This window comes from Hippoglossus hippoglossus, chromosome 7, assembly GCF_009819705.1.
Source record: "Hippoglossus hippoglossus isolate fHipHip1 chromosome 7, fHipHip1.pri, whole genome shotgun sequence".
Taxonomy (NCBI): Eukaryota; Metazoa; Chordata; class Actinopteri; order Pleuronectiformes; family Pleuronectidae; genus Hippoglossus; species Hippoglossus hippoglossus.
In genome coordinates this window covers 22448364-22513742 of record NC_047157.1, presented here as the reverse complement: position 1 = coordinate 22513742, position 65379 = coordinate 22448364, and the positions used below count along the sequence as shown (strand labels likewise).

General features: G+C 40.5%; 5 protein-coding genes across 5 annotated transcripts in view; 2 read left to right on the top strand and 3 right to left on the bottom strand.

Moving 5' to 3' along the window:
* The first annotated feature begins 6793 nt into the window (after positions 1–6793).
* On the top strand, positions 6794–18582 carry LOC117765212 (lamina-associated polypeptide 2, isoforms beta/gamma-like). Its single transcript, XM_034591539.1, is given in 13 exon segments — positions 6794–7069; positions 11680–13030; positions 15299–15410; positions 15500–15655; positions 15767–15831; positions 16137–16184; positions 16297–16452; positions 16673–16759; positions 16862–16954; positions 17082–17171; positions 17749–17819; positions 17942–17966; positions 17968–18582. Coding segments are annotated over 12 exon segments (1224 nt in total). The 5' UTR covers positions 6794–7069; positions 11680–12874; the 3' UTR covers positions 18133–18582.
* Positions 18583–18687: 105 nt separating this feature from the next.
* Positions 18688–30248, top strand: LOC117765215 (N-fatty-acyl-amino acid synthase/hydrolase PM20D1.2-like). The gene is given in 15 exon segments (XM_034591543.1): positions 18688–19048; positions 19147–19233; positions 19895–20130; positions 20219–20305; positions 20404–20537; positions 20724–20843; positions 21096–21117; positions 21120–21171; positions 21251–21315; positions 21385–21480; positions 21556–21628; positions 22654–22665; positions 29684–29836; positions 29933–30032; positions 30107–30248. Coding segments are annotated over 15 exon segments (1587 nt in total). The 5' UTR covers positions 18688–18828; the 3' UTR covers positions 30237–30248.
* Positions 30249–36531: 6283 nt separating this feature from the next.
* On the bottom strand, positions 36532–42572 carry LOC117765031 (chitinase-3-like protein 2). Its single transcript, XM_034591246.1, has 15 exons — positions 42562–42572; positions 41134–41165; positions 40916–40942; positions 40569–40773; positions 40426–40482; positions 39877–40042; positions 39649–39773; positions 39430–39553; positions 39146–39328; positions 38533–38649; positions 38290–38422; positions 38015–38143; positions 37469–37604; positions 37142–37381; positions 36532–36613 (listed from the first exon to the last, which is right to left on the bottom strand). Exons 2-15 carry the CDS (start codon positions 41156–41158, stop codon positions 36532–36534), a joined length of 1749 nt encoding a protein of 582 aa, XP_034447137.1. The 5' UTR covers positions 41159–41165; positions 42562–42572.
* An 8652-nt stretch (positions 42573–51224) lies between these two features.
* On the bottom strand, positions 51225–56939 carry LOC117765213 (chitinase-3-like protein 2). The gene is made up of 10 exons (XM_034591540.1): positions 56929–56939; positions 54201–54232; positions 53957–53983; positions 53610–53814; positions 53467–53523; positions 52583–52748; positions 52376–52479; positions 52157–52280; positions 51877–52059; positions 51225–51386 (listed from the first exon to the last, which is right to left on the bottom strand). The coding sequence occupies exons 2-10, from the start codon at positions 54223–54225 to the stop codon at positions 51255–51257; spliced, it is 1023 nt and encodes a 340-aa protein (XP_034447431.1). The 5' UTR covers positions 54226–54232; positions 56929–56939; the 3' UTR covers positions 51225–51254.
* The window catches only part of LOC117765029 (chitinase-3-like protein 2), an 11344-nt gene continuing 1346 nt past the window's right edge, over positions 55382–65379 (bottom strand). Inside the window, exons 2-13 of the mRNA XM_034591244.1 lie at positions 65287–65318; positions 65069–65095; positions 64720–64924; positions 64577–64633; positions 64028–64193; positions 63800–63924; positions 63581–63704; positions 63300–63482; positions 62687–62803; positions 62444–62576; positions 61017–61082; positions 55382–55521 (exon numbers count right to left, since the gene is read on the bottom strand). Of these exons, the coding sequence (XP_034447135.1) occupies positions 55382–55521; positions 61017–61082; positions 62444–62576; positions 62687–62803; positions 63300–63482; positions 63581–63704; positions 63800–63924; positions 64028–64193; positions 64577–64633; positions 64720–64924; positions 65069–65095; positions 65287–65311 (1368 nt within the window). The 5' untranslated portion in view covers positions 65312–65318. The remainder of the gene's footprint in view (positions 55522–61016; positions 61083–62443; positions 62577–62686; positions 62804–63299; positions 63483–63580; positions 63705–63799; positions 63925–64027; positions 64194–64576; positions 64634–64719; positions 64925–65068; positions 65096–65286; positions 65319–65379) is intronic.

The window sequence follows — 65379 nt, the reverse complement described above, 5'->3', positions numbered from 1 at the left end:
CATAAATTTGAGAATTAAAAAAGCCAGTGACAAGAAGTGGGTCTTGAGCAATGGTTGAAGCGTTTCTATAGGGTCTAAGCATTCCAATACAATTAAAGTAAATGGTGACCAAGTCTTCAAACGGATGAAACAACGGAAAACGGAAAATATACTCATGCATTTAGCCTAAATATCCGCTGTGATCCACTTTGAACTCGGCTCCAGAGGAGTCCTTAAAGAAGGAGTCACCATTTACTTCAATTGTATTGAGGCTCCTAAAGGGTTTTGTGGAGTCAAACACTTCACCCACGGCTCCATCGTCATAGTGGTGAGTAGATAATGAGTGAATTTTCATATTTTTGGTGAACTATCTGTATTTTTACAGTACTTGTGAAAGTCAATGTGATAAAAAAAAGGAGCACAACTATAGATGAACAGTATGGATCATATGTGTGATGTGACACTACAATGTTAATCTTGACCCTGTGTGTCCACATGCAGCAGAAGCAGTGCACGTCTCTTTGTTTAGAAAGGTGGGAGGCTGACACACGATTGTTCAATAGATTTGAAAATGCAATCTTCTAAGATGAATGATGGTGAGTAATGTGCTGCATTGCTTGACCCTTGTGGTTTGAATAAGACGAAGGATTTAATACCTAATCCCCTTAATGATTGCAGAGAAGAAGCAAAGCTTTACTGGTTATGGACAAATATGGGCTTCCTGCAGGGTTTAAACAGGGGACACGAAGGAAATCACAACACAGGCTTATCATTGTAAGTGTGAATTCAATCATTTTTTAACTTGTGAATAAAAGTTTTCAGGAATTTAGACAATAAATGCCACTATGAGGATGATACAATGCTGCAGCATCGGCAAATCTGATATTATACCTGTTTGTTTGCCCTTGATACAGAGATATGATGCATATCTGACTCCTCTGCCACGCGTCTCTGTCTGTGTTGCTTTTAACAAACGTTTTATTAGCAACAGTTACACAACATGCGCTGTAATTTTCCTGTGACTGTATCTGTCTTCTCAGTGTTACATGTCAGATCCACACAGTCTGCAGAGCTGGGCTGTGTAACTCATTTGCCAGCGTCCTACAACGTGGAGATGCGGTTTCAGGTCCTAGACCCTGAGAGATACATGTGTTTATACAAAAGGCATTCATTAACACCCACTTCCTCTCCTGAAGACAAAGCAACATAAGATGACTTCTCCAGGTAATTGTCAACCACCGTAAGCTCGGAGGTGTGCGAGTTAAAAATCAACATCAAGCTCCGGTTACTGAAGTAGAGCATCTGATTTGCACATTCTAGATCAAGAAGTGGTACAGTGTGTGTGTAACAGTTCATAAAGTCACATCTTCACATTGAACAAAACTAAAATCTATGAAAATGCAAATATTGATCATTTCCAACAATTTAAGTGTTGAGCACAATAAGAAATTATCTGATTGTCTCCTCTAGTAAAAATTACAAGATCACAATGTAGAAACATTGTAACTTTATCAACTTTAGAAGTAAAGTTCTGCATTTAAAATCATATTTAAATCAAACTTCATCAAGTTTTAACATTAAGGTAATGGTCACAAGTATAAGCTCCACATGCAGAATTGCCTGTTATTGATGCCTTATTTGTTAAATCCATTCAATGTTGCAGCAGGTAAAGGTGAAGACTAATTTAAACAAAGTCATATATTGGTGGTATTTATAATGATACATATTTACTTACTGTTATTTGGCATTTAAATTAACTCCAGCTCCTCCCACAACCCTTATAAGGAAAAGCAGAAGAGATCAATATTTACAATATTCAAGATTTATGATATAAAATATAAGCTGTCTAATAGTGGTGTATACTAATAATACTAATACTAATACTAATACTAATACTAATAATAGTACTATAACTACAACTACTTCTACTACTACTACTAATAATAATAATAATAATAATAATATTAACAACTACTTTATTTGTATAGCACTTTTCAAGTAACAAAGTGCTTTATTGTTTAGCAAATTATATATTCAAAACCAATTTGAGTAAAAACATTATATATATTTTTTTTTTAAGGAAAAGAAATGACACAAAAGAACTAAATTAACAAAGCAGAGTTCATAGTTCAGGGATTTCACAAGTTGTCTGTTTTTGCTCCTAAAAGTCACCACTAGATGGTGCACTAGATCCAGAAATTTGATACTTAAGAAGCATTTTACAAGTAACAACATTTTTTATGGAGATTCGTATTATTAATTAATATTTTGTTTTTCTCACGGGCAGATGTAAAGCTTCCTTGGGGCTCTTGAAAGGTGATATATAAATTCAAGCTATTATTGTTATTATTATTATTAATAACACAAGATGGTCACAACAGTTGAATATATATATATATATATCTTTGTAGTAGTCACACACACACACACACACACACACACACACACACACACACACACACACACACACACACACACACACACACACACACACACTAGCACACACAGCTGATGGCAGCCACAAGACATCAGTATCAGGGTTTAAAGTGGACAGTGTCTCTGTCTTATCTCCACAGGCCGACATTTAGCCAGCTCTCAATCAGAGGCCTGAGACGGAGCCAGAACAATGAGAGAGGAATCACAGTCTGATCCTTCTTTCTAAATACTGTCTTTCTTTAGGGACCGTTGAGCTTAATTCTGTTTGTATATTTAAGTATATTGTATTTATTACATTTGAATGACTATAAGAAGAAGGAAGTTGCAACGTGTTTGTACATTAACACAAGTTCAGGGATTATCAAAAGCAAACGTGCCACTGGCTCTGGAAATGCACCCGTCCCAGATCCACATTTCTCCAGTCTGTCGCTGTCGAGCTGGGTGGAAATGCCCTGCAGTGCCCCACCCCCCCCCCCCCCACCCCCCCCCCCCCCCCCCCCCCCCCCCCCCCCCCCCCCCCCCCCCCCCCCCCCCCCCCCCCCCCACACACACCTCCTCCACATCTCCCCCAGACCCAAAATAGAGACGAGGATGTGTGGTATGCAAACAGACGTGTCTACGAGGCAAAACCGGGCTCTTCTGCAAATCCGCTCTACAAACATGAAGCAAGACAAATCATTCAAATTCAATTTGTGACTTGTGACAGAATTCAAAAGTGTCATTTCTTTATATTTTAGGGACAAAAAGAAACCAGTGCACACAGCTGACTAACACCTTCACCTGTTTTGTGAGATACACTAAAGATAAACTAATATTAAAAACCCTTCTATAAACCTGCTCATTGGTTTTGCCAGTTAGATGTTGATGATATATAAAGTGCAATGTTATTTGTACACATTAGTCACACAGGGAAAAGTGAACTTGACTTGTCGAGTGTGTGTTCAGAACTTTCTCTACTTTCAGTCCCCACGGATATTTTGTTTCAAGAGCGTGTCACTGGACATTTAGCATAGCAGTGTGACTTCACAAAATCCCAACGGTTTCAGGTTGTGTTAGGAGATGGAACAAATCTCTGACAGAATTCATTTGCTGTTGGACATCGGTCGTGAAAGCAATAAAATAAAAGCTACATCTCACGAAAGAGATATTTTAATACGTCTCTCGAGTTGTTATGAATCTCAAAAAGAACATTGCAATGTGTCACATTACGTCTCCAACAGTCCAGTCTCATATATCTTGGGAACACAATTTCAGTGAAGAGTTGTCTTCAATCAGCAGTTCTATAGGATTCCTCAAAGCACAGCTGCTCACATCTGGAGGCCTCTGTAGACAATGTTGTGCTCCAGATGAATAGAGTGATGCTCTATCTGTTGATCCTCAGTGCTCAGTACTGGTAGTGATGCTTATTACTGGTCCTATCTACATTTATCTCCCACTCTAACTTATGACTGTCTGACTGTGTGTGAAACTTGAAGAAAATATATGAAGATTTGTGCAAAACGTGCATTCTACGTTCTAGCGTTTGACACCAAACTGTGTTCAGACATCACCTTTAGGGTTTGGTTTGAAAACTGTTCTAATTCCTTCTTTTGATGCTGTGAAGCTGACGTTAATTCCTCTCAGCTGGATTTGAATGTGTAGCGGCGACTTAACTTCAAAACGTTGCATCAAATCCTCGAATATAGAACTCATCAGGCGCCGCTCAAGACCTGCTCACAGGAATTATAGCTGCAAATGATGATGATGATTTTATTTGTTGATTATTTCCGGGATCGATCAGAGAAGACCATGGTGAAACAGTGAAGAAAATGCAAATTAAATCACACGATATAACGTTCAAATATTCATGACTTTGTGTGGAGAAAAGACAAATCAACAACCAAAACACTTGACAGCATCAGAACAGCAGCAAAATAAAGTTGACTTATTTCTTTTATTCATTTTTAACACAAATCTAACAAAGGTTCTTAAAATGTGGAGGGGGAGGGCGCTTGTTCAAAGATTAAATCAATAAAACAAAACTTCATGAGGACCAACTACATCTGAAAATCAAAGGATGATAAAAAACAGAAGACCTGACTCACATATCTAACAAGAAACACAGAAGTGGCACTAACTTTGGAAAATAGTGACATAAAAACGCAAAATAAAGGCCTAAGTTAACACAATTATATTGTTTTGTTTGGACACTTAACGAAAGATACAAATTGTTGCAGCTCTATTTTATCGTACAACCTAATTTCACATCTTGTGAGAACACAAAAGGAACATCTTTGATGTCCTGCTCACTTCCCAGCTCTCTGTCGACGTTATCAGGAAAGAGCAGAGGAAATGTATCTTCTGTGATGTCAAATCCTCCTGGCAATGAATCACTGTTTTGTTTGAAACCTTGAGAAAGAGAAAGTGGAAGAAGCTCGACAGAGTGAAACATCAAACGCTCGCGAAACCTCCCGAAAATTGAAATGCACCGAGAAGAGAGACAGAGAATATGGTGAAATTTGCCAGAAATGTGTTATCGCAGAAAGTCTTCGAACATCACAGCTTCTTTCATACGTCCAAACAGCAGATTGGAGGGAATTGCACTTGCGGTTGATATCATCTGAACACACCTGATCCATTCATGTGCAGGTTTCCACTGCAGCTGTAACCCTAAGAATCATTGTGATCTATTGAGAAGAAAACAAAGGTAAAAGCATCACAGCAAAGACTCAGTTTCATAGTGAAATGTGGTTTTGGCTGAAATTGTCGTGACAGAGTGTTCGACAGCAGAGGAGGATGTTTACATTGAAGCCAGAAATCCACCTTTGTGCCCCGTTTTCATGGCTGAGACGCTTTCTGTCATCAGCACAGATGATAATTTGAACGCTGTGATAGAGCGTATGACCTCAGTGGATTTAATGAAAGGCAAATAATGAATTCCAAAGCCCACAAAGGGATCACAGATATCTGTATCGAGGACTGAGCCGTGCTTTTGTTCCCCCTCTGAAGATTTTCCCTGTCAGAGGCAGAGGAGAGAAGAGCTCCTGCGTGCGGCGGTCGGGTAACACATGTTTGTACACACACGTTCGGACACAGAAAACACAATGCTGATTTATTCTCTCCTATCATAGGACGTCTCTCGCTCTCCCCTTCCTCTCCTTCTCCCTGTCCTCCGCCCCCCCCCCCCCCGCCTCTCCCGGCACAGTTGTAGAGAGCCGGGCAATGATGCGTGCCTTAGTGGAAACCTGGTGAATAGTAATGAAGCCAGCCTGCGTGTCTATTTGAGGGATAGAGAGAGAGAGAGAGAGAGAGAGAGAGAGAAGGGTGTGAGGGTGGGGGAGTGGTAGGCTGTGAGGGAAAACAGGGCTTCTCTTGCGACACTGATGCAGCACAAGCGGCGGCGAGGAGCACGGCGGTGACTGACAAGAGATGCACTCGTGTTAATCCTTCACACCATCGCCTCGACACAGCTCATTAGCCGCCCTGACCAGGCCCAACGTGACGTCACTCGATAAGAAACCTTCAGCAAACTGTATCCTTTCTCTGGGTGTGATGCTTGGGCTTAATTATACAGTACCTCACACACACACAAACACACACAGGGAGGAGGAGGAGGAGGAGGAGGAGGAGGAGGAGGAGGAGGGTGTATTAGGGGAGGAAACGGATGGAGGGGGAGAACGCTGTAAGTGAATGTGACTCAGAGAGGGGACTCAACACCTGCTGTCTTCATCCCACATTCACCAAACAGCATTCTCCCTCAGAGGACAAAGACGAGGCCCGAACACACACCAAGAGACTTTTACAGACACCGGCACCGACTCTGAGCTCGTTTCTTGTGGCACTGAACTTCTGTGTCAAATCCAACACCCCCAAACTTGTCCCTGTGCTGCTTGTGCAGAGTGACAGAAACAAAACCGTGTGTTGCATGGGGAGAAAACACATGTGCAAGGATCCAGATGAAAATCACAAGAGACAAATGGGGTCTTCTGTACACGGCCGTGCGATAAGTGACTGGAATATTCAGCGAGTGGCTGCAAAGATCAACCAGAGTACCAGGGCTGAAAGGAAAGGGAACAAACACAATAGACGGCCCCCCTACCTCAGCCCCTCTTTTATCCCTTCTTCTCCATCCAGGACCCACGGGCCCTCTGCCAACTTGGAATCTTAAGAACTCATTCAAAGAAAGCCAAAGAAAGGGACTTGTTTAAAACCGGGAGCCATTCTTTCACAGTCTCTTGTTTTTCCCCTTACATTTCCCACGTGAAGAGGGATTTTCTTTTTCTCCCTGACATCGCATCTGAGGAGAGGAGAGGAGAGGAGAGGAGAGGAGAGGAGAGGAGAGAGAGAGAGAGAGAGAGAGAGAGAGAGAGAGAGAGAGAGAGAGGGGCTGTTTCTAGAATTGCCATTCATGTAACGTTTCGTCAGATTTGTGGTCGGAGAGAATTGTGAGCAAGTGATCTCCCTTCTGTGAGTCCCCCCCCCCCCCCTTTCTCCCTCTCCCTGCTAGTTTTCATTCTGCTTTTACTCTCTACCCTCCGTCTCCCCACTCTAGCCCCCTGCTCACATAGTAACTCCTCCCACCCCCCCGCTACCCATTGTCTCTCCATACAGTATGAGGCTGAAGGGGGGGATGCCATACTCGATCCAGGGAGGGACGCAGGAGAGGGAGCAGGAGGTAAGAGTCAGATTTATGGCATAAGAATGCATCCGGCCCGAGATTGCATGGCGCCGTTACTTTGAGAAGTGAGGAGTGTGCCGGGTGAAATAGCTGCATCACGACTGACAGTGAGCAGGAGAAGAAAGCAACTTCAATGATGCTCTGAAGCTTTCATGTGTTGTGCGCAGTGCTTCAGTGCTTCAGTGTGTTCTGGTCGTCTGGTCGGCCACTGGAAGATGCTTGTAGGGGATGTTTTTAATGCATGAAAAAGGGGGGAGTTCTGAGAAGAGAATAAGAAATGTGCTGTCAACCTTTATCTCTGTCTGCATCTTTACATTCAAAGTCTGAATATGAAACTGTGGGATTTTAGTCATGTGCAATATTGGCCACAGTTTCGTGTCGACAATTTCTTTCCCTCTGCTCATTTTCTCCTGTCAAAAAGAACAGACTGGTGCATTAACAATATATTAACCACGGCCCAGATCTAAAGCCATTAAGAAAACATCTGGCCACTGATGATTGCCTGAAATGGTTCCCAGCAGAGAGGGACCGTGAGCGATGTTCAGGGATTAAAGATGATCCTCCCTGTGGCTGAGATTCACCTTCTTGTCTGGACAGAGTCTGACACAGGGGCTTTACTAATTTATGCTGAGACATGCATGAGCACAGGCTCCCTGGAGCTCAGTGGCAGGGCTCCTTTATTTCTCCAAACCTGGAAAAGGCTGATTGAGTGAACACTGGATGTGAGTATCCAGCATATAAAGCCAATGAGATATTAATCGAAGTGTTTAAACATTTGGATTTTTTGGGTCATAACCTCACCCTGTTTTATCTCTTTTGATTAAAGTTATCATAGAGAAAAGTTAGAACTACGCGATAGAAGAAGTGAAAAATCCAAGTGAACCGGGAAAGATGTGAAACTATCCGACAAAGTGTTTCACTTCCTTGCCTTGCTTGAAACAGGTGCACACAAAGATGGCTAGGAGAGCTTTTCTCAGTCCTGGACAGTTGCAGCCCGAGTACAGGAAGCTTTGTGTGCTTGTTCAGGGCAAAAAGAAAAAAAAAAAGACGAGGCTGCCTCAATGGGGCTTTTGTTGTTTGGGTTGGAGACAGCAAAAGCACAAGAAACACTGACTGACAAATACCTGGCCCCTCTGTGCCTCAAATACCTCGGCGTTGCACTTGATACAATGTCAACAAATGCCTCCTCTGTCCTCCGTAGTAGCCCGTTTCCTCCCTGTCCGCGGGATTTTTTTCATGTTTTGATAAAGGCTACTGTTTTCCCGAGCAGACATCTGGGCGAGCAGATTTGGGCCGCATAGCTCGAGTGCTGCGTCTCTCACCGAGGGGCTGCGAACGGCCCAGAGCGCTTCCAGCAGTTTGGGGCTTAGAAGTGTGGTAAACAGTCTGGTGTCTGGTTCGAGTTCAAGGTTTGGAGGAGACACTGAATTAATTCAGGATGCAGTTTTTTTTTATTTTGATTCATTAGGGGTTAAGAAAGTCACAGGAGCATGAATAGACTTGTAATTAAATCACCAAAGCACAGCAGTGGTGTTTCTGTGCATTGGGGATCCTCAGCTTCATCAGCTCCAACAACAGAAACCACAGGAAAACAGACCTTTGTATCTGCAAAAACATATTTGGTTGTTAATAAAAACTGCAAAGCTTCCTGTGCTCAGTGGTTGAATTAAAATGCTGAGGTAATGCTCTCCTTTGTGCTTGAGGAAGTCAAGCAGGGGGTTGCTACAGAATATAAAAAGAGTTTACGTAATCTGTTTTGAATTCAGAAACAAAATCCTTTTGATTAACATTGTACCTTTTCCCCTCGGACATTGATTTAAAACTGCATTTTTAATCAAAGAGTACTCTACAAACCCCCCCGCCCCCCCAGAGGAATTGAATGGCTCGCAGGATGTTGCTGTTAGATTCAAGCCTCGATATAGGGGTCAATTTATTTCAGTTTGTACTGTGAGAAATGCAATTTCTACTGTCTGAAGACTCACAAGACAGTTTCACTCGTCTCCCCCGGGGCCTCAGATGAATACTTTTAGTTTCTTTAGTTAATTATTCATGCGGATGTGAGTTTTGAATCCTGAATGCTCTCCGCAACAAACCCCGATTTTTGTTCTCCTCTTTTGTGTTCAAGCTTTCAGCTCTAACTGCAAGATTTTCCTCTGAGTTGGTGATTTTCTGTTTTTGTCCTCCGAATCACACCACAACTGTGTCTTATGGCTTTCTATTCCTATGTGAGTTCTCTCTAACTCGTCACGTAGGGTTTAAAGCCATTGGATACACGGTGGACTCTCAACTCTCAATGTGCTTTTCTATCAGATGCAAAGGTTCAAACTAAGTCAGCGAACAATAGAACATAAAGGTTAGAACTAGACTCAGTAGAGTGCATACCTCTGCCAAGGCCCCATAGTTGAATTCACTTAAATTCAATCAAGTTACTCCAAATTTCACACACTCGTACATATCATGTCACATTCTCTTGTGGCCCAGGTCCCATCCTTATGTCATGGAAATCTGTTAAGTTGGTTTTGCTGCTGACAAACAAACAATCAATCTGACCAACCAACCAACCAACCAACCAACCAACCAACCAACCGACCGACCGACTGACGGACTGATGAAAATTTGGGAAAATATTCCATTGGTGTTCCCTAAACTTGTGACTTTGCAGATGGTCAAGGAAATTTAAAAAAAGTTATTTTCCCGCTGCTCTCAGTCGCTCTATGACTTCAGCGCGGGCCGCTCATTCTTCCTGGGACTTTTACTGTGGAAGTTACAACTCTGTGCGTTCAGCGACGTTTCATTTAAGGACTGTGGGATATTCCAAACCTCCCGTTGTTTTAAAGTGGAAGCTCACGAGTCATTTTAAGCCTCCCTTGCTGATCACCCCCCTCAGTCCTTTGCAAAAGGTATTGAAATGTTTTCAATGGCACCTGTGTAGTTGTATGACATCTTTTCTCTTTAAAGATAAAGCTCTAAAAAAAACTGAATCAACCACAAACAGCAGTTATGCATCGTCACTCACCCTGAAAGAATTAGACCTATATCACTGCTGCAGATACTTTAAAATAATAATTTAAATAATAGATAAGCCTGTTTGGTGTTAGAGTTCAATAAATAAATAAAAAGGTGACCAACTGCAATACCGTTTTTCTTGTTGCTGTTATTAGCCTGGCGACATTTCAGTGGTTCCTGTGTTCAAGACGTGTGTAATTATAGAAAATTATTACTTTACAGTGATGACATGATGATAACATGTGAAGACTGAGAATACATTCACACAAAAAAATTGTTTTATATCAAGAAAAATGTTTCAAAACGTCCTGTAGGCAAACTGTCTGAGTATCCAGCTTTCCCAGCCAAGAGCACTTTCACTTTCTCCTCCATAATACATTTGCCATGTTTGGGTGAACCAGGTTTGACCTTTCTTTTAGATCCAGACTGTACCAGTTTCAAAAATGAGCAGTAGTTTCATTCATCAAGTTCATTTTGTTTAATTCTCTGACAGTGACCAGAAAATAAAAATGACTGGTCGTTCTTTATTCAACACATTAAGTGAACCGGCATCACAATTATAACATTCACAGACATTTAAGGATCCAGTATTTTGTCTAAATTTAGTGATAGAGACACCTGTTATTTTAATTTTTATATTATTATTGCTTAATTTGATCGAGACCAGAGAACAACATTAATCATATCACATTCTTATATATTTCCATGTCAAGTATATCTTTCAAAGAGATATTTAGCCTTCACATTGCAACAACTCTCTGTCATTACTTTGAAATTGAATGGAAACCTTCCTCCCACAGAAATTGAGCGTGTTGTTGGTCTTTGTATGTCAGCCCCGTGGTATGTTGGTGGCCTGTGTGTAACCCCACCTCTCATCCAGTGTCAGTGTGCGACCCTCAAAGATAAATAATGGATAATGTGTTTGATCCAATCTAGTGATGGTACAGTTCACAAGTCAACAACAGTAAACCCACAATCTCTTCAACTCAAATATCTCGAATAATATATCTATGACGTAAACACCTTGTGTCTTTTACTGCGTTTCTTTGTACAATTTGATTTAACAGCAACAAAACAGCAAACATCTATTGATCAGGATATTAGTTTTATCATCTGTTCTTGTTCTGACTGACATGAAGTGATATTTAATCCCGTTTCTTTCTGTTGTATTTTACTACTGGACTTCAGGAAGGGGCCATTTGCTCTAAAAGCTTCCCCCCTGTAATGTTTATTTTATTTGTAGTAGTAGCAGTACACAGTAAAACAGGGACGTGTTTTACCACCACCAGATGTTAGGGGTGTATGGGTTGTTGAGTTTTAGTTTGTACAGTCACCTGGGGTCCAATAATCACGCCTTTTGGGGAAGAGCCCTGGTGAAGTTAACCATGACCACGAAGAAGATTTAATTAGTTCTTTTTCAGAGCAACTTATTCAGATAATCAACATGTTTGTTGGAACAGATGTCTCCTGCAGGGTTTTGTTTAGGGGGAAAAAGTCCTCAGTGGCACTTCTAGTCCTCCCTGCTTCACGGACAATTACCTGAACACATGTTCTTTCTTTCTTTCTTTCTGTCTTTCTTTCTTTTCGATATCTGTAAACAGGTGTTGTAAAAAAAGGAGCCACTTCTCGTACGTGCTGCACTAAGTGGATGCATCACTCCAGTAAAAATGCAGCAGCAGGAGGCACCGGAGACGCCGCAACTCCAACAGCGACCGAAGCTTGGGTCAAACCCGGAGGTCAAAGGTAAACATACATTCAACTGGCAGTGAAATTAACTTATTATTAAGTTGTTTGGACAGTTGGGGGGCAGCAGAAATAAGCAGTGAAACCAGCATTGATATTAATATATATTAAATTGTTATGTTGAACTTGTTAACTAAGTCATTTACACAAATTACAGAGCGACAGTAGAATTAATCCAGCTCAGTTTCTGGTCTTCACCAACTCCTTAGGGAAATATCTGGCTCATAAGCTGCTTCATGTTATATTTGCCCAGTAACTGCTAACAATAGGATTTTCAGTGAAAACCGTCTGCGACCAAAAGACGAGGCAAAGAGAGCAGCGAGAAGCAAAATATCAAGTTTAGCCAAAAGCAGAACGCAAACAGTAGATTTACCGAAATTTTACAAAAGCAAAATGTGACAAAGCATGTGACTTAAATGTTCAATGAAATGTTGTGACTATACAAATAAAATTGAATTGAACACTTCCCTCTGCTCCGTTTTGTTCTGTATTGTTTCCGTCCATATTATGTGAAGCACTTTGTAACCTTGCTTTGATAAATGTTGTATAGATCAAAGTTTTTAATTATTATTATTATTATTTCATAGTTTTTTAGAGCCTAAAATCTTCATCTGATTGCCAAATAAATGTAGTAAAAAGTACAACGTAGCATTAAATTGTAATACGCAAGTAAATGTAATACATAAAGTCAACGTTTTAGGCATAGATCTTTTTTTGAGCAAACCCAATATATGATTTAGGATATTTTTTTTCAGTTTCATGATTTAATATCAATTTTATATGTAAATGTGATAAAGTTTAAGGATCAGCAGCTTGTTTGTTTGTTTGTTTGTTTACTGACTTGTCTTGTGCCATGTTGAGTTCCTTGCTGTCAATCAAGTCATTGGCTGCAGCTGTTCTGGGTTCAGTGTGTTATTCTCAGAGCTGAGACGGAGCAGCTTCTCTCTGCAGCTCCTCTGGCTTCATCTCACTTCAAAGACTCTTCTCCACTTATATGAAAATATAAAAACCCACCAAGCAGCTGAAGATTGACTTGAGTCGTCGTAGTGTGACATGCCGGTGTTAGTGGAGGAACCCGCTCTTCTGTCTAAATCTAGACTCAGATCAGATTTCGTCGCGCACAATGTGAAGCTGCACCTGAAACACATCGACCACAGGAACGCTGCAGAGTTTTCAAGCGACGAGGAAGAAGACGTTCAAGATGAAGCTGTGAGTTCCCCGACGTGTGTTCATGTGAAGATGTGGTGTGTAAAAAACAGGTTCTGCACAGTGTCAGTGGAAGAAGCAAGTAACAGACCTGTACTCAAAAATCTAAGTTGAGTTAAAGCAAATTCTAACAACTTCATACACAATTAAATAGTTTAGTCCTGTGCTTCCCAACCTGGGGACTGCAACCCTCCAAAGGGTCACAAGCTGTATCTGAGAGGACGTGAGGGGAAATATTGTTTATTTGAAGTTATTAAAACTTGTTTCCTTGGCCTGTGTTGATGCTCCAGAGCTACTTCGAAAATTATTCCTTGTTATTAGCGAGTCCTGCTCAAACAGTTTTATGATATATATACGGTCACTTGTTATTGTTCGTGTGCTAGACGTTGTGGTGCAGAGCTTTTTTTTATAAACAGTCAATGGTGCAGAGTGAAGTTAGAAAACTTTGTGCTCCTCCTACTGGATTTATCAGCACTTAAGATACTGTGGTCAATGCTTTGCATAAAATGAAACACAATTCAGGATATTTTTGAAGTTTAAATACTTTTTTAAAAAGTAATTGCATATAAAGCATTGCAGCAACAAAACCAACATTGTGATTTTACTTTGAAGACAAAATATTATTATATTGTTTTCAGTTTTTTGTCTAAAATCCTAATCTGAAAAGTAATCATGTGTAAACCTTTGAATAAATCAAAAAGTCGAATTGAATTATAATAGTAAAGTACAAGTACCTCAAAATTATACTTAAGGCAAGAGATGGCAGTTTTATTTTTTTATTTGTAAATGTTCTTAGTTACTTGTCCTCACTTGCAAATATATTTCAACATTTTTTTTTAAAGCATCAACAATCATCTATGAGTATCTAGGGGCCGTCGTGCAGATAATGATGAGGTTTGACCTGATTTGAACCAATGAGGTCAGCAGGTGTGGAGGTGGGGGATATCTGGGTCACTGCTGCCAAACGCTCCCGTCACTGGAGGTCCTTGACCACTAAGCCACCCGCTGTATGGTTGGTTTAGGTTTACATGAGACGTCTCAGTAGCTGGTGGCTGCTGTTACCCTCTCATGCATATGCTTGCTGCACCTGTCGCCCTCACTTATGTGTGCAGGGAGGGGCACAGCGCTCAGAACTGTCTAAATGTTTGTGTCATGTGGTGGAAAGACATGCAGCATAAAACCAACTAGACCCCAACCTGCTATTTAGAGCTGGAGGGATTAGTCAGAGATTCAACTAGAAACACTGAGAGAAATTAATCTGCGATTATATATTGATATTCAATTCATACCTGCAGCAATTCTTCAAGCAACAAATCTCTGGTTTCAGCTTCTCAAACTTAACGATTAGCAGCTTTCTTCTGTTAAATGCGTTTGTAAATCGAATTAACTTTTGGACTGCAGACATCGATCTGCGCTCTGTGGGAAACGTTCTTGTTTTTGACTTTTCATAGATGAAGCGATTGAGAAAATAATCAGATTAATCAATAAAAACAATTGTTAGCTGCAGTTGTACTAATATTTGAGTGTTTTCCATCAGGGATCATTAACCTTGTGTTATGGGAAGCTGAGCTGAATGTGTCTACACATGTCCAGTTCAAGAACAATAATATATGATGCACTGATTTATGGAGTCTGATGGATACATTATAATATTAACATGGTTTATAAAATCCTATACTTCATCTTATGTGGGATATAAATTTCCTTTGCATATCACATTGGAGGTTGCACAAAACCAACCTTTTCTCTTCTGTAACCTCCTTTCAGAAAATACTGAGTGCTGATCTGATACCGGTGTTTTTACATAACACTGGAAACTCCATTGTTATGTACAGTGACAGGAAGCCAGGGTTTAATGTGTCCTTAAAACTGACTGTGAAACATTTATGCTTCATGACACTGATGAAGGAACTGTATTAAACGTGGACTGCTCAAATTGTACCGGATATAGGATGTGTCATTAGGGCGGTGCTAACTTCTGATAAACCATTTTCCATTAATAAAACGTGCGTGTGCGTGTGTGTGTGGAGACTTGGCTCCTCCACAAACCTGCAGTCTTTTCCCAGTCGTAACCTGTTCTTCTGTTGATCGGGCAGATCTGAGAACAGGAGATTTACACTGAGATAAGATGGATATTGAAAACATTTGTGCGCTGCAGCCTCCAGCTGTTTTTTTTTTTAATGCTCTACAATGGCACACCTGCAAAGTGTTCCAGCCTCCGTCATGGTTCAAACCCGCATTCAGTCAATTCAGCTAATTTGGTTTTGTAAGGAAAAGGAGGAGAAGCCAGAGGAAGCAGAGATGCCTGACCTGAGCGGTTTGACTGACGATGACCTCAAGGCGGCGCTGCTCCGACACGGGTTCAAACCTGGGCCCATAGTTGGTGAGGTTGCATGTGAAACTGTCGCGTTACCTTCTCTTTACCCCTATTATAAAAAAACTGACTACTATTGTATATTTTGTCAACGCTAGCCTCCACCAGGGCTTTGTATGAGAAGAAGCTCAGCAGACTGCTCCGGTCCAATGGACACAACCTACTTAATGCAGCAGAGAAGGTGATGTACTCGGCCAGTGAAGAAGAGGAAGAAGAAGAAGAAGAAAACGGGGAGGACGATGATGCAGAGTCAGGTATGTGACCTGAATTATTCTGGGGTTTATTCGTCTACATTTTCCGCCTTTGATGGTTTTGTAATTGTTGGTGATCGTGTGCATTGTATTGTTTTTTGGGGACTTGTCCAGGTGCTGAGGAAGAAAAGCAGGAAGCGGCTGAGCAGTCGGACGAGGCTCAGCCAGGGAGCAGCCAGGTGAGACCACTGTCAGCAGGGCGTCGTCCCTTTGGTCAAATGATTTGAAGTTTATCTCTTGAACTGCCGTGAAATTTGGGAGCAAACTTTTCATCATTTGCTGGATTTTAAAAAAGTCCTTACAGTGCCACTTAGTGGTTACTTATTGTAACAGTATGTGTTTCACTGTCCACTTGGTGTGTGTGTGTGTGTGTGTGTGTGTGTGTGTGTGTGTGTGTGTGTGTGTGTGTGTGTGTGTGTGTGTGTGTGTGTGTGTGTGTGTGTGTGTGTGTGTGTGTGTGTTTTCTCTTTACCTGTGTTTTCAGATAGGTGGCTTTTTTTACCCACAGTGCTTTTTACCTTCATCCAGACTGGTAAATACCACAGATATCTGGAGTGACTGCACACGATTCTGTCCAACAGGATCTTCAGGGGCAACTGATGTGTTTTCTTATTTCTGTGTTTGACCGCGTTGGCCTCTTGCAGCGTGCTCGCGCTTCTAGGAACAAGGAACCTAGTCCCGCGTGGAATTCAGGGAATGCGTTAAAATCATCAGAGCAGAGTCGGCCTCGCTGCTCGCAGATTCCTGTAGGAATTAGCAGAGCATCCTCTGTAGATCACCGCCCAGGATTAGGATCAGGGGTAGGCTGGTCTTACACTGCGTCTCTTGTGGATTTTGAATTCTCTGCATTCCTTTCTTAGGCCGTCTAACTTCATTGAGCTTCATTCTCAAGCCACTAAAGGGATATTGTTTGGTCTTCTGACAGTGATGGGCTTTGGTATCTCACTGGTGTACAACACGGGTGGTGACTGGTTTATGTTTATGTGGATGTCAACAGGATAATCATGCTAATCCTTGCAGGTTCAAGCTGGATCACAGACGGTTGCAGCCGACGCTTCCTCGTCATTTACCTCTCCGGTCTTCAGCATCACTGAAATGGTTGAGGAGGAAAGTTTTTTTTAGTCCAGATCTGTTAAAATTACCCCGTCATTTCATTTAATTCTTTTGGTGTGAGTAATCAGTGATGTGCATTCTCACTCCGAATGACAGATGGAGAGTCGGGGGTCACTCTCCACTAGCTCAAACACAGTGAGAGAGTTCAATCGGAGCAATGGACAGGAGCATTGTTCAGGGTCCAGCAGGGTCAGTACAGAGCTCTCACGTCGTTCAGTCACACTTTGAGCACAAACCGTGGTGGTTTCGGTGCTGGAGACATTTCGCTGGAGGCGTAAAGAAAATTCTTCTAAACTGTTACGTCTCCTTTCCTCAGCTGGACACGCCAGTTGTGGACAGCAGCTCCATGAAGAACCACTCTGTGTACTGCACCCCCAGGACTTCACCTCATAAACGGGGAATGAAGGCACATGCATCTTCTCGCTTTTTTATTCCATGTGACTTGATGGGGGGGGGGGGGGGGTGATGAGAACACACTATGTAGTGTGAATCCTTTCATATGTCAGTTTCACTAAAGCTGCTTTCAGACACGCACTGAACTCTGGTGAATCCCTGCATATTCTCCATAGTATGAGAGGACACAAATATCCGAGTGGGATCCTCAGAACTAACTAACACACACAACAGAACAAAGCGTTACAAATATCTCCACATGACAATCTGGTGCCACACATGAAGAAGACACCGACGAAGATGTTTCCTTTGTCGATGTCGCTGTAAACAAACACGTGAATCTCAGCAGCAGAATCCTAACCTTACATCCAGCCCTCACCTGAACGCTCCCTGGATATTTCTGAGCTGTGAATGTCTCTGAGTGGACAGTTGCTCAGTTTGGACATTTTTTTTCAGTGTGTGTAGGATCTCCAGTTATTACATTACCATTCACCCTGTCCCTTCATCTCTGCCTGTACTGGCCGAGCCTGGGTCTCTGTGGGACACTGATGTCTGGGACGTTTGGAGTAACTTGCTTCTTTCTCTTCCAGCCTCCTCGGGAGCCTGTGAACGATACTTTCAAGGACTTGCTTCCTGCTGAGACCACACCCACGGGTATATAGTAAGTGCTCGTTCTCTTCCGAGTTGTCGCTGAATGATGAGTAGATTCACAGAAGTACAGGAACACATGATGGGCAGTTCTGTGATCAGATTATCAGCACATGTATCCAGACACTGTTTCAGCGCAACTCTTCGGAGCCCCATCAAGGGGGGCCGCGGGCAGACCTGTGCAGTACGTGTACCCGGACCTCCTTTCAGTCCCACGACCCTGGAGAAGACGAGTGGTGGAGCGCCGCCTGGTGCCTATCCACATACGTTTCTGTTCTTCCTCGTCATGGCGTGCATCCTCGTACCTCATTTATGAGTTAGTTTAGGACAAGTCACTCAGTCCGTTTGTGGCAAGACATAACACACACCAGCACTTTCTGAGACAGGAGTAACTATGTGTTTTTTATAAACTTACAGATGTCAAATACTTATGTTTGTTGATGCTAGTATGATAACTTTGTCTTGGATTGTCTTCAGGGAGCACACACTGTATTAGTTATCACTTTTAGCTATTTACTGCGTTTGTATGTCTGTATGGGGAGCAAACACTTCGACATTTTTAACGTTTTGCTTATGTATGTGTTTCCAATTTGGTCTCTGTGGTTAAAAAACAATCTCATGAGCACAGAGGTGCTATCAGAGCTGAATAATTGGTCAAATTGTGTACTTTTTGTGTAACCTGATCGTAATTGATGTCACAGTACGTCTGATGTGCATTGTTTTTTAAAGAAAATATTTAAATCTTACTTCAATAAAGAATCTTTCGCTTCATACTTCATTTATATTTTATTATATTATTATAACAAGGCTTTAATGCATATTTTTGTGTTTTAATTTTCATGCATGTTGAAGATGTAGATGCTCGGAATTGAAGGAGTGAACATTATTATAACAAAAAAAAGGGGGAGTGACACTCTGAGGCTGTAATTTGTCTGCAGGCCTGCAGGCGGCTCTGCTCCATAGACTTTGACCCGGTCCGCGCATTGATACCGATCCAGTTCCGCCGTCGCCACAAATAAACAATGACGGAACCAGGCCCGAGGTTTAAAACCGTCAAGTTTGTGAAGATCATCTCGTGCAGCTTCCTCATCGTCGTGTCACTGTTACTGACGGTGGCGTCAATCAGGACGCTGACCCTGGACGGACACGACGGACTCCAGCTCGCGCGCTGGGAGAAGACGGACAACATCTCGCTGGAGTTGGACCTCGACCACAGACAGGAGCTGCTGACGCGGCTGAGAGGTAAATGTGAGTGACTTGTTACCGTCTGACAAAACGTGGAGACGCCGCCTCCAACAGCCCGCTGTCCCCCCCTCCCCCCTCCCTCCTCTTCCACCCAGAGGCGATCCGGATCCGCACCGTGTCCACATCCGCTGAGGACATCAACACCACCGCGCTGCTTCACTTTGACAGGTTCCTCCGCCAAGGTACGACCGGCACTAGATGCAGTGTGGCTGTGACACAACACAACAGAACACAACGCAACACGCATACAGACACACATAAACACAAGGAGATTCACACACAACACGCAACACATACACAACACACAAAACAATGCAACACACATAAACAAGGATATGCACACACACACACACACATACAAACACAACACACAAACACAGACACAAACACACACAGACACACAACACAAACAAACAACACATAAACACAAGGACACAAAGAACAAACACAACACATAGACTCACACACACACACACACACAACAGACATACACACACAACACAAGTTTGACAGGTTCCTCTGCCAAGGTATGACTGGCACTTGATGCAGTGAGGCTGTGACTATGGCAACACACACACACACACACACACACACACAGGACAGGTGCAAAGACTGACCTTTATCTGGGAACTGGACAATTAGCAGGGGCGGGTCTAGAACATTTTTTGATGTGTGGGTTGGGTTGGGGGGGGGGGTCAGGGGTCCCGTACACACCTGGCATTAGAATGTGGCTCAACCAGAGCTACAGCAGATGTTCTACAGCTGCTGTAGTGTTGAACTGACCTTCATGTGTGAAACGGGCAGTGTTCCACCTTGAGACTCCATCGCTTCTTTCTGTGACAGCCTTCCCAAGGGTTTTCTCTTCGAGCTTGGTTCATCATGAGTTGGTGGCGAACTACAGCCACCTGTTCAGGGTGGAAGGATCCCAACCTGACCTGGTGCCCTACCTGCTGCTGGCCCACATCGATGTGGTACCTGCCTCCGAGTCAGACGACTGGGTGGCCCCACCGTTTTCCGCCGAGGTGATAGACGGCTTCATCTATGGCAGAGGAGCCATGGACGACAAGAGCTCTTTAATGGTGAGATAATGTATTGAGTGATCTGAGTAGTACTTGGAATACAGTCACATGCTAGCGAGGATCCACTAATATGTTTTATGTTTTCCAGGGAATACTTGAGGCGCTGGAATACTTGCTTAGGAAAGGCTATGCTCCACGCAGAGGCTTTTACATCGGTCTTGGCCATGATGAAGAAGTACTTAAAACATTCATAACACTATCCTGAAAATGTGAACTAATGTAACATTTAACATATATTTCAATGTCTACGTCCGTCCCTATTTCTTTCTCCAGGTTTTTGGTTTGAATGGGGCAGTGAACATCGTGCGTGTGCTGAAACAGCGTGGTGTGCAGCTGTCCTTCGTCCTGGACGAGGGCCTGGCTTTAATTGATGGAGTCTTCCCTGGTCTCGAAGGACCTGCCGCTCTGTAAGAACCTGCCATTCTCGGATGTCATTAACGACTCTGCATGATATTTGCTTTGCTTATTTTGCTGAGGAAAAAGGTTCAAGCTGGACATCGCAACAAAAGTTAAAAGCACGGTTTAAAGTTGTAAGTCTCCATTAAATTGCATAAACACCCTTATGTCTGTGTGTGTGTGTACAACTTTTGCAGAATTGGGTTAAGTGAAAAGGGAATGGCCTCTGTAAAGCTGAGTGTGTCTATGGTCCCTGGTCACGCCTCGATGCCTCCCAGGGAGACCACCATCGGGATCCTGGCTGCAGCAGTCAAAAGGTGAGAGGAATGTACGGTACAGTGTATTCTGGTCGGTTTTTCATGCAGTAACAAATTCAGCAACATCGATATTATGAAAATGATTCGATTCATCATCTTTATTTACAGTCACAGACGTACATTTTATGAATTTGGTCATGGGTTCTCTACACAACGCTGCTATTGTTAACCAGGTCCTACTGCTTTTTACCACTGTATTTAGAAAAAGACATTCAAAAGACTTTCATTGTCACTTTCATGCTGTTACCTCAGCCTGGAGGAGAACCCAATGCCCGACGGTGTTTGGGTTATGGGCCTGAACGTGGAACCTTTGAACAGCTGGCCCATAGGTTAAGAAGAACCAACTTCTCATCACAACTTGGTAGCATTTGAGATCTTCTCCCCATTGTTACTCATTCTTTGACTTCAGTTCAGGTTTCCACTGAAGTTCATATTGTCAAATTTGTGGCTGTTCTCGTCCGATCGTTGCCAGGTGATAACTTCCTCAAATTCATTCGGCACGGTTTTCTTCTGACTGAGACTTGGGAATTAATCCAATTAGAACGTCTTGTCTTCCAGGTTCATGGAAAGAAAACCAGAAACCAACAGTTTTATAAGGACGACCACAGCAGTCACCATGTTTAATGCGGGAGTTAAGGTACAGTTTAATATAATAAATTCGAAAGTTATTCACAGAATAAAAAAATGCTAACCACACCCTCCTCCCTTGCAGTTGAATGTCATCCCCTCCCTTGCTGAAGCTTACATCAATATGCGAATCCACCCAGCACAGTCATTAAAAAGAGGTAGAGTCAAACATGTCATTCTTCTCCACTGAGAATCCCTGACGTCTCCATGAAATACTGTGAGAGGATTAAAAATGTGTGCTGTCTCATCCAGGCAATGGACCATATCCATTCCACAGTGGGTGACCCCGCGTGTGAAGATAGAGCTCATTAATGGGTTTTGACCCTGAGCCCGTCAGCTCTTCGATGAAAGTCCTTTGGCTTTCAGATCATTAAGAAAACGGTGTTGGACGTCTTTCCACAGTTACAGTTGCTCCAGGTAGAGGTCATGATAGATTTATGCATAAGAATGGTTTATTTAGGTGTTATTATTTAAACTATAGGATCTTTTTGATATCATGTTTGAATTTGCAGGTATGTGTACTGCGAACACAGACAGTCGACACTTCAAGGACCTGACCAAGGATATTTGATCGCTTTATACCTCTCTGGTTAAACCAGGTGACACCCAGAGGTATAGAATCTTGTTTGTCTAACACTGAAAATGAAATAAAGAGAGGACCCAGCAAAACTGTTTTTCTGTTTCTTAGACTCCATGGCATCAACGAAAGGATTTCCATAAAGAACTACGAGGAGTACGTCACGTTTACTTTAGTCTGATTCAAAACTGTGACATTCAGAATCTCCCTGAGGCCTCAACAGTTCTGTCCATGAACTCTGAGGAACTGACGGCGTCAGCAACAAATCAAACAGATGCAAAAACACTCTGCTGACCGACTTTACTCCTTTTGTCACTGGATCTCAAACACAACACGATTCTGCATTTTAGGAGCCGAGATGTACGATTTTACAATAATTTAGATTTCCCTGTAAACAACTGACTATTTTAATAAAATAACAATTGGACAAATATATGTGTCTCCTTCTGTGATGTGTTCATGTGTAAATTATAATGGTAGCATTGATAGTATGATTTACTTGCAATAATCATACATACAGTTTGGCTGCTAAAAACAAAAATAAAACTCCGTATCTTGAGTGGTAGATGGTGTGATGGTCTCCTGGGGTAGAAGTAGCAATAGTAGTATTTGATTTAGTAGTTTTTGCTGTGGTCTCTGAGTAGTAATAGTAGTAGTTGCTGTTGTGGTGGAAACTCCTGTGTCTGTTGTGGAAGAAATGAATCACATATTGTAATTTAGTTTTATCAGATTATTTCATTGCCGGACTATGCCTGAGTTGAACTGCTGGGATTTCACTGACACCATTCAACAGCACAGGAGAGTTGCTCCTCCTCACAAGCTTTGGTTTACCTGAGTCCAGCGTTTCCGCAGATGACTGATAAGGGGGTAATATCCCTGGAGACAGAAACTCCCATAAAAATCATCCATGTCCAGAGACCAGACAAAGACTCCTCCAAATCTTTTGTCTTTCACGTATTAATATGAAGACAAACCTGGAATGAAGGGTTAAATGATAAATAAACATAGTCATAAACCTGACACCCCATACCCAATAAAAATCTGTTTATATGAATAACCCAATTCTTTAGATCGAACAGATATTTCAGCTTCACCTCATAGTCGGGCCACACGCCTTGTTCCCCGATGTAAATGCTGTTAGAACTATACTGAAGGATTGGTGCCCCCTACATCAGTGGAGCCACTGGACCGGATATGAAGCAAATCCCAAAACAAGCTCATGAGCATCTTACCCACCTATTCCATTATTGCATTGCAGTGTCCTGTAATGTGGAGAAACATACAACTTTATTTAATGTGAGCATCAACTCCTACATATTTAGCCACAATCCCCCTGTATATGTTTCAAGGGCTTTGTCTGTGGTACCTACCTCGTGTAAACTGGCTCACAATAAGGTAAGAAGTGTTTATCATGACCTCTTTGTGAGACATTGTGAGGCTAATGTCTACGCTTTACTGATCATTGAAAAATGTTTGTTCTCTCTGTGGTCTCTTTTGTTTCCTGGCAGCAAGATCAAAAGGATTCTCTGGTATGTCGTCTTTGGGCTCGTCACCTTTGATTATTACCTTCGCCAAGCAGATAATAATTGAGTTTCGCCCCTGTCAGTTTGGGGTTTGTCAGCAGGATGGGACATGGGCCAAGAAAGAACCCATTACATGTTTGGTTCAGATCTTAAACACTGCCAGTGAGGGTGCTTTTTGACATTTTCAATAATTTGTGAATGGTGATGAATGAAATAAATCAGGGACAAGCTGCTAATTTGTTTGCGAGATTTAAATAACGACACGGCTTTGAGGTCAGTTACCAAAAAACCTCACTGTTTTTTCTACTTGTTTGTATAATTTCTTTTTCTTTTTTTTTTTATGTTCAAAATAAATAAAAATTAATGAACAGTAAGGAAAGACCATAAAAAACAGACCTGATTTGAACTTTTCCATCTGTCAGTGGTTTATCTCATTGACAATTCTGTTATTTCTGCCCCCTGTAAACATATGTCCCAAGTTCTCCAGTCCCCTAAATCCCAGTAGGATGCTCAGGTTTTAATACTGGCTTGTATTGTTTCAGTATGAAACTGTAGTCTAGTGTTATTTGTTTTTTCAGAAGCTTTTGCCCGGTTAAATCGATGAACTTAATAAACCCGACCACCAGAGCAGTTTTAAGTGAGAACATTTTATATTAAGGCACAAACACGTGTCAAAACTAAGGCAGGTAATTGTTGCATCTAGTCAAAACACAACCACATTACCCCCTCATATTTAACACAGCCGCTTCATCCAGTTTAGAAAAAAAATGATGAAAACATCCAGTAAGATATTATACAAATATTTCACAAAAAAGAAAAGAAAGATATGATGTGAGGCACAACGCGGGATATAAAAGAAACACGAATTGACTTGATTAATCAATAAATCAGAAGTGTATGACCTGAAAAGGACGAACTCAGCAGTTAAATGTTTGCATTTCTGTGGATCCATTTTTGAATGTGTCCACAGAAATGTAATTGAAGGTGGGACCCGGAGGAGGCAGAATAACCTCTTTCAATGTTTCTAATTGATAATAATGAATCGTGAATGCTTTTCCTCATCAATTAAGATTTTGCTTAACCTTAAGAACATGAGGTGCAATAAAATCTTGTAACTCCCTGTTAGTGCATCTCAAAATCTAATTAGTTTTATAAAATTATTTAGGAAATAATATAGAAAACACTTGTAAAGAGTATTAATATATAGAGAATAATGTAGAGTATTGTAACCTACTTACAAGTGTGTTAGAGGTGTCGTCTCTCTTTGCTGTGACGGAGGATGTATGGCTTAAAATAGACGTGTAAAGGAGGTGTGGCATAATGCATGGATACAAAGAATTTAAGGTTTTCTGTTACGCAATTTGTTTTTTTTTCTACTTTTTAAGTTAGATACGGAACATTTCAAACGGTTCTTTTGAAACAAACAAGGAAGTTAGAAAAAAACAACCTGAAAACTACATGGACGTTCTGACGTACATCTGCTTTCATAATTAAAACGGAATCATTAATGTTTGTCTTTTGGAATCAATTGTAATTTTAAATGCTAGGCTATTTACGTCAAGAAGCTAATTCTTCAAAACTTGCATGAGCAGGAAAAGTGAATCACTTAATTAGTGTTCGTGTCTTATAAAAGGACATACCAATCTATTTGAAGATAATTGCATTGTTCCAACCTCATTTAACGTCATCATCAGTACAAGTGACATCAGCAGCTCCTCCCCTGGTCTGCATACGCCTCCAAACCTCCGTAGTTTGTGATCAGTTCACATTACGATGGATTCAGGAGATGCTCCCTCAGGTTTAACTGGTTGAGCGTCTCCTTACATCAAGTGCCCTCACTGTGGCCTCACTCGTCACCTGCAGAGCCAAATGGGAATTAACAAATATTGTGTTTTTGTGTGAGCTCCCAACACAAAGCTGTTATAGAGAAGTCAGGACACAACACAATCGTTGTTGGCTGACATTTGTGGGAACATTTGCCCAACAGGTTCTGCTTCATGATTTAATTCTTCAAGAATTCACAAATTAAAGATGATCAAGTTTAATATCCTATCATATTCATAGAATCCATTAAAGAGCTCAATTGCATTGATTTATTGATTCAGTTTTCCTAATTCTCTCAAATTGATATGTATGTGCAAGTTATACAGTAGTTATGATAAAATTATATTCAAGTCGCTAATGCTGGCCTACAGAGGGACTTCTAGGTCTGCATCCACAACTCTGAGCAGCGACATGGATCTATGGGATTCTTCTGTTTAATCCTCAGATTAAAAGTGTCATGGTTCTGCACACACACACACACACACACACACACACACACACACACACACACACACACACACACACACACACACACACACACACACACGTGCGCAGTATTTCCTGTTTCATGTTATATGTCACTTCCTGTTTTACATTGACACTCATTCTTTTTTCTCTGGTCTTTTAGGTAACCTCACTCCGGCCTCGTGTGTCTCACTGATTACCTTCCCTCCCCTATTGTGTTACACCTGCGTCTAGTGAACCCCCGCTTCAGTTAGTATATATGGTCTGCGTCTCCTCCTGTTCTGAGCCAGATCGACTGGTCTCGTGTGTAGAGTTCCAGCCTTGTATTCACGTCTAGTCACATCTTGTGTTTAGCGAGCTAGCCTTAGCCTCGCGATTTTGATACCTCTGCCTTGTCTCTTTGCCTTTGTGTACTGAACCCTTATCGGAAAATAAATGGCCGCTCATGTACTCAGCCCTTACAAAAAGAGGCACATCTATTGTCCGTAACACTTTCTCACCCTTAGATTGTATTTCCTAATGAAAACAGCCTGGGAAAATGATTTGGGTAAAGTTATCATGGAAGAATCTTCCTGAACAAAGTGTTTACAGTTCAAAGTGGTGCACTGGTTGGCTTTGCAAAATGTAACTAAATACAAAGTGTGCATGCATTCAATGTCAGTTGCACTATCTGTCATTATAGGGAGACCTATGGATACTTGTCTTTGGAATAAAAGGATCAGATCCCGTTCCAACAGGCTCTGAATATATCATGAGAAAGTCTGCAACCCTTCTAGCACGTAAAGGGATATTATTAAACTGGAAGCTCCAACCAACTCTCTACCTATATAAGACGATATCCTCTCTTCCCACATTTCCTAAAATGTATTTTTTCATCCACAAATTTTTCTCTCTTTTTCTGATTGTGTCTGGATACGTTCCTCAGCTCTCTCACATCATATCTGACGTGAATTCACAGTTCACCGTAGTATTGTCCGAAATGTGTAACTAGTGCTGAGTTCTGCACCTTCAGGCTCTGCTGTTTTATACATGTGAATAGGAATTTATCTGATCTAAAATTTGTGTCTATTTTGCTAGCAATTGATTAAATTCATTACTTATTTTGTTATTTATTTACTCCTGTTCCTCTGATTTTCCCTTTTCTCTTATGAATTATTTGCTCAATGTCAAAAATCCCAATAAAAATTGTTGTTAAAAACGAGTTAAATTGTAATCTTTTGTCATCTGCAACTTGAAGGGTATGCAGCTCGGGGAATTAATCTGCTGTCAGTAGTTGCTTTAACATGATGTCTGTGACATGTGTAGGGGTTTATTATTTATCATGGGTCACAGATGTCTTACATGTTTTGCTCTGTTGTGTGTTTTTAGTGTGAGAGTTTGATGGTTACCGGACTGCCCCAAACATTGCATAATTCCTGTCTGTCATCAGTTCTGCTTTAGGTGAAAGCTGAGTGTTCAGTATCTCAGCATACAATGAAGAATTTAGGTTTAGGTTCAGGTTTCTTCTATATATCCGCCACAAAACAAGACTTTAATTGAATAAATAAAAGGATACACTATTTTAATGGAATTGAGTGAAGGGTCTTCTTTCCCACGGTCCCTTTTATCTCATAAGCATCTGACAGACAAATAACAACCAACCAATAATCAAACCTCAAACAAAACTAAACAAAATGTGAGAAACTTTCAGTTGAGTCATGATTGAATTATTTATTTAGTAATATTGATTGTTTCACCATGTAAGACAAATCTGGTCAGTTGAGTGCTAAATAAAGACCAACAAGAACATATCCATGGAATAGGGTTAGATACACTTACACAACATACAGTGTGTATGCATCAACCATATAATGAAGCAAATGAAGTTAGATAAATGATTAAGGAAAGGAGACCAAAAACATACATACAGGTACGATATAAGGATAGAATCAGGACAACAGTTGTAACGACACAGTACAGTTGTTTGTATGACATGTTAATAATTAAAAATAATTAATGTTTTTTATTAAACATACATGGATTAGAGGACATTTGATTGGTGATGGGGAGATTGTGGAAATAAATCTGTAAATGTTCGTAGTTTCATCTATAATCTATAATTGTGTTTTCAAATTATGTGTAGATTAGTGAGGCTGAAAACAAACAACTAAATGAATTCCCCTGAATGATCATAAGAAATTGTACTTATACTAATTTGTGATAGTGACTACTTCAGTTAATAAGAATACATATTTAAATATAACTTGCAACTCTTTAAGGATAGTCGCATCTCTGGACACTGTTCTTGAATTCCAGTCCCTTTGGACACTTTTGGAGGTGCACTTTAACAGGGCCACAGTTGTAAAAAGAACCTTTGTCTAAGGGATTGGGGACCAGCTTCCCTATCTTTCCTTTACAGGCAGCTTTACCACTATCTATAGTAGTAGGAGTTGTGGTAGTGGTAGTTGGAGTAGTTGTGGTGGGAGTGGTTGTGGGAGTTGTGGTGGCGGGAGCTGTGGTTGGAGTTGTGGTAGTTGGAGTTGTTGTTGTCGTAGTTGGAGTTGTGGTAGTTGGAGTTGTTGTTGTTGTTGTCGTAGTTGGAGTTGTGGTAGTTGGAGTTGTTGTTGTCGTAGCTGGAGTAGTTGTTGGAGTTGTGGTCGTGGTAGTCGGAGTAGTTGTGGTGGTGGGAGCTGTGGTTGTAGTAGTTGGAGTTGTGGTAGTTGGAGTTGTTGTTGTAGTTGTGGTCGTGGTAGATGGAGTAGTTGTGGTGGTAATGGGAGTTGTGGTTATAGTAATTGTAGTTGTTTCGCATTTGCTGTTTTTATTGTTGAATTCCTCTCCAACTGGACAGTTTAGGAGCGCTGGAACTGAACAGTCGTAATAAGTAGTTTTGTCTGAGGGATTGGGGAACAGCCCCGTCGTCTGTCCATTACAGGCACCTTGAACACAATTTGTAGTAGTAGGAGTTGTGGTTGTAGGAGTTGTTGTTGTGGTAGTTGGAGTTGTGGTAGTTGGAGTTGTTGGTGTGGTAGCTGGAGTAGTTGTTGGAGTTGTAGTCGTGGTAGATGGAGTTGTTGTCATTGTAGTTGGAGTAGTTGTGGTGGGAGTGGGAGAAGGAGAAGGATAGTCGCATCTCTGGACACTGTTCTTGAATTCCAATCCCTTTGGACACTTTTGGAGGTGCGCTTTAACAGGGCCACAGTTGTAAAAAGAACCTTTGTCTAAGGGATTGGGGACCAGCTTCCCTATCTTTCCTTTACATGCAGCTTTACCACTATCTATAGTAGTAGGAGTTGTTGTCATTGTAGTTGGAGTAGTTGTGGTGGGAGTGGGAGAAGGAGAAGGATAGTCGCATCTCTGGAGACTGTTCTTGAATTCCAATCCCTTTGGACACTTTTGGAGGTGCGCTTTAACAGGGCCACAGTTGTAAAAAGAACCTTTGTCTAAGGGATTGGGGACCAGCTTCCCTATCTTTCCTTTACAGGCAGCTTTACCACTATCTATAGTAGTAGGAGTTGTTGTCATTGTAGTTGGAGTAGTTGTGGTGGGAGTGGGAGAAGGAGAAGGATAGTCGCATCTCTGGAGACTGTTCTTGAATTCCAATCCCTTTGGACACTTTTGGAGGTGCGCTTTAACAGGGCCACAGTTGTAAAAAGAACCTTTATCTAAGGGATTGGGGACCAGCTTCCCTGTCGCTCCTTTACAGGCAGCTTTACCACAATTTATAGTAGTAGGAGTTGTGGTAGTAGGAGTTGTTGTTGTGGTGGTGGGAGCTGTGGTTGTAGTAGTTGTAGTTGTTTCGCATTTTCTGTCTTTTTTCTTGAATTCCTCTCCAACTGGACACCTTCATTCCACAGTGGGTGACCCGCGTGTGAAGATAGAGCTCATTAATGGGTTTGACCCTGAGCCCGTCAGCTCTTCGGATGAAAAGTCCTTTGGCTTTCAGATCATTAAGAAAACTGTGTTGGACGTCTTTCCAACAGTTACAGTTGCTCCAGGTAGAGTCATGATAGATTTTATGGCATAAGAATGGTTTATTTAGGTGTTATTATTTAAACTATAGGATCTTTTTGATATCATGTTTGAATTTGCAGGTATGTGTACTGCGAACACAGACAGTCGACACTTCAAGGACCTGACCAAGGATATTTATCGCTTTATACCTCTCTGGTTAAAACCAGGTGACACCCAGAGGTAAGAATCTTGTTTGTCTAACACTGAAAATGAATAAAGAGAGGACCCAGCAAAACTGTTTTTCTGTTTCTTAGACTCCATGGCATCAACGAAAGGATTTCCATAAAGAACTACGAGGAGTACGTCACGTTTTACTTTAGTCTGATTCAAAACTGTGACATTCAGAATCTCCCTGAGCCTCACAGTTCTGTCCATGAACTCTGAGGAACTGACGGCGTCAGCAACAAATCAAACAGATGCAAAAACACTCTGCTGACCGACTTTACTCCTTTTGTCACTGGATCTCAAACACAACACGATTCTGCATTTTAGAGCCGAGATGTACGATTTTACAATAATTTAGATTTCCCTGTAAACAACTGACTATTTTAATAAAATAACAATTGGACAAATATATGTGTCTCCTTCTGTGATGTGTTCATGTGTAAATTATAATGGTAGCATTTGATAGTATGATTTACTTGCAATAATCATACATACAGTTTGGCTGCTAAAAACAAAAATAAAACTCCGGTATCTTGAGTGGTAGATGGTGTGATGGTCTCCGGGGTAGAAGTAGCAATAGTAGTATTTGATTTAGTAGTTTTTGCTGTGGTCTCTGAGGTAGTAATAGTAGTAGTTGCTGTTGTGGTGGAAACTCCTGTGTCTGTTGTGGAAGAAATGAATCACATATTGTAATTTAGTTTTATCAGATTATTTCATTGCCGGACTATGCCTGAGTTGAACTGCTGGGATTTCATTGACACCATTCAACAGCACAGGAGAGTTGCTCCTCCTCACAAGCTTTGGGTTTACCTGAGTCCAGATGTTTCCGCAGATGACTGATAAGGGGGTAATATCCCTGGAGACAGAAACTCCCATAAAAATCATCCATGTCCAGAGACCAGACAAAGACTCCTCCAAATCTTTTGTCTTTCACGTATTAATATGAAGACAAACCTGCAATGAAGGGTTAAATGATAAATAAAACATAGTCATAAACCTGACACCCCATACCCAATAAAATCTGTTTATATGAATAACCCAATTCTTTAGATCGAACAGATATTTCAGCTTCACCTCATAGTCGGGCCACACGCCTTGTTCCCCGATGTAAATGCTGTTAGAACTATACTGAAGGATTGGTGCCCCCTACATCAGTGGAGCCACTGGACCGGATATGAAGCAAATCCCAAAACAAGCTCATGAGCATCTTACCCACCTATTCCATTATTGCATTGCAGTGTCCTGTAATGTGGAGAAACATACAACTTTATTTAATGTGAGCATCAACTCCTACATATTTAGCTACAATCCCCCTGTATATGTTTCAAGGGCTTTGTCTGTGGTACCTACCTCGTGTAAACTGGCTCACAATAAGGTAAGAAGTGTTTATCATGACCTCTTTGTGAGACATTGTGAGGCTAATGTCTACGCTTTACTGATCATTGAAAAATGTTTGTTCTCTCTGTGGTCTCTTTTGTTTCCTGGCAGCAAGATCAAAAGGATTCTCTGGTATGTCGTCTTTGGGCTCGTCACCTTTGATTATTACCTTCGCCAAGCAGATAATAATTGAGTTTCGCCCCTGTCAGTTTGGGGTTTGTCAGCAGGATGGGACATGGGCCAAGAAAGAACCCATTACATGTTTGGTTCAGATCTTAAACACTGCCAGTGAGGGTGCTTTTTGACATTTTCAATAATTTGTGAATGGTGATGAATGAAATAAATCAGGGACAAGCTGCTAATTTGTTTGCGAGATTTAAATAACGACACGGCTTTGAGGTCAGTTACCAAAAAACCTCACTCAACAAACAAGTAAAACGAGAATATCTTTGCTGTCAGTGCTACTGGGGTTAAAACGTCATGGGATCAGACTCTGCCAGGTGTCAATTATGTCACGGCCTCTCACACGAGGTGACGAGTTCACTAAAGAATGTCACGCAGTGGAACAAATGAAAACCAGATCTGTTAATCCTTATTAATTGATCTGTGAGTCTACTGCATATTCACACTTAAGTGGTTTTAACCACTGGATCACACCAATGCATTATTCTTACAGTCAAATTATTATAATATATATATATTTTTCTATATCTTCTCACTTCTTTTGGAATATGTAGATTGAATCTTTTTTTAAACCCTGATCACAGTTTGTAAATAATACTTGTTTTTTCTACTTGTTTGTATAATTTCTTTTTCTTTTTTTTTTTATGTTCAAAATAAATAAAAATTAATGAACAGTAAGGAAAGACCATAAAAAACAGACCTGATTTGAACTTTTCCATCTGTCAGTGGTTTATCTCATTGACAATTCTGTTATTTCTGCCCCCTGTAAACATATGTCCCAAGTTCTCCAGTCCCCTAAATCCCAGTAGGATGCTCAGGTTTTAATACTGGCTTGTATTGTTTCAGTATGAAACTGTAGTCTAGTGTTATTTGTCTTTTCAGAAGCTTTTGCCCGGTTAAATCGATGAACTTAATAAACCCGACCACCAGAGCAGTTTTAAGTGAGAACATTTTATATTAAGGCACAAACACGTGTCAAAACTAAGGCAGGTAATTGTTGCATCTAGTCAAAACACAACCACATTACCCCCTCATATTTAACACAGCCGCTTCATCCAGTTTAGAAAAAAATGATGAAAACATCCAGTAAGATATTATACAAAATATTTCACAAAAAAGAAAAGAAAGATATGATGTGAGGCACAACGCGGGATATAAAAGAAACACGAGTTGACTTGATTAATCAATAAATCAGAAGTGTATGACCTGAAAAGGACGAACTCAGCAGTTAAATGTTTGCATTTCTGTGGATCCATTTTTGAATGTGTCCACAGAAATGTAATTGAAGGTGGGACCCGGAGGAGGCAGAATAACCTCTTTCAATGTTTCTAATTGATAATAATGAATCGTGAATGCTTTTCCTCATCAATTAAGATTTTGCTTAACCTTAAGAACATGAGGTGCAATAAAATCTTGTAACTCCCTGTTAGTGCATCTCAAAATCTAATTAGCTTTATAAAATTATTTAGGAAATAATATAGAAAACACTTGTAAAGAGTATTAATATATAGAGAATAATGTAGAGTATTGTAACCTACTTACAAGTGTGTTAGAGGTGTCGTCTCTCTTTGCTGTGACGGAGGATGTATGGCTTAAAATAGACGTGTAAAGGAGGTGTGGCATAATGCATGGATACAAAGAATTTAAGGTTTTCTGTTACGCAATTTGTTTTTTTTCCTACTTTTTAAGTTAGATACGGAACATTTCAAACGGTTCTTTTGAAACAAACAAGGAAGTTAGAAAAAAACAACCTGAAAACTACATGGACGTTCTGACGTACATCTGCTTTCATAATTAAAACGGAATCATTAATGTTTGTCTTTTGGAATCAATTGTAATTTTAAATGCTAGGCTATTTACGTCAAGAAGCTAATTCTTCAAAACTTGCATGAGCAGGAAAAGTGAATCACTTAATTAGTGTTCGTGTCTTATAAAAGGACATACCAATCTATTTGAAGATAATTGCATTGTTCCAACCTCATTTAACGTCATCATCAGTACAAGTGACATCAGCAGCTCCTCCCCTGGTCTGCATACGCCTCCAAACCTCCGTAGTTTGTGATCAGTTCACATTACGATGGATTCAGGAGATGCTCCCTCAGGTTTAACTGGTTGAGCGTCTCCTTACATCAAGTGCCCTCACTGTGGCCTCACTCGTCACCTGCAGAGCATTAATGGGAATTAACATATATTGTGTTTTTGTGTGAGCTCCCAACACAAAGCTGTTATAGAGAAGTCAGGACACAACACAATCGTTGTTGGCTGACATTTGTGGGAACATTTGCCCAACAGGTTCTGCTTCATGATTTAATTCTTCAAGAATTCACAAATTAAAGATGATCAAGTTTAATATCCTATCATATTCATAGAATCCATTAAAGAGCTCAATTGCATTGATTTATTGATTCAGTTTTCCTAATTCTCTCAAATTGATATGTATGTGCAAGTTATACAGTAGTTATGATAAAATTATATTCAAGTCGCTAATGCTGGCCTACAGAGGGACTTCTAGGTCTGCATCCACAACTCTGAGCAGCGACATGGATCTATGGGATTCTTCTGTTTAATCCTCAGATTAAAAGTGTCATGGTTCTGCACACACACACACACACACACACACACACACGTGCGCAGTATTTCCTGTTTCATGTTATATGTCACTTCCTGTTTTACATTGACACTCATTCTTTTTTCTCTGGTCTTTTAGGTAACCTCACTCCGGCCTCGTGTGTCTCACTGATTACCTTCCCTCCCCTATTGTGTTACACCTGCGTCTAGTGAACCCCCGCTTCAGTTAGTATATATGGTCTGCGTCTCCTCCTGTTCTGAGCCAGATCGACTGGTCTCGTGTGTAGAGTTCCAGCCTTGTATTCACGTCTAGTCACGTCTTGTGTTTAGCGAGCTAGCCTTAGCCTCGCGATTTTGATACCTCTGCCTTGTCTCTTTGCCTTTGTGTACTGAACCCTTATCGGAAAATAAATGGCCGCTCATGTACTCAGCCCTTACAAAAAGAGGCACATCTATTGTCCGTAACACTTTCTCACCCTTAGATTGTATTTCCTAATGAAAACAGCCTGGGAAAATGATTTGGGTAAAGTTATCATGGAAGAATCTTCCTGAACAAAGCGTTTACAGTTCAAAGTGGTGCACTGGTTGGCTTTGCAAAATGTAACTAAATACAAAGTGTGCATGCATTCAATGTCAGTTGCACTATCTGTCATTATAGGGAGACCTATGGATACTTGTCTTTGGAATAAAAGGATCAGATCCCGTTCCAACAGGCTCTGAATATATCATGAGAAAGTCTGCAACCCTTCTAGCACGTAAAGGGATATTATTAAACTGGAAACTCCAACCAACTCTCTACCTATATAAGACGATATCCTCTCTTCCCACATTTCCTAAAATGTATTTTTTCATCCACAAATTTTTCTCTCTTTTTCTGATTGTGTCTGGATACGTTCCTCAGCTCTCTCACATCATATCTGACGTGAATTCACAGTTCACCGTAGTATTGTCCGAAATGTGTAACTAGTGCTGAGTTCTGCACCTTCAGGCTCTGCTGTTTTATACATGTGAATAGGAATTTATCTGATCTAAAATTTGTGTCTATTTTGCTAGCAATTGATTAAATTCATTACTTATTTTGTTATTTATTTACTCCTGTTCCTCTGATTTTCCCTTTTCTCTTATGAATTATTTGCTCAATGTCAAAAATCCCAATAAAAATTGTTGTTAAAAACGAGTTAAATTGTAATCTTTTGTCATCTGCAACTTGAAGGGTATGCAGCTCGGGGAATTAATCTGCTGTCAGTAGTTGCTTTAACATGATGTCTGTGACATGTGTAGGGGTTTATTATTTATCATGGGTCACAGATGTCTTACATGTTTTGCTCTGTTGTGTGTTTTTAGTGTGAGAGTTTGATGGTTACCGGACTGCCCCAAACATTGCATAATTCCTGTCTGTCATCAGTTCTGCTTTAGGTGAAAGCTGAGTGTTCAGTATCTCAGCATACAATGAAGAATTTAGGTTTAGGTTCAGGTTTCTTCTATATATCCGCCACAAAACAAGACTTTAATTGAATAAATAAAAGGATACACTATTTTAATGGAATTGAGTGAAGGGTCTTCTTTCCCACGGTCCCTTTTATCTCATAAGCATCTGACAGACAAATAACAACCAACCAATAATCAAACCTCAAACAAAACTAAACAAAATGTGAGAAACTTTCAGTTGAGTCATGATTGAATTATTTATTTAGTAATATTGATTGTTTCACCATGTAAGACAAATCTGGTCAGTTGAGTGCTAAATAAAGACCAACAAGAACATATCCATGGAATAGGGTTAGATACACTTACACAACATACAGTGTGTATGCATCAACCATATAATGAAGCAAATGAAGTTAGATAAATGATTAAGGAAAGGAGACCAAAAACATACATACAGGTACGATATAAGGATAGAATCAGGACAACAGTTGTAACGACACAGTACAGTTGTTTGTATGACATGTTAATAATTAAAAATAATTAATGTTTTTTATTAAACATACATGGATTAGAGGACATTTGATTGGTGATGGGGAGATTATGGAAATAAATCTGTAAATGTTCGTAGTTTCATCTATAATCTATAAGTGTGTTTTCAAATTATGTGTAGATTAGTGAGGCTGAAAACAAACAACTAAATGAATTCCCCTGAATGATCATAAGAAATTGTACTTATACTAATTTGTGATAGTGACTACTTCAGTTAATAAGAATAAATATTTAAATATAACTTGCAACTCTTTAAGGATAGTCGCATCTCTGGAGACTGTTCTTGAATTCCAATCCCTTTGGACACTTTTGGAGATGCGCTTTAACAGGGCCACAGTTGTAAAAAGAACCTTTGTCTAAGGGATTGGGGACCAGCTTCCCTATCTTTCCTTTACAGGCAGCTTTACCACTATCTATAGTAGTAGGAGTTGTGGTAGTTGTAGTTGGAGTAGTTGTGGTGGGAGTGGTTGTGGGAGTTGTGGTTGCGGGAGCTGTGGTTGGAGTTGTGGTAGTTGGAGTTGTTGTTGTCGTAGTTGGAGTTGTGGTAGTTGGAGTTGTTGTTGTCGTAGTTGGAGTTGTGGTAGTTGGAGTTGTTGTTGTCGTAGCTGGAGTAGTTGTTGGAGTTGTGGTCGTGGTAGTCAGAGTAGTTGTGGTGGTGGGAGCTGTGGTTGTAGTAGTTGGAGTTGTGGTAGTTGGAGTTGTTGTTGTCGTAGCTGGAGTAGTTGTTGGAGTTGTGGTCGTGGTAGTCGGAGTAGTTGTGGTGGTGGGAGCTGTGGTTGTAGTAGTTGGAGTTGTGGTAGTTGGAGTTGTTGTTGTAGTTGTGGTCGTGGTAGATGGAGTAGTTGTGGTGGTAATGGGAGTTGTGGTTATAGTAATTGTAGTTGTTTCGCATTTGCTGTTTTTATTGTTGAATTCCTCTCCAACTGGACAGTTTAGGAGCGCTGGAACTGAACAGTCGTAATAAGTAGTTTTGTCTGAGGGATTGGGGAACAGCCCCGTCGTCTGTCCATTACAGGCACCTTGAACACAATTTGTAGTAGTAGGAGTTGTGGTTGTAGGAGTTGTTGTTGTGGTAGTTGGAGTTGTGGTAGTTGGAGTTGTTGGTGTGGTAGCTGGAGTAGTTGTTGGAGTTGTAGTCGTGGTAGATGGAGTTGTTGTCATTGTAGTTGGAGTAGTTGTGGTGGGAGTGGGAGAAGGATAGTCGCATCTCTGGAGACTGTTCTTGAATTCCAATCCCTTTGGACACTTTTGGAGGTGCGCTTTAACAGGGCCACAGTTGTAAAAAGAACCTTTATCTAAGGGATTGGGGACCAGCTTCCCTGTCGCTCCTTTACAGGCAGCTTTACCACAATTTATAGTAGTAGGAGTTGTGGTAGTAGGAGTTGTTGTCATTGTAGTTGGAGTAGTTGTGGTGGGAGTGGGAGAATGAGAAGGATAGTCGCATCTCTGGAGACTGTTCTTGAATTCCAATCCCTTTGGACACTTTTGGAGGTGCGCTTTAACAGGGCCACAGTTGTAAAAAGAACCTTTGTCTAAGGGATTGGGGACCAGCTTCCCTATCTTTCCTTTACAGGCAGCTTTACCACTATCTATAGTAGTAGGAGTTGTTGTCATTGTAGTTGGAGTAGTTGTGGTGGGAGTGGGAGAAGGAGAAGGATAGTCGCATCTCTGGAGACTGTTCTTGAATTCCAATCCCTTTGGACACTTTTGGAGGTGCGCTTTAACAGGGCCACAGTTGTAAAAAGAACCTTTATCTAAGGGATTGGGGACCAGCTTCCCTGTCGCTCCTTTACAGGCAGCTTTACCACAATTTATAGTAGTAGGAGTTGTGGTAGTAGGAGTTGTTGTTGTGGTGGTGGGAGCTGTGGTTGTAGTAGTTGTAGTTGTTTCGCATTTTCTGTCTTTTTTCTTGAATTCCTCTCCAACTGGACACCTTAGGAGCACTGGTACTGAACAGTCGAAATAAGTAGTTTTGTCTGAGGGATTGGGGAACAGCCCCGTCGTCTGTCCATTACAGGCACCTTGAACACAACCTTTTGCACAAAACAGAAACGGCAAACAAATTTACTACGAAAAACATCAAGTCAATAAAAGCTGATAAAACTTGTTAATTAAATCTGGGAAAAAAATCACTACCTCACTACACACACTTTTTAAAATGTCTTACTTTGAACCAGGAGAGAATTCAGGTGGCTGATGAAGGGACTTTTGCTCTGGTTACAGAAATTTCCGCTGAAGTCATCCAGGTCCAGAGACCAAACAAAGGCTCCTCCAAATTTTTTTGCTTTTAAGTAACTGACCTGAGAGGACGAAGAGGAAAATACTTCTGCATGTTAACAAAACACAGTATACGTCTAAACAGAGTTGTGAGTCGTTTGCATCGTTATAACTAAATTTAACAGATGGTTACCTTCGTACTAATGCTGCGTGTGTCATCAAATCCAACCCACTGGTTTTCTGTGATGGCATATGGAACTTTCTGATCGGGAATCCTTTGGACCATCTCCCCTTTCGTATAAAGGCAAGTCTGAAAAGAAGCATCACATTACACATATAGATGCAAAGAAATAGAGTTCAGACCTTTATGGTGCGTTCAGACCCAACATGACGCGAAATTGAACCTCACATTATTGGCTTGCTTTTGGAATCACTGGGCAACGGACAGAACTAACTGAGTAAGGCAGCTAATGCTAGTACTCTAATCTTGGTTTATAGTAATGTGCAACCCATAGCTGGAATTAAATGAGATGAATATTTCCAGAACTTCGTTCTTTGTGTTTCACAGTCCACAAGTTGTATCCTACGTTACGGGCCAACAGACAGCGGAAATTGGGTTTGTCCTCAATTCTGATTCTTGGTTCATTACAAGTATCTCAATGCTTGAAACACTTTCAACTTGTGTAGCTGTAATCCCACTGTGTGTAAATGTTGGTTCACGCTTGGCCTGATCCCACCTTTATTGTACAATAAACACTAATAATATAAATTACTTACATTCCCAGCTCATAGTAATATAATAATACCTCATAATAGGCCCAGAATCCTTCTTCACCAGTGTAGCAGCCTTCTTTACCAGGGCCGCTGGCTGGAGCTCCAACATCACTGGATGCAGAGGAGAGGGAAAAAGCTCGCCCATATGCAGCTAGTCCCAAATTTAGCAAATGTGCAGGTGCTCCGTTGTCCAACCAATACTGCATGGCAGAGTCCTAAAGTGTGTGTGGGGGGGGGGGGGGAAACAATAAAGATGAGAGTGCATCTGTTCATAGATAGGGGTTCAGACAATCTATGTATGAATCATGGTATTTACAGTATTATAGTAGATTTTGTCTCCAGTATCGTGGGATCCCACGTATAAGGGACTGTGATGTCCTGTGACATCTTCACAGGGGCCGTGAAAGTCAAACGTCAGCACATTGAGGAAGTCCAGGTCCCTGTTAGAATAGAGAGGAAGTCATGTTGACCAAAGTGCTTTGACATATAATCATGGGTGTAATGTAAATATTTATGAAATAAAAGATTAGTTTACTTGGTAATCTTTTTGACTTCATAACTGGCATCAATGACCTCTCTCTCAGCAGAGACACTTGCTGTGAGGATTAATCGGTCACGTTTATGTTTTTTCCCTTCAGTCTCAAAGGCAGCATTGAGCTCCTACTCAACAACAACAACAAAAACATAGTTCAGTCAAGTCTAACATCCTATAAAAACAGATCCTATGGCATATTTCTTTGAGTTCCAGAGGAAAGGGTCTGACCTTGCACAACAGTGTAAATTTCTGCTTGTTGTTTGGGTCGCCTCCTGCTCCCACAGGGTACATCCAGTCCAGGTTTAACCCATCAAACTGAAATATTCTCAGTAGTGCGACAGCAGACTGGATGAATGTTGTTCTCTTTTGTGTGGTTGACGCCATCGTAGAGAATCTGAAAACATTTAACACAGTGCTCTCAATAACTAATTATAATATGGAGTTATTAACATCTTTAGTAATATACAATAAAATACAAAAAAAGCAGGACAGACAAGTAGGAGTCATATAAAAATATAAAAGCTTATTAAATGATCATTGCTCCCAGTTTGCACTCGCCGCAGTGGCTTGGCACAAACCATATGTGCTGCTTCATCTAAACCATGTATTATGCTGGATGTGCAAATCACAAAAAAACAAAACATGAATGGACATAGCATTACAAATACCATCATACTTTAGTGCTGCTTACACTTGTTTTTGGACTCATAAAAATGCCCAAATGTGAAAGTCTTTTTTGTGTATTTGTACGTATGTATCTATAGAAGTATAACTTACTTTTCTTTGTTAAAGGTTGGGCCACCAACAGCCAACAGGGTTTTGAGTGAAGGATTTCTGTGGGAGCATAACATTTAAGTAATTATTGGAAAAATAAAAAGTTTTACATGATTATACAAATGTGAACAAGCTGATGTTCTAACCTGGTTTTGAGCGCATTAAACACCGGATAGCGAAATATTTCTGCTCTTCTAGTGGGGACCAGCTCATTGAATTCATTGATGTCAGAGAAGGCGTAGATCAGATGGGTACATTTGTTCGGATCGATATCCTCAATCGTGAACTTCCCGGCGTCTGGTCTATCTTCGGCCAAGCTGTTAAAGTAACACACCAGCCTTTCGGAAGAGCCTGAGACATGAATAACAAAAAGTTTGAATTAGAATGAATTGGTTTTCAAAGACAGCAGTTTTATCAAACTCTCATCAATTGTTGACTTAGGAACTTTATTTATTGGCTGGAAGAACTGTTATGATTAATAAGTGCCACTTACCCAAGCTGGCGATGACCAGGCAGAGACCTTCAAAGATAAAGAGTGGATCATTATGAGGTTAACTAGAAAAGTTAACTGGTCAGTTCATCTAAATCCACATTGAAATTTATTTTTCTTTCTTTTTTTCTTTTTGTCACTTAAAGTATAAAACAAATATTTGTAAGATCTGGTTGAGTGGAATATTTAAGAATGTGTTTTACTTGGTTAGTGAGCCTTACCTGCTGTCAGAATTATGTTGCACATGTTGTCACTATATGGAAAGAAAAGAAAGAAAGAATAAAATTTATTTTTAGAAACGGTATTATCAAAGAAAAACATGGTATTCATACAAATCTTCACTCTGAGCACTCGAAATGCATTTCATTTAATTTCAGCATTTTCACTTAATTCTAGTAAGATTCTAATTAGATGTTTTTATAATTATTTTCATTTTTTGAACTACATTATAACCAACAACTAAATTAGCTTTTCAGTCTAATAATGCTATTTATGCTGATTTGTTTATTATTGTGTCATTTTTAGATATACATCGCGAAACCGACTGCTGCATTGTAAAAAAATAGCATCTCCCTTGATGACAGCTCTGCATGGTCAGGAAAGCTCTTACCTAAATATCACATCTTTTCTATTTATCGTACACTACCAGGTCTGATCTGAGCTAAACAGAATGAAAATCAATCAAAAAAGATAAATACAATATAATAAAGCTCAATGACAATCATTATAATCATAATCACACAATCTCAGCACGTGAGTTGGTTAGAGAGCCAGTATAGTACAGCAGCGGTTAAATCTGTAGTAATGTTGAACAATCAAATCAAAGCAAAAGGGATACTTACAAAGGTAATGGTGAAAGAAGCATCTACTGACTCCACTGTGACTGATGGAGGACTGATGAGTTTCTGCCTTTTAAATTGGGTAGACAGCTCCCAGGGAGTGGTAGTTACATTGGGTGTGGATAGTTAATGCAGTGTTGCAATGTCCAAAGTAATTAAACCCTGACGGAAATGTGGACAAAAGACAGTTCAATTACCTGACGTCAGGAGACGGGGGAACATTTAGTACATTTAAAAACGTGTACAAAATAATTCCTCAGCATGTTGATAATTTTTGAACAGTTCATTTTGACACTAAAGATATAATGGATAATTATGAGAGGAGGGATGTGTGACATAAATGACAAACTGACACCAGAGACATGGTCAGTCTGTTTAAATGGTTTGAGAATCAACAAATCCATCTTATGTCCCTCAGGTGGCTAAAATATCATAATGAAAAGATCATACTGAGTTTTCACCCCCAGTTGTTAACCTCCTGAAATCAACACAGAAGTTTGACACGTCAACACAATATGATGTAATGTATGTAAAAGTACAACAACTGTTAAACACAGACCCACAATAAATGAACAGAACAAGGCAAGGATAAGTGGAGAGGAGCCACAGCACCATCATCATTATAAAAGGCATGTCTAATTACACAGGTTAAAACTAAACCAGTAAGAACACACCTACACTAAAGGTTAGCTTGGATAACAAAAGAAATAATAATTTACATATAAGAAGTATCATCACACAAGGCATGTGCAGAAACTATTATATAAACACACAATGGCACACACACCCAACTGGGTTAGAAACACCTACCTATCATCTTGTTGTTATTCCTCCATGTTAACAAATTATGCAGAACTGAGGATTAACAAACATAAATATATGTATACAAACATAATATATACAGCACTGGTTTTGTGTATAGACTGAACTAAAACACTGTGTAATGAACTAAAGATGTGATTACTCGTACACGTTAGTTTGTGTTTTCACACAAAGCAAGTTTATTTATATAGGACATTTCCAACACCACTGAAGTGCTTTGCATAAGACAACACGCTGTAACAAATAGATGTGAAAGATGCCAGAGAATAGTTAAAAAGACCAGTGGTGAAGTGAAGAGTTGTTTGAGACACAAGTTATATCACAATGATCTATGGATGCAGATTATCTTGTCATGGTGTCGTGGCCTCCTGGCACCAACCTGTCTCTGAAAGTCTATGTATCCGGTCATGTTCAATTCAATTCAATTCAAAACAACCTTTTGTCCCCGAAGGGCAATTCTAGGACAAATGGAGCATGTCAAGATGAGTAAAAACAAGAAGTAAGAGTAGTGAACGTGACTGAAAGGACGGTCAAAAGGATAACGACTGTAAAAACTAGGAACGTAGATAAATACTGACTGATTAAAGTGATCGGAGTGCATTGAGGTATTATGTACAGCTCAGGTGAGTGATGAATATATAAACAGGACCAGGTAGCAGAAGATGAATCAGTGTGATCAGGGTCCAATCGGTTTAAAGTATTAGACTTCAAAATATGCTACATATGAAATCTGGAACCTTTGTTCAACCAGACACGAGACTGAGTCTTGGTAAGATTGTCTCCAAATATTATATTCAATATATAGCTAATTTGCAACAGTGAAAACAGCATGGATCAAACATGTCACTTTTGGGCCACTGAATTTAATTGGAAATTAAATATGTTCTCTATAAATGGAATGAATATATGTTGTTTATTGAAATGTACAAATATGTTGATTGAAACATTTGGAAGCAGTATTTTTTAGTTGTCATGTTGATCAGGGTGTTATTTCACTTTGTGCCTATTTCGAACAAAGAAGCTTTATTGAGCATTTTAGTCTCTGACATTCTTGTTAAAATTCTTCCAATGTGCCCAAGGTAGGCTAAACAAGGGATTCGACAAAGAACATTATTGAGTGCAGGCTCTTTCCAACCTTAATGCCTTTTACATTGCAGAGTAGTTCCTCTTCTAATACAGAGAGTGGTTCTGGCTCATACCTTCACCAACAGTCCCCTTATGAAACCACATTGAAATTCACTGGATCCGGATTATTACTTGGATCTGCATCAAATTGCGCACACTCATAAATATCTGTCTACTGAACATGTGTTATTTTTTCAGCAAGAATCATTAATTATTTCTCGAAAAATCAACATTTTTCTTTTTTAATTTCCTTTAAAATTAAGATTTTGCTTAACCTGAAGAACATGAGGTGCAATCTAAGCTTGTAACTCCCGGTTAATGCACCTGAAAATCCAATTAGCTTGATAAACTTACTGTGGAAATAATATAGAAAACATTCAGTTTTTCTAATTCTCTTTAATGGATTTGTATGTACAAGTTATACAGTAGTTATGATACAATTATATTCAAGTCGCTAATGCTGGCCTACAGAGGGACTTCCAGGTCTGCAACCACAACTCTGAACCCTTATAACAGTGACATGTAATGCATGAAAATACCCATCAACTCAACTAGCAGAGGACCTAGCAGCATTGGACTACATGGGTCCCAAGAAGAACCAGTCCGCCGAGGAAGCAGCATGAGGGCATCCTTGACCTGGTCGAGGAGGTGAAGGCTCCACGGATCCAGAACGCAGACAAAGACAAGCGTGTAGCCTACTAGAGAGCAGAGTGGCAGACCTGGAACAGTACACAGTATACAACATGAATAATGTGATCGTCTCTGGCCACATACACAAGTACATACATCCTACCCATATCATCCTTTACAGTACATCCTACATTCAGCCGTGTGTAGAAAACATGCTCATGTTTTGTGTAAACCAGTGGTAGGAGTACTGTCAATGTCAGTAACTCAACGGTCACTGCACTAGTGTTATAAACGATGTCATGACATCATTATGAAATGGCATTATTCCAACTTTGAAAAGCTAGCATTGCTTATTGGGATACACAAAGCAGGCGCAGGGACAGCATTGCCTGTCCAATGCTTTTTATTATTGTTGTTGTTATTGATGTTTATCCAAGAACAGCACGGTACAGCCTGTACCGACTTATGTCCTTCCAATCTTGTCTTGAAGGATGCTAATTATTATTTTTTCTTTCAAAACAATGTCAAAACGTGGTCTCACATTCACAGTCAGCTTGTCTCGAATCCACATTGATCAAATCTACACTAATATCCTAGCTTACAAACACAATCCCTGTAGCAAGGCGTCAGATCTCACCGACCAGATCCCAGGATCTTGATATTCAGACAGTTTGCGCTGCTGCCTCTAACCGACTTAGAGCCTGCATGTACTATGTCTAAGTAAGTAAGTAATATTCTAGTTTACAAACACAATCACTGTAGTAAAGCGTTAGATCTCACAGATCAGATGCCGATGACACCCAAATATACTTGGCCTCTCCGTCAGGGCTCCATCAGCATACAATGAAGATTTTAGGTTTAGGTTCAGGTTTCTTCTATATATCCGCCACAAAACAAGACTTTACTTGAATAAATAAAAGGATACACTTCACATTCTGTTTTTTCATGTCAGTGACACAATCATTATGTGATATATCTGTTATAAAACCAGCAAAAGAAGAGATTAGAGAGAGAGAGATTGTGATCTGGGAATAGTTTAATGGAATTGAGTGAAGGGTCTTCTTTCCCACGGTCCCTTTTATCTCATAAGCATCTGACAGACAAATAACAACCAACCAATAATCAAACTTCAAACAAAACTAAACAAAATGTGAGAAACTTTCAGTTGACCCATGATTGAATTATTTATTTAGTAATATTGATTGTGTCACCATGTAAGACAAATCTGGTCAGTTGAGTGCTAAATAAAGACCAACAAGAACATATCCATGGAATAGGGTTAGATACACCTACACAACATACAGTGTGTATGCATCAACCATATAATGAAGCAAATGAAGTTAGATAAATGATTAAGGAAAGGAGACCAAAAACACACATACAGGTACGATATAAGGATAGAATCAGGACAACAGTTGTAATGACACAGTACAGTTGTTTGTATGACATGTTAATAAATAAATATAAATAATGTTTTTTATTAAACATACATGGATTAGAGGACATTTGATTGGTGATGGGGAGATTATGGAAATAAATCTGTAAATGTTCGTAGTTTCATCTATAATCTAGAAGTGTGTTTTCAAATTATGTGTAGATTAGTGAGGCTGAAAACAAACAACTAAATGAATTCCCCTGAATGATCATAAGAAATTGTACTTATACTAATTTGTGATAGTGACTACTTCAGTTAATAAGAATAAATATTTAAATATAACTTGCAACTCTTTAAGGATAGTCGCATCTCTTGACACTGTTCTTGAATTCCAGTCCCTTTGGACACTTTTGGAGATGCGCTTTAACAGGGCCACAGTTGTAAAAAGAACCTTTGTCTAAGGGATTGGGGACCAGCTTCCCTATCTTTCCTTTACAGGCAGCTTTACCACTATCTATAGTAGTAGGAGTTGTGGTAGTGGTAGTTGGAGTAGTTGTGGTGGGAGTGGTTGTGGGAGTTGTGGTGGCGGGAGCTGTGGTTGGAGTTGTGGTAGTTGGAGTTGTTGTTGTCGTAGTTGTTGGAGTTGTGGTCATGGTAGATGGAGTAGTTGTGGGGGTAGTGGTTGTGGGAGTTGTTGTGGTAGTGGGAGTTGTGGTTGTAGTAGTTGGAGTTGTGGTAGTTGTAGCTGGAGTAGTTGTGGTGGTAGTGGTTGTGGGAGTTGTGGTGGCGGGAGCTGTGGTTGTAGTAGTTGGAGTTGTGGTAGTTGGAGTTGTTGTTGTAGTAGTTGGAGTAGTTGTTGGAGTTGTGTTCGTGGTAGATGGAGTAGTTGTGGTGGTAGTGGGAGTTGAGGTCGTGGTAGTCGGAGTAGTTGTTGTTATTGTAGGTGGAGCTGTAGTAGCAGGAGTTGTTGTCACTGTAGGTGAAGCTGTGGTAGCGGGAGTTGTTGTCATTGTAGGTGGAGCTGTGGTAGCGGGAGTTGTTGTCATTGTACTTGAGGCTGTGGTTGGAGTAGTTGTTGTGGTAGTTGGAGTTGTGGTAGTGGTAGTTGGAGTAGTTGTGGTGGTAGTGGTTGTGGGAGGTGTGGTAGTGGGAGTTGTGGTTGTAGTAGTTGGAGTTGTAGTGGTAGTTGGAGTAGTTGTGGTGGTGGGAGCTGTGGTTGTAGTAGTTGGAGTTGTGGTAGTTGGAGTTGTTGTTGTAGTAGCTGGAGTAGTTGTTGGAGTTGTGGTCGTGGTAGATGGAGTAGTTGTGGTGGTAGTGGGAGTTGAGGTCGTGGTAGTCGGAGTAGTTGTTGTTATTGTAGGTGGAGCTGTAGTAGCAGGAGTTGTTGTCACTGTAGGTGAAGCTGTGGTAGCAGGAGTTGTTGTCATTGTAGGTGGAGCTGTGGTAGCAGAGGTTGTTGTCATTGTAGGTGGAGCTGTGGTAGCAGGAGTTGTTGTCATTGTACTTGAGGCTGTGGTTGGAGTAGTTGTTGTGGTAGTTGGAGTTGTGGTAGTGGTAGTTGGAGTAGTTGTGGTGGTAGTGGTTGTGGGAGGTGTGGTAGTGGGAGTTGTGGTTGTAGTAGTTGGAGTTGTCGTAGTGGTAGTTGGAGTAGTTGTGGTGGTGGGAGCTGTGGTTGTAGTAGTTGGAGTTGTTGTTGGAGTTGTGGTCGTAGTAGATGGAGTAGTTGTGGTGGTAGTGGGAGTTGAGGTTGTGGTAGTCGGAGTAGTTGTTATTGTAGGTGGAGCTGTAGTAGCAGGAGTTGTTGTCACTGTAGGTGAAGATGTGGTAGCGGGAGTTGTTGTCATTGTAGGTGGAGTAGTTGTGGTGGTAGTGGGAGAAGGAGAAGGATAGTCGCATCTCTTGACACTGTTCTTGAATTCCAATCCCTTTGGACACTTTTGGAGGTGCTCTTTAACAGGGCCACAGTTGTAAAAAGAACCTTTGTCTAAGGGATTTGGGACCAGCTTCCCTGTCGCTCCTTTACAGGCAGCTTTACCACTATCTATAGTAGTAGGAGTTGTGGTAGTGGTAGTTGGAGTAGTTGTGGTGGGAGTGGTTGTGGGAGTTGTGGTGGCGGGAGCTGTGGTTGGAGTTGTGGTAGTTGGAGTTGTTGTTGTCGTAGTTGTTGGAGTTGTGGTAGTAGGAGTTGTTGTGGTAGTGGGAGTTGTGGTTTTAGTAGTTGGAGTTGTGGTAGTTGTAGCTGGAGTAGTTGTGGTGGTAGTGGTTGTGGGAGTTGTGGTGGCGGGAGCTGTGGTTGTAGTAGTTGGAGTTGTTGTTGTAGTAGCTGGAGTAGTTGTTGGAGTTGTGGTCGTGGTAGATGGAGTAGTTGTGGTGGTAGTGGGAGTTGAGGTCGTGGTAGTCGGAGTAGTTGTTGTTATTGTAGGTGGAGCTGTAGTAGCAGGAGTTGTTGTCACTGTAGGTGAAGCTGTGGTAGCAGGAGTTGTTGTCATTGTAGGTGGAGCTGTGGTAGCGGAGGTTGTTGTCATTGTAGGTGGAGCTGTGGTAGCAGGAGTTGTTGTCATTGTACTTGAGGCTGTGGTTGGAGTAGTTGTTGTGGTAGTTGGAGTTGTGGTAGTGGTAGTTGGAGTAGTTGTGGTGGTAGTGGTTGTGGGAGGTGTGGTTGTAGTAGTTGGAGTTGTGGTAGTGGTAGTTGGAGTAGTTGTGGTGGTGGGAGCTGTGGTTGTAGTAGTTGGAGTTGTGGTAGTTGAAGTTGTTGTTGTCGTAGCTGGAGTAGTTGTTGGAGTTGTGGTCGTGGTAGTCGGAGTAGTTGTTGTTATTGTAGGTGGAGCTGTAGTAGCAGGAGTAGTTGTCATTGTACTTGAGGCTGTGGTTGGAGTAGTTGTTGTGGTAGTTGGAGTTGTGTTAGTGGTAGTTGGAGTAGTTGTGGTGGTAGTGGTTGTGGGAGGTGTGGTAGTGGGAGTCGTGGTTGTAGTAGTTGGAGTTGTCGTAGTGGTAGTTGGAGTAGTTGTGGTGGTGGGAGCTGTGGTTGTAGTAGTTGGAGTTGTTGTTGGAGTTGTGGTCGTGGTAGATGGAGTAGTTGTGGTGGTAGTGGGAGTTGAGGTCGTGGTAGTCGGAGTAGTTGTTATTGTAGGTGGAGCTGTAGTAGCAGGAGTTGTCACTGTAGGTGAAGCTGTGGTAGCAGGAGCTGTTGTCATTGTAGATGGTGCTGTGGTAGCGGGAGTTGTTGTCATTGTAGGTGGAGCTGTGGTAGCGGAGGTTGTGGTCATTGTAGGTGGAGCTGGGAGAGCAAGAGTTGTTGTCATTGTAGGTGGAGCTGGGAGAGCAAGAGTTGTTGTCATTGTAGATGGAGCTGTGGTAGTGGTAGTTGTTGTCATTGTACTTGAGGCTGTGGTTGGAGTAGTTGTTGTGGTAGTTGGAGTTGTGGTAGTGGTAGTTGGAGTAGTTGTGGTGGTAGTGGTTGTGGGAGGTGTGGTAGTGGGAGTTGGAGTAGTTGTGGTGGTGGGAGCTGTGGTTGTAGTAGTTGGAGTTGTGGTAGTTGGAGTTGTTGTTGTCGTAGCTGGAGTAGTTGTTGGAGTTGTGGTCGTGGTAGTCGGAGTAGTTGTTGTTATTGTAGGTGGAGCTGTAGTAGCAGGAGTTGTTGTCATTGTACTTGAGGCTGTGGTTGGAGTAGTTGTTGTGGTAGTTGGAGTTGTGTTAGTGGTAGTTGGAGTAGTTGTGGTGGTAGTGGTTGTGGGAGGTGTGGTAGTGGGAGTTGTGGTTGTAGTAGTTGGAGTTGTCGTAGTGGTAGTTGGAGTAGTTGTGGTGGTGGGAGCTGTGGTTGTAGTAGTTGGAGTTGTTGTTGGAGTTGTGGTCGTGGTAGTCGGAGTAGTTGTGGTGTTAGTGGTTGTGGGAGGTGTGGTAGTGGGAGTTGTGGTTGTAGTAGTTGGAGTTGTCGTAGTGGTAGTTGGAGTAGTTGTGGTGGTGGGAGCTGTGGTTGTAGTAGTTGGAGTTGTTGTTGGAGTTGTGGTCGTGGTAGTCGGAGTAGTTGTTATTGTAGGTGGAGCTGTAGTAGCAGGAGTTGTTGTCACTGTAGGTGAAGCTGTGGTAGCAGGAGTTGTTGTCATTGTAGATGGTGCTGTGGTAGCGGGAGTTGTTGTCATTGTAGGTGGAGCTGGGAGAGCAAGAGTTGTTGTCATTGTAGATGGAGCTGTGGTAGTGGTAGTTGTTGTCATTGTACTTGAGGCTGTGGTTGGAGTAGTTGTGGTAGTTGGAGTTGTGGTAGTGGTAGTTGTTGTCATTGTACTTGAGGCTGTGGTTGGAGTAGTTGTGGTGGTGGGAGCTGTGGTTGTAGTAGTTGGAGTTGTGGTAGTTGGAGTTGTTGTTGTCGTAGCTGGAGTAGTTGTCACTGTAGGTGAAGCTGTGGTAGCAGGAGTTGTTGTCACTGTAGGTGAAGCTGTGGTAGCAGGAGTTGTTGCCATTGTAGGTGGAGCTGTGGTAACAGGAGTTGTTGTCACTGTAGGTGAAGCTGTGGTAGCAGGAGTTGTTGTCATTGTAGGTGGAGCTGTGGTAGCAGGAGTTGTTGTCATTGTAGTTGAGGCTGTGGTAGTGGAGGTTGTTGTCATTGTACTTGAGGCTGTGGTTGGAGTAGTTGTTGTGGTAGTTGGAGTTGTGGTAGTGGTAGTTGGAGTAGTTATGGTGGTGGGAGCTGTGGTTGTAGTAGTTGGAGTTGTGGTAGTTGGAGTTGTTGTTGTCGTAGCTGGAGTAGTTGTTGGAGTTGTGGTCGTGGTAGTCGGAGTAGTTGTTGTTATTGTAGGTGGAGCTGTAGTAGCAGGAGTTGTTGTCACTGTAGGTGAAGCTGTGGTAGCAGGAGTTGTTGTCATTGTAGGTGGAGCTGTGGTAGCAGGAGTTGTTGTCACTGTAGGTGAAGCTGTGGTAGCAGGAGTTGTTGCCATTGTAGGTGGAGCTGTGGTTACAGGAGTTGTTGTCACTGTAGGTGAAGCTGTGGTAGCAGGAGTTGTTGCCATTGTAGGTGGAGCTGTGGTAACAGGAGTTGTTGTCACTGTAGGTGAAGCTGTGGTAGCAGGAGTTGTTGTCATTGTAGTTGAGGCTGTGGTAGTGGAGGTTGAAGAACCTAAAAAAACAGGAACATTGGGGTAATGGCTCTAAAAGCTTCTTGATCATCACTTCATACATTTTTATTACTAAGCGTAACTACTTAGATTTCCAAACAGAAACACCAAACAAGTTTACAACAAGAAAACATCAAGTTAATAAAAGCTGATAAAACTTGTTAAGTAAATATAAAAATATAAATCACTACCTCACACTTTTTAAAATGTCTTACTTTGAACCAGGAGAGAATTCAGGTGGCTGATGAAGGGACTTTTGCTCTGGTTACAGAAATTTCCGCTGAAGTCATCCAGGTCCAGAGACCAAACAAAGGCTCCTCCAAAGTTTTTTGCTTTTAAGTAACTGACCTGAGAGGATGAGGAGGAAAATACTTCTGCATGTTAACAAAACACAGTATACGTCGAAACAGAGTTCTGAGTCGTTTGCATCGTTATAACTAAATTTAACAGATGGTTACCTTCGTACTAATGCTGAGTGTGTCATCAAATCCAACCCACTGGTTTTCTGTGATGGCATATGGAACTTGCTGATCAGGAATCCTTTGGACCATCCCCCCTTTAGTATAAAGGCAAGTCTGATAAGAAGCATCACATTACTCATATAGATGCAAAGAAATGGAGTTCAGACCTTTATGGTGCGTTCAGACCCAACATGAGGCGAAAATGAACCTCACGTTATTGGCCTGCTTTTGGAATCACTGGGCAACGGACAGAACTAACTGAGTAAGGCAGCTAATGCTAGTACTCTTATCTTGGTTCATAGTAAAGTGCAACCCATAGCTGGAATTAAATGAGATGAATATTTCCAGAACTTCGTTATTTGTGTTTTATAGTAACGGGTTGTATCCTACGTTACGTGCCAACAGACAGCGGAAATTGGGTTTGTCCTCAATTCTGATTCTTGGTTCATCACAAGGATTATTTGAAACACTTTCAATTTGTGTAGCTGTAATCCCACTGTGTGTAAAGGTTGGTTCACGCTTGGCCTGGTCCCACCTTTATTGTACAATAAACACCAATAATATAAATTACTTACATTCACAGCTCGTAGTAATAAAATAATACCTCATAATAGGCCCAGAATCCTTCTTCGCCAGTGTAGCAGCCTTCTTCACCAGTGCCGTTGGCTGGAGCTCCAACATCACTGGATGCAGAGGAGAGGGAAAAAGCTCGCCCATATGCAGCTAGTCCCAAATTTAGCAATTGTGCAGGTGCTCCCTTGTCCACCCAATACTGCATGGCAGAGTCCTAAAGTGTGGGGGGGGGGGGGGGAACAATAAAGATCAGAGTGCATCTGTTCATAGATAGGGGTTCAGACAATCTATGTATGAATCATGGTATTTACAGTATTATAGTAGATTTTGTCTCCAGTATCTTGGGATCCCACGTATAAGGGACTGTGATGTCCTGTGACATTTTCCCAGGGGCCGTGAAAGTCATACGTCAGCACATTGAGGAAGTCCAGGTCCCTGTTAGAATAGAGAGGAAGTCATGTTGACCAAAGTGCTTTGACATGTGATCATGGGTGTAATGTAAATATTTATGAAATAAAAGATTAGTTTACTTGGTAATCTTTTCGACTTCATAACTGGCATCAATGACCTCTCTCTCAGCAGAGACACTTGCTGTGAGGATTAATCGGTCAGTCTCAAAGGCAGCATTGAGCTCCTACTCAACAACAACAAAAAAAACATTGTTCAGTCAAGTCTAACATCCTATAAAAACAGATCCTATGGCATATTTCTTTGAGTTTTAGAGGAAAGGGTCTGACCTTGCACAACAGTGTAAATTTCTGCTTGTTGTCTGGGTCGCCTCCTGCTCCCACAGGGTACATCCAGTCCAGGTTTAACCCATCAAACTGAAATATTCTCAGTAGTGCGACAGCAGACTGGATGAATGTTGTTCTCTTTTGTTTGGTTGACGCCATCGTAGTGAATCTGATAAACATTTAACACAGTGATGATGGTCTTCATAGCCCTCCACCCCTCTCTTTCTCTCTCTGTCTATCTGCTTGTGTGCTTGTAGTGGATGGGCAGAGGGGGACATTTAATTATGTGATTGGGAAAATTAAAACTCCAGGACAACAGAAGGGGAATACAAAGTATGGGATGCATATTTGATAATTTATATCATATAAAATATGTAATTTATATCATTTAAAATCATGAGGGGGGAGGGGGGAGCTGGCTCATTAGCATTTAAAGGAACAGGCACTCAAAACAGGTCACTCTGTGGAGGGCTGTTTTATACAGGGTAAAAAGGAGCTGTTTTATATGATCCTTGTGGTATTTTGACCAAAGTATGTTACAGACATTTCATTAAGACCCCAAGGAACCATATCAACTTGTGGTAAAATGGGCATGCTATGTCCCCTTTAACATCTTTAGTAGGATACAATAAAATATTAAAAAATCAGGACACACAAGTAAGAAACATATCAAAATATAAAAGCTTATTAAATGATCATTGCTCCCAGTTTGCACTCGCCGCAGTGGCTTGGCACAAACCATATGTGCTGCTTCATTTAAACCATGTATTATGCTGGATTTGCAAATCACAAACAAAAAACCAACATGAATGGACAAAGCATTACAAGTACCAACATACTTTATGTATGTATGTTTGTACGTATGTATCTATAGAAGTATAACTTACTTTTCTTTGTTAAAGGTTGGGCCACCAACAGCCAACAGGGTTTTGAGTGAAGGATTTCTGTGGGAGCATAACATTTAAGTAATTATTGGAAAAATAAAAAGTTTGACAAGATTTAAAAAATGTGAATAAGCTGAAGTTCTAACCTGGTTTTGAGCCCATTAAACACCTGATAGCGAAATATTTCTGCTCTTCTAGTGGGGACCAGCTCATTGAATTCATTGATGTCAGAGAAGGCGTAGATCAGATGGGTACATTCGTTCGGATCGATATCCTCAATCGTGAACTTCCCGGCGTCTGGTCTATCTTCGGCCAAGCTGTTAAAGTAACACACCAGCCTTTCGGAAGAGCCTGAGACATGAATAACAAAAAGTTTGAATTAGAATGAATTGGTTTTCAAAGACAGCAGTTTTATCAAACTCTCATCAATTGTTGAGTTAGGAACCTTATTTATTTGCTGGAAGAACTGTTATGATTAATAAGTGCCACTTACCCAAGCTGGCGATGACCAGGCAGAGACCTTCAAAGATAAAGAGTGGATCATTATGAGGTTAACTATAAAAGTTAACTGGTCAGTTCATCTAAATCCACATGTAATTTGAACCTTGTGACCACATTTTGAAAGAAATTTTTCTTTCTTTTTTTTTTTTTGTCACTTAAAGTATAAAACAAATATTTGTAAGATCTGGTTGAGTGGAATATTTAATAAAGTGTTTTACTTGGTTAGTGAGCCTTACCTGCTGTCAGAATTATGTTGCACATGTTGTCACTATATGGAAAGAAAAGAAAGAAAGTATATATTTTTATAAACAGTATTATGAAATAAAAACATGGTATTCATACAAATCTTCACTCTGAGCACTCAAAATGTATTTCATTTCATTTCAGCATTTTCACTTAATTCTAGTTCAGTACTAGTTCAATTATACTAATTATATATTTTTATATTTTCATGTTTTGAACTGCATTATAACCAATAACTTGTTTTAGCTTAGCTTAGTCTTAGTCTAATAATGCTATTTATGCTGATTTGCTTAGTATTGTGTCATTTTTAGATATACACACAGGAAGAGTTGTGATGGTGGGCCCCCGAAAAAGCTTTGAATTCATCTCAGAAATAGGTCACCCGTCTTAAAGGTTATGAGTTCAGTATCCACTGCCACTAGGTGTCAGTCTTGCACCACAATCTCAGACCAAAAGCTCCAGTTGCCACAACTCCTCCCATCTTCAAGAGCTCAACAAGATGTTGCCAGCCCAGTGAAATTGGCCCATGAACACAAAACCACCAACACAATGGAGTAAATGTACCCAATGTACTGAAGAGTCAACAAAAACAAAAAGATTCAGCCAATCTTCCGTGTAGACGGGTAAAATGGATCCAGTCGGTGGTCATGTCAGTGTCGAAGCCTCAGTGTGACTTTTTTGCTGGTAAATATGTTTTTTAAAAGTCATGCCAGGACTGCACTCACTATTACCTGCATGGCTGCTACCAGCTAGTTAGCATGGGTGTGCTCTGCCCCACACAAAGATAAGGTGCAACCATATCTGGTTCAACAGCACCATGATGTCCGGGTGTGTTTATAGTGTTGGTGCACGATGACAGATGCCACACAGCTGAAAAGGTTTGAATATTAGGATTTCCATCAGAGTGTCATGTTTACACCACAGCTGATAAAATCTTTTCACTAACATGCACACACACGCCATTACATGAATAAGTAAGAAACAGAAATTAACACACACAGAGGGAGTGTGACCTCATTCTTTGCTCAGGACATCATTACTTCACAAATTCTTGACTATATATATACTTATTGTAAGTTGCTTTGGATAAAAGCGTCAGCTAAATGAAATGTAATATATATATATATATGTATAAAGCCTTTTAATATACAACATATAGAGTAATAGAACGCGACTAAACGTGGACCTGTGGAAATCTGAAACCAATCCACAGGTACAAGATGAGGTCGTGGGTCCTTGGGTTAAAGTTGACCCAGGTAAAGGGGACTCGACTCTGACTTGACTTGGACTCTTCTTTGGTGACTCGGAGTGGGACTTAAACACCACAGGACACAGACTTGAGATTTAGTGACCTGACGATAACACGGGTGGTGAGTGTAGCTTGTTGAAGTTTGCTTCTGTTTGTACCTTTACAAAGTCATAACCGAAAATTATAAGATTTCTTTTCATTTACCTTTTCTTTGGGTAATTGGATTCAACAAATCAGAGCACAAATCAGCATCTGGAATTTTTTAAAGAATAAAACATATTGTATTATAACAACACACAATCAAACCTTTAACAAATTGAAGTTAAATAAAAAAGGTGTTCAGAATTTAGAGAAAATGTAGCGATACAGCTCAGATATTGAAAGCACAGGGAGTGGAAAGGACACAGCGCTCACTCAGGATCCACCCACGAAAGCTCTTGCCTAAGTATCAGATCTTTTTTATTTTATTTTGTTTAATCCAAAAGAATCTTATCTACACTACCAGGTTTGATCTGAGCTAAACAGAATGCAATATATACTATAATATAATAAAGCTCGATAATAATAATCATAATCACACAATCTCAGCGCGTGAGTCGGTTAGAGAGCCGGTATAGTACAGCAACGGTTACATTTGTAGTAATGTGGTACGATGAAATCAAAGCAAAAGGGATACTTACAAAGGTAATGGTGAAAGAAGCATCTACTGTCTCCACTGTGACTGATGGAGGACTGATGAGTTTATGGCTGTTAAATTGGGTAGACAGCTCCCAGGGTGTGGTAGTTACATTGGGTGTGGATAGTTAATGCAGTGTTGCAATGTCCAAAGTAATGAATGGATGGAAATGTGGACAAAAGACGGTTTAATTACCTGACGTCAGGTGACGGGGGAACATTTAGTACATTTAAAAACGTGTAAAAAATAATTCATCAGCATGTTGATCATTTTTGAACAGTTTTTTTCTTTTAGTTAATTTTGACACTAAAGATATAATGGATAATTATGAGAGGAGGGATGTGTGACATAAATGACAAACTGACACCAGAGACATGGTCAGTCTGTTTAAATGGTTTGAGAATCAACAAATCCATCTTATGTCCCTCAGGCGGCTAAAATATCATAATGAAAAGATCATACTGAGTTTTCACCCCCAGTTGTTAACCTCCTGAAATCAACACAGAAGTTTGACACGTAAAAGTACAACAATTGTTAAACACAGACCCACAATATATGAACAGAACAAGGCGAGGATAAGTGGAGATGAGCAACAGCAGCATCATCATCATAAAAGGCATGTCTAATTACACAGTGTAAAACTAAACCGGTAAGAACACACCCACACTTTAATTAATTTGGATAACAAAAGAAATAATAATTTACATATAAGAAGTATCATCACACAAGGCATGTGCAGAAACTATTATATAAACACACAATGGCACACACACCCAACTGGGTTAGAAACACCTACCTATCATCTTGTTGTTATTCCTCCATGTTAACAAATTGTGCAGAACTGAGGATTAACAAACATAAATATATGTATACAAACATAATATATACAGCACTGGTTTTGTGTATAGACTGAACTAAAACACTGTGTAATGAACTAAAGATGTGATTACTCGTACACGTTAGTTTGTGTTTTCACACAAAGCAAGTTTATTTATATAGGACATTTCCAACACCACTGAAGTGCTTTGCATAAGACAACACGCTGTAACAAATAGATGTGAAAGATGCCAGAGAATAGTTAAAAAGACCAGTGGTGAAGTGAAGAGTTGTTTGAGACACAAGTTATATCACAATGATCTATGGATGCAGATTATCTTGTCATGGTGTCGTGGCCTCCTGGCACCAACCTGTCTCTGAAAGTCTATGTATCCGGCCATGTTCAATTCAATTCAATTCAAAACAACCTTTTGTCCCCGAAGGGCAATTCTAGGACAAATGGAGCATGTCAAGATGAGTAAAAACAAGAAGTAAGAGTAGTGAACATGACTGAAAGGACGGTCAAAAGGATAACGACTGTAAAAACTAGGAACGTAGATAAATACTGACTGATTAAAGTGATCGGAGTGCATTGAGGTATTATGTACAGCTCAGGTGAGTGATGAATATATAAACAGGACCAGGTAGCAGAAGATGAATCAGTGTGATCAGGGTCCAATCGGTTTAAAGTATTAGACTTCAAAATATGCTACATATGAAATCTGGAACCTTTGTTCAACCAGACACGAGACTGAGTCTTGGTAAGATTGTCTCCAAATATTATATTCAATATATAGCTAATTTGCAACAGTGAAAACAGCATGGATCAAACATGTCACTTTTGGGCCACTGAATTTAATTGGAAATTAAATATGTTCTCTATAAATGGAATGAATATATGTTGTTTATTGAAATGTACAAATATGTTGATTGAAACATTTGGAAGCAGTATTTTTTAGTTGTCATGTTGATCAGGGTGTTATTTCACTTTGTGCCTATTTCGAACAAAGAAGCTTTATTGAGCATTTTAGTCTCTGACATTCTTGTTAAAATTCTTCCAATGTGCCCAAGGTAGGCTAAACAAGGGATTCGACAAAGAACATTATTGAGTGCAGGCTCTTTCCAACCTTAATGCCTTTTACATTGCAGAGTAGTTCCTCTTCTAATACAGAGAGTGGTTCTGGCTCATACCTTCACCAACAGTCCCCTTATGAAACCACATTGAAATTCACTGGATCCGGATTATTACTTGGATCTGCATCAAATTGCGCACACTCATAAATATCTGTCTACTGAACATGTGTTATTTTTTCAGCAAGAATCATTAATTATTTCTCGAAAAATCAACATTTTTCTTTTTTAATTTCCTTTAAAATTAAGATTTTGCTTAACCTGAAGAACATGAGGTGCAATCTAAGCTTGTAACTCCCGGTTAATGCACCTGAAAATCCAATTAGCTTGATAAACTTACTGTGGAAATAATATAGAAAACATTCAGTTTTTCTAATTCTCTTTAATGGATTTGTATGTACAAGTTATACAGTAGTTATGATACAATTATATTCAAGTCGCTAATGCTGGCCTACAGAGGGACTTCCAGGTCTGCAACCACAACTCTGAACCCTTATAATAGTGACATATAATGCATGAAAATACCCATCAACTCAACTAGCAGAGGACCTAGCAGCATTGGACTACATGGGTCCCAAGAAGAACCAGTCCGCCGAGGAAGCAGCATGAGGGCATCCTTGACCTGGTCGAGGAGGTGAAGGCTCCACGGATCCAGAACGCAGACAAAGACAAGCGTGTAGCCTACTAGAGAGCAGAGTGGCAGACCTGGAACAGTACACAGTATACAACATGAATAATGTGATCGTCTCTGGCCACATACACAAGTACATACATCCTACCCATATCATCCTTTACAGTACATCCTACATTCAGCCGTGTGTAGAAAACATGCTCATGTTTTGTGTAAACCAGTGGTAGGAGTACTGTCAATGTCAGTAACTCAACGGTCACTGCACTAGTGTTATAAACGATGTCATGACATCATTAGGAAATGGCATTATTCCAACTTTGAAAAGCTAGCATTGCTTATTGGGATACACAAAGCAGGCGCAGGGACAGCATTGCCTGTCCAATGCTTTTTATTATTGTTGTTGTTATTGATGTTTATCCAAGAACAGCACGGTACAGCCTGTACCGACTTATGTCCTTCCAATCTTGTCTTGAAGGATGCTAATTATTATTTTTTCTTTCAAAACAATGTCAAAACGTGGTCTCACATTCACAGTCAGCTTGTCTCGAATCCACATTGATCAAATCTACACTAATATCCTAGCTTACAAACACAATCCCTGTAGCAAGGCGTCAGATCTCACCGACCAGATCCCAGGATCTTGATATTCAGACAGTTTGCGCTGCTGCCTCTAACCGACTTAGAGCCTGCATGTACTATGTCTAAGTAAGTAAGTAATATTCTAGTTTACAAACACAATCACTGTAGTAAAGCGTTAGATCTCACAGATCAGATGCCGATGACACCCAAATATACTTGGCCTCTCCGTCAGGGCTCCATCAGCATACAATGAAGATTTTAGGTTTAGGTTCAGGTTTCTTCTATATATCCGCCACAAAACAAGACTTTACTTGAATAAATAAAAGGATACACTTCACATTGTGTTTTTTCATGTCAGTGACACAATCATTATGTGATATATCTGTTATAAAACCAGCAAAAGAAGAGATTAGAGAGAGAGAGATTGTGATATGGGAATAGTTTAATGGAATTGAGTGAAGGGTCTTCTTTCCCACGGTCCCTTTTATCTCATAAGCATCTGACAGACAAATAACAACCAACCAATAATCAAACTACAAACAAAACTAAACAAAATGTGAGAAACTTTCAGTTGACCCATGATTGAATTATTTATTTAGTAATATTGATTGTGTCACCATGTAAGACAAATCTGGTCAGTTGAGTGCTAAATAAAGACCAACAAGAACATATCCATGGAATAGGGTTAGATACACCTACACAACATACAGTGTGTATGCATCAACCATATAATGAAGCAAATGAAGTTAGATAAATGATTAAGGAAAGGAGACCAAAAACACACATACAGGTACGATATAAGGATAGAATCAGGACAACAGTTGTAATGACACAGTACAGTTGTTTGTATGACATGTTAATAAATAAATATAAATAATGTTTTTTATTAAACATACATGGATTAGAGGACATTTGATTGGTGATGGGGAGATTATGGAAATAAATCTGTAAATGTTCGTAGTTTCATCTATAATCTATAAGTGTGTTTTCAAATTATGTGTAGATTAGTGAGGCTGAAAACAAACAACTAAATGAATTCCCCTGAATGATCATAAGAAATTGTACTTATACTAATTTGTGATAGTGACTACTTCAGTTAATAAGAATAAATATTTAAATATAACTTGCAACTCTTTAAGGATAGTCGCATCTCTTGACACTGTTCTTGAATTCCAGTCCCTTTGGACACTTTTGGAGGTGCACTTTAACAGGGCCACAGTTGTAAAAAGAACCTTTGTCTAAGGGATTGGGGACCAGCTTCCCTATCTTTCCTTTACAGGCAGCTTTACCACTATCTATAGTAGTAGGAGTTGTGGTAGTTGTAGTTGGAGTAGTTGTGGTGGGAGTGGTTGTGGGAGTTGTGGTTGCGGGAGCTGTGGTTGGAGTTGTGGTAGTTGGAGTTGTTGTTGTTGTAGTTGAAGTTGTGGTAGTTGGAGTTGTTGTTGTCGTAGTTGGAGTTGTGGTAGTTGGAGTTGTTGTTGTCGTAGCTGGAGTAGTTGTTGGAGTTGTGGTCGTGGTAGTCGGAGTAGTTGTGGTGGTGGGAGCTGTGGTTGTAGTAGTTGGAGTTGTGGTAGTTGGAGTTGTTGTTGTAGTTGTGGTCGTGGTAGATGGAGTAGTTGTGGTGGTAATGGGAGTTGTGGTTATAGTAATTGTAGTTGTTTCGCATTTGCTGTTTTTATTGTTGAATTCCTCTCCAACTGGACAGTTTAGGAGCGCTGGAACTGAACAGTCGTAATAAGTAGTTTTGTCTGAGGGATTGGGGAACAGCCCTGTCGTCTGTCCATTACAGGCACCTTGAACACAATTTGTAGTAGTAGGAGTTGTGGTTGTAGGAGTTGTTGTTGTGGTAGTTGGAGTTGTGGTAGTTGGAGTTGTTGGTGTGGTAGCTGGAGTAGTTGTTGGAGTTGTAGTCGTGGTAGATGGAGTTGTTGTCATTGTAGTTGGAGTAGTTGTGGTGGGAGTGGGAGAAGGAGAAGGATAGTCGCATCTCTGGACACTGTTCTTGAATTCCAATCCCTTTGGACACTTTTGGAGGTGCGCTTTAACAGGGCCACAGTTGTAAAAAGAACCTTTGTCTAAGGGATTGGGGACCAGCTTCCCTATCTTTCCTTTACAGGCAGCTTTACCACTATCTATAGTAGTAGGAGTTGTTGTCATTGTAGTTGGAGTAGTTGTGGTGGGAGTGGGAGAAGGAGAAGGATAGTCGCATCTCTGGAGACTGTTCTTGAATTCCAATCCCTTTGGACACTTTTGGAGGTGCGCTTTAACAGGGCCACAGTTGTAAAAAGAACCTTTATCTAAGGGATTGGGGACCAGCTTCCCTATCTTTCCTTTACAGGCAGCTTTACCACTATCTATAGTAGTAGGAGTTGTTGTCATTGTAGTTGGAGTAGTTGTGGTGGGAGTGGGAGAAGGAGAAGGATAGTCGCATCTCTGGACACTGTTCTTGAATTCCAATCCCTTTGGACACTTTTGGAGGTGCGCTTTAACAGGGCCACAGTTGTAAAAAGAACCTTTGTCTAAGGGATTGGGGACCAGCTTCCCTATCTTTCCTTTACAGGCAGCTTTACCACTATCTATAGTAGTAGGAGTTGTTGTCATTGTAGTTGGAGTAGTTGTGGTGGGAGTGGGAGAAGGAGAAGGATAGTCGCATCTCTGGACACTGTTCTTGAATTCCAATCCCTTTGGACACTTTTGGAGGTGCGCTTTAACAGGGCCACAGTTGTAAAAAGAACCTTTATCTAAGGGATTGGGGACCAGCTTCCCTGTCGCTCCTTTACAGGCAGCTTTACCACAATTTATAGTAGTAGGAGTTGTGGTAGTAGGAGTTGTTGTTGTGGTGGTGGGAGCTGTGGTTGTAGTAGTTGTAGTTGTTTCGCATTTTCTGTCTTTTTTCTTGAATTCCTCTCCAACTGGACACCTTAGGAGCACTGGTACTGAACAGTCGAAATAAGTAGTTTTGTCTGAGGGATTGGGGAACAGCCCCGTCGTCTGTCCATTACAGGCACCTTGAACACAACCTTTTGCACAAAACAGAAACGGCAAACAAATTTACTACGAAAAACATCAAGTCAATAAAAGCTGATAAAACTTGTTAATTAAATCTGGGAAAAAAATCACTACCTCACTACACACACTTTTTAAAATGTCTTACTTTGAACCAGGAGAGAATTCAGGTGGCTGATGAAGGGACTTTTGCTCTGGTTACAGAAATTTCCGCTGAAGTCATCCAGGTCCAGGGACCAAACAAAGGCTCCTCCAAATTTTTTTGCTTTTAAGTAACTGACCTGAGAGGACGAAGAGGAAAATACTTCTGCATGTTAACAAAACACAGTATACGTCTAAACAGAGTTGTGAGTCGTTTGCATCGTTATAACTAAATTTAACAGATGGTTACCTTCGTACTAATGCTGCGTGTGTCATCAAATCCAACCCACTGGTTTTCTGTGATGGCATATGGAACTTTCTGATCGGGAATCCTTTGGACCATCTCCCCTTTCGTATAAAGGCAAGTCTGAAAAGAAGCATCACATTTCACATATAGATGCAAAGAAATAGAGTTCAGACCTTTATGGTGCGTTCAGACCCAACATGACGCGAAATTGAACCTCACATTATTGGCCTGCTTTTGGAATCACTGGGCAACGGACAGAACTAACTGAGTAAGGCAGCTAATGCTAGTACTCTAATATTGGTTCATAGTAAAGTGCAACCCATAGCTGGAATTAAATGAGATGAATATTTCCAGAACTTCGTTCTTTGTGTTTCACAGTCCACAAGTTGTATCCTACGTTACGTGCCAACAGACAGCGGAAATTGGGTTTGTCCTCAATTCTGATTCTTGGTTCATTACAAGTATCTCAATGCTTGAAACACTTTCAACTTGTGTAGCTGTAATCCCACTGTGTGTAAATGTTGGTTCACGCTTGGCCTGATCCCACCTTTATTGTACAATAAACACTAATAATATAAATTACTTACATTCCCAGCTCATAGTAATATAATAATACCTCATAATAGGCCCAGAATCCTTCTTCACCAGTGTAGCAGCCTTCTTTACCAGGGCCGCTGGCTGGAGCTCCAACATCACTGGATGCAGAGGAGAGGGAAAAAGCTCGCCCATATGCAGCTAGTCCCAAATTTAGCAAATGTGCAGGTGCTCCGTTGTCCAACCAATACTGCATGGCAGAGTCCTAAAGTGTGTGGGGGGGGGGGGGAAACAATAAAGATGAGAGTGCATCTGTTCATAGATAGGGGTTCAGACAATCTATGTATGAATCATGGTATTTACAGTATTATAGTAGATTTTGTCTCCAGTATCGTGGGATCCCACGTATAAGGGACTGTGATGTCCTGTGACATCTTCACAGGGGCCGTGAAAGTCAAACGTCAGCACATTGAGGAAGTCCAGGTCCCTGTTAGAATAGAGAGGAAGTCATGTTGACCAAAGTGCTTTGACATATAATCATGGGTGTAATGTAAATATTTATGAAATAAAAGATTAGTTTACTTGGTAATCTTTTTGACTTCATAACTGGCATCAATGACATCTCTCTCAGCAGAGACACTCGCTGTGAGGATTAATCGGTCACGGTTATGTTTTTTCCCTTCAGTCTCAAAGGCAGCATTGAGCTCCTACTCAACAACAACAACAAAAACATAGTTCAGTCAAGTCTAACATCCTATAAAAACAGATCCTATGGCATATTTCTTTGAGTTCCAGAGGAAAGGGTCTGACCTTGCACAACAGTGTAAATTTCTGCTTGTTGTTTGGGTCGCCTCCTGCTCCCACAGGGTACATCCAGTCCAGGTTTAACCCATCAAACTGAAATATTCTCAGCAGTGCGACAGCAGACTGGATGAATGTTGTTCTCTTTTGTTTGGTTGACGCCATCGTAGTGAATCTGAAAACATTTAACACAGTGCTCTCAATAACTAATTATAATATGGAGTTATTAACATCTTTAGTAATATACAATAAAATACAAAAAAAGCAGGACAGACAAGTAGGAGTCATATAAAAATATAAAAGCTTATTAAATGATCATTGCTCCCAGTTTGCACTCGCCGCAGTGGCTTGGCACAAACCATATGTGCTGCTTCATCTAAACCATGTATTATGCTGGATGTGCAAATCACAAAAAAACAAAACATGAATGGACATAGCATTACAAATACCATCATACTTTAGTGCTGCTTACACTTGTTTTTGGACTCATAAAAATGCCCAAATGTGAAAGTCTTTTTTGTGTATTTGTACGTATGTATCTATAGAAGTATAACTTACTTTTCTTTGTTAAAGGTTGGGCCACCAACAGCCAACAGGGTTTTGAGTGAAGGATTTCTGTGGGAGCATAACATTTAAGTAATTATTGGAAAAATAAAAAGTTTTACATGATTATACAAATGTGAACAAGCTGAAGTTCTAACCTGGTTTTGAGCGCATTAAACACCGGATAGCGAAATATTTCTGCTCTTCTAGTGGGGACCAGCTCATTGAATTCATTGATGTCAGAGAAGGCGTAGATCAGATGGGTACATTTGTTCGGATCGATATCCTCAATCGTGAACTTCCCGGCGTCTGGTCTATCTTCGGCCAAGCTGTTAAAGTAACACACCAGCCTTTCGGAAGAGCCTGAGACATGAATAAAAAAAAGTTTGAATTAAAGAATGAATTGGTTTTCAAAGACAGCAGTTTTATCAAACTCTCATCAATTGTTGACTTAGGAACTTTATTTATTGGCTGGAAGAACTGTTATGATTAATAAGTGCCACTTACCCAAGCTGGCGATGACCAGGCAGAGACCTTCAAAGATAAAGAGTGGATCATTATGAGGTTAACTAGAAAAGTTAACTGGTCAGTTCATCTAAATCCACATTGAAATTTATTTTTCTTTCTTTTTTTCTTTTTGTCACTTAAAGTATAAAACAAATATTTGTAAGATCTGGTTGAGTGGAATATTTAAGAATGTGTTTTACTTGGTTAGTGAGCCTTACCTGCTGTCAGAATTATGTTGCACATGTTGTCACTATATGGAAAGAAAAGAAAGAAAGAATAAAATTTATTTTTAGAAACGGTATTATCAAAGA

Coding starts and splice junctions, on each gene's coding strand:
- LOC117765213 (XM_034591540.1), bottom strand. CDS start 54,225: ATGTGCAACATAATTCTGACAGCAG. Junction 53,984..54,200: donor CAACATAATTCTGACAGCAG/GTAAGGCTCACT, acceptor TTATCTTTGAAG/GTCTCTGCCTGGTCATCGCC. Junction 53,815..53,956: donor CCTGGTCATCGCCAGCTTGG/GTAAGTGGCACT, acceptor TTCATGTCTCAG/GCTCTTCCGAAAGGCTGGTG.
- LOC117765031 (XM_034591246.1), bottom strand. CDS start 41,158: ATGTGCAACATAATTCTGACAGCAG. Junction 40,943..41,133: donor CAACATAATTCTGACAGCAG/GTAAGGCTCACT, acceptor TTATCTTTGAAG/GTCTCTGCCTGGTCATCGCC. Junction 37,605..38,014: donor CAAGAAAAAAGACAGAAAAT/GCGAAACAACTA, acceptor CACCTCCAAAAG/TGTCCAAAGGGATTGGAATT.